Source organism: Pan paniscus, chromosome Y (genome assembly GCF_029289425.2).
Source record: "Pan paniscus chromosome Y, NHGRI_mPanPan1-v2.0_pri, whole genome shotgun sequence".
NCBI lineage: Eukaryota > Metazoa > Chordata > Mammalia > Primates > Hominidae > Pan > Pan paniscus.
In genome coordinates, this window is record NC_073273.2 from 27,257,586 (window position 1) to 27,329,674 (window position 72,089).

General features: G+C 45.7%; 4 pseudogenes; all 4 read left to right on the forward strand.

Annotated features, from left to right (window-relative positions):
- The first annotated feature begins 4,250 nt into the window (after window positions 1–4,250).
- LOC129395599 (testis-specific Y-encoded protein 3-like) lies at window positions 4,251–6,803 on the forward strand (annotated as a pseudogene).
- An 8,247-nt stretch (window positions 6,804–15,050) lies between these two features.
- On the forward strand, window positions 15,051–17,603 carry LOC129395564 (testis-specific Y-encoded protein 3-like; annotated as a pseudogene).
- Window positions 17,604–25,824: 8,221 nt separating this feature from the next.
- On the forward strand, window positions 25,825–28,377 carry LOC129395610 (testis-specific Y-encoded protein 3-like; annotated as a pseudogene).
- Window positions 28,378–46,036: 17,659 nt separating this feature from the next.
- On the forward strand, window positions 46,037–48,587 carry LOC129395609 (testis-specific Y-encoded protein 3-like; annotated as a pseudogene).
- Window positions 48,588–72,089: the final 23,502 nt, after the last annotated feature.

The following is a 72,089-nucleotide window of genomic DNA, read 5'->3' on the forward strand; positions in this document are numbered from 1 at the left end:
ATTTCATATAAGAATGAGATCACGTGCTATTTTCCTTTCTGATACCTGGCTTATGTCACTTAACAGAATGGCATGCACACATTCAACAGATTCCCATATTCAACATATTTCCATTGCGCATACGTGTTTTTGCTGCATTTTTTAATCCATTTATCAATGGAGGGACACTCAGATTGCTTCCGTATTTTGGCTACAGCAAAAACGTAATGAGTGCAGCAATAATTGCATGGGTGCACGCACCACTTCAACATACTGATCTGTGTACTAGTGGGCGTGCCCGGGTATTCTGATTTGCTGGATCATATAGTGGGTGGTTCTACTTGTAGATTTCTGAAGACTGTTTATACTTAAATAAGAGCCATAAAGCTTCTTTAATGCCAGCACTAATTTACATTCTCCCCAAAAGTGAGCAGGGAATTCGTTTTCTCTGCATCCTCACCAGAGATTAGGGTTTTCTTTTCTTTCTTTTTTGTTTGACTTTCGGATAATATGCATTCTGACTGAAGTGAGAAGAAATCTCATTGTGTTTTTGATTTGCATTTTCGTGATGGATTGGGGATACTGAGGACCTTTTAGTGTGTCTTCTGGGCAACTGTATGTCTCAGTTTCACAAATGAGTCTTCGCAGCCTTCGCCCATTTGTTTTCATGCTATTGAGTTGTTGGGAGTTCCTTCTGTACTGTGACTATTCAATCATTGCTCCCATCCTGTAGGATGTCCCTTCTGTATGTTGAGTTTTCTATGGTGTGGTGAAGCACTTTAGTTTGCTATGATTCCATTCTCTGTTTTTGATGGTGTTTACTGTGTTCTGGCAGTCACTTTGAGACCATCATTGCACACACGGACGCCATGGAGCTTCTTCCTTGTGATCTCTTCTGCTATTTTTATCGTTTCAGATCTGACACTGGAGTTTGGTGATAAATAATCCACTTGTAAAATCCTTTGTGTGGCTATTCACATTTCCCCAACCTAGCTTATAGAAGATACTTGATTTTGCATTGGGCGTTCTTGCTTCTTTGGGTAAAGGCGGTGAGATGCAAATGCAGTGACTTAGTTCTGGGCTCCTGTTGTTTTTCCTGAGCTCTAGTCTCTGCTTTTCTGCCAGTGCTATTGTATTTTGGTACAAAAAGTTTTGTAGTAGTATATCATGAAGTTAGGTAGTGTGGTGGCTCCAGCTTTGTGCTTTTTACTGGATTGCTCTGGGTTTTCAGGATCTTCTGCCATTTCATAGCAAATTTGGGATTCCCAGATTGTTTTTCTAAGAAGATTGTGTCATTGATATTTTTACAGGGGTTGTATAGAATCTGAGGATGCCTCAGGTAGTAGTGATGTCAATGCCGTTTAGACAATGTGCGTGTTTGTGTGCACATGCTCAGGGCCAAGAGACACTGGGTGTCCTCACCAATACTGAGGTGGGCCTTAATATCCAGGCAGATTGCCTTCTGGAAACACACAGAATGTCCTGTTCTGTTTTGCCGTCTCTTCACATTTCCTCCCCTGTGAGCCCTGTGTGGTCCTCCAGATTCCCTGTGCGGTGGCCTGCCTTTTTTGGGGTGGGGAGTTGGTGGGTGAATGAGGATGGCGGAGGGAAGCAAGCATGTCAGTGGAGCGTGGTGTCATCCAAACGGTACTTAGCAGGCCTGGGAGAGTCATTCTGGGAGGACGCAGACCTAGACAGGCCTCAGGTGGGCATCTGTGTGGAGGGTGAGAGATCCCTGGTTGAGCCCAAACTGAACCCCAGGTAGAAGCAAGCCTCAGGACAGGGAAGTAGCTAGCAAGGGATGATGAGGCAGCTATCCCTTGATCGTGGCTTCCCACCCATTGACCTTAGCTGCTTATGCCTATTAAGCAGATTACGGTTCCCCCATCGTGAAATGTGGGTACCACAGTTCCCTGATGGGCATTTCTCCACCAGCCCATGATGGCCTGAGTTTCCTTACTGCAGTCTCCTCCCTGAGCCTTGGCTTCTCTATGTGTGTCCTACCTCCAGGACCCACAGGCCTCTCAACCCCCAGCCCTGGGCTGCTTCCCTAGCCTCTTCTCTGTTCCCTCTCTGAGGGCCTAACTCCCTTGGGTAGTGCTGCAGAATATAGAGCCACAGGCCCTGGCTGATGATCTGGTGGACTGGGCAAATTGGCCGTGACAGGTCAGGTTCTGGTTCAAAGCCAATTCCTCCGATGCCAAGGAATGTCGAAGAAGGTCCTTTGCGATGATGCCCCATAGCTGCCCCACCTCAGCAATCGTGCCGTAACCTGGGCCGTCACAGTCAGACAACCAGCTGAAGAAGCTCAGGCAGTGACCTGCGGGAAACTCGGGCTTTCACTTGCATGACCCTGGAACCACTGGACTGCAGTGGAGCCAGTCGCCCTGTATCCTGGAGGGAGACGAGTCAGGAAGGCTCACGCCAGGCCCAGCTTCCGAGGTACTACCCCCTCTACTCCTCATGGAGGATGCCAATGCAATACTCCTTAGTCATCACTTTGTTTCCGAAGTAAATGTTGTGATGAAAGGCAAACTTCTTCCTACCACTTGTATTCAGGGTGGCCGAGTTCCTCCACCTGCCTGTCCAAGAAGGAGAAACAGGGCTGTGAAGGGGCAATTTCATCTAGGTGGGCTGAGGTGGCATTCTAGCCGGGGTGAAGCATGCGTTTCCCCTTCCCAGCTTTCCCGCTGAGACACACCTGAGCCCCAGAAGGACCTCAACCAGACCAGGACCGTAGCACCCTCCCCCAGACCCAGGCTTTCCATCCTGACCTGCAAATCCAACATGCAGCTTTGAAGGACTTTCTCATGGTTTCTGAGCTCCTTGCTCTCACCAGAAAGAATCAGAACTTTTAAAGTGTTCTTTACGCCAACTTACATTTTTCATTTGGACTACCTCATGTTTTGGATGAGGCATGTATTTTTACATTTATTTTCACCCTTATTGTACCTCTATGATAAACTGCTTGCTTACATTCATACCATAATTATGTCTCAGGTTACTTGTCTGTTCCTAAAGATTCACTGAAACAAAGAATTGTATATATGCTTGTATCTTTCAGCAGCCGTATGTCAGATAGCACTGCACATTACTGCAGACATCGCATATACAGGTCCAAAGGTAGATGAAGAAGAAGAAAGCAAGCTTGAAACTCTATACATTCCTAAAAGCATATCAGAAACTCACAAATAACAGTGAAATCAAAGAATGATCCCAGCCAATTCCATTACATACCTAGACTGAAATATGAAACTTCAAAGAAAAGACAGATTAGAACTTTGGGTTTGTAAAAATTTTCCTAAATAGATATAACTATTTAGGAAACTATCTAGTGAAACTTTGTCTCACTAGAAAACGTAAACAAAAATCCATGTTTTTCATGTTTGTAAATATACATAGTTTTATATCCATCAGTTATGACATGCAAGAAGTAATAAAGTGAAAGTACAATAAAATGATATATGGAACTTCCTCAGTCTTAAAATATTCCATGGAGACTGTCAATTTTATGAAAACTATAAAGAATGCTTCATGAAACTACATTGTACAGTGCCATTTACTATTTTACGTACATTTGAAATAATCAACAATTAAAGGGAATACATCAACATTATTTAATACGAATAACGTTATTTTTCTTGAGTAATCCTGTTGAAATTAAGGATTTTAAATAAAACATTAAAAACAAATTATATTGACTGCTTTCAGCTTTGGATGAAATCATACTTGTGTATTTGTAGTAATGGGAAGCATAACTTTCTCCTCACAATTAATCTTTTATAAGGCAGGCGACTTTCCTCCCACGTGCCCGCCCCGATCACTTCCCCCAGGACACCCCTGCCGCCCTAGCCCCAGGAACCAGAGAGTTTTCTCTGGATCTGCAGTATTACTTCCGTACCATCTACCTGGCCTGCCTAACGAAGAGAGACGTTTCCTGTGTTCGTGACACATAGAGATGTTCATGGCTTGCCACCCTGAGGATGTCAGGGCACAGGGCTGCCATGCCCACAATTCCAAAGGCCACGCAGCCCGCGTGTGCCTGGATGCCTAGCTACCCGGCACAAGCTCCAAGGGCTTCTCGGAGGAGGCTTGGGCAGGGAAGGCGGGGGGTGGGGGGGCTGGAGATGCAGGCCCGCCAGTGGCTGTGCCGCCCAGGGAGACGCCCACCGCCCTCCCATTGATTGGCCACGACGGGAGGAAGTCGGCCTGGGTGCGGCCCCTCGGCCCTTCGCGCGCAGTCCCTTAGGGGGCGCCTGGAAGCCCGGCGCATGCGCCCTGAGGGCTCGCTGAGCTACCGGGTGCCATAGAGGCTGCGGCAGGGTTCCTGTGGCGTGGGTCGGGCAGCACAGGCCTTGGTGCGTGCGAGTGCCGAGGAGGGCACCGCCTTCAGGATGGAGGCTGTACAGGAGGGGGCGGCCGGGGTGGAGAGTGAGCAGGCGGCTTTGGGGGAGGAGGCGGTGCTGCTGTTGGATGACATAATGGCGGAGGTGGAGGTGGTGGCGGAGGAGGAGGGCCTCGTGGAGCGGCAGGAGGAGGCCCAGCGGGCACAGCCTGGCCCTGGGCCCATGACCCCAGAGTCTGCACTGGAGGAGCTGCTGGCCGTTCAGGTGGAGCTGGAGCCGGTTAATGCCCAAGCCAGGAAGGCCTTTTCTCGGCAGCGGGAAAAGATGGAGCGGAGGCGCAAGCCCCACCTAGACCGCAGAGGCGCCGTCATCCAGAGCGTCCCTGGCTTCTGGGCCAATGTTGTATCCTTCTCAGTGTTTCTTCGGCCTTTCTAGTGGAGAGGTGCTCTCGGGGAAGTGTAAGTGACCGATGGGCAGCTCGGCGTCGATGTGACTCTTTGGGGAACAAAGGGGAGTTGCCACGGACAAATGTGGCTGCGGAAAGCCACAGCAGGCGTGGGTACTATTGTCCTGCAAGCGACAGAGAAACCCTTGGTGATGCCGAGCAGCAGACGTTTGGGGCATCTTTTTGAAGAGCAGAAGCGAGTTCAGACCAGAAGAGGTTTTTCGGTGAAGCAAGCTATTTTTAAGGGAGTGTGATTGCTGCCCCTCGCTAGTCCGATCTGGGACTGGGCGTCTTCGGCTCTAAGCAGATTCTGCCACTCCTCAGACACCAGCAAGTCTCTGCAAATCGCGCCTCCCCATGTCAGTGCAGTCAGCCTCAGAATCATACACCCTCTGTGAACACAGGAGGCCTTAGTTTACGGGGAGGGGGAGGTGAAAGGAGATCATACATGGAAGCAGATCTGAGAAATCCCCTACCCCAGCCTCTGGGTGCTCTTAGGCCTTCTTCCCTGTTGCTCGTCGCTTTCCCTTCCATCGTGTATAAAGTCTCTTTGACCTAAATCAGATTGCAAACCACCCCCAGATGTCAGCCCTGATCACTGACGAAGATGAAGACATGCTGAGCTACATGGTCAGCCTGGAGGTGAGGCCAGGAAGACTGAGGCGAGAGGGTTTAGCGGGGGAGGGTAAGGGAAATAATTCATTCCTGTAAGCAAGAGTGAGCACCTCACCCGAAAACGTATTTAAGCTTTCTCCACCTTGTCCTGACAGGTGGAAGAAGAGAAGCATCCTGTTCATCTCTGCAAGATCATGTTGTTCTTTCGGAGTAACCCCTACTTCCAGAATGAAGTGATTACCAAGGAATATCTGGTGAACATCACAGGTGACAGGTGGCTCCCAGGATGGGTAGTGGAAGGAAGATGGCGGGTGGATCATTGCCGACGTGATCCAGCCCCCTTCCCACAAAAACTCCTGTCTCTGTAGAATACAGGGCTTCTCATTCCACTCCAATTGAGTGGTATCCGTATTATGAAGTGGAGGCCTATCGCCGCAGACACCACAGCAGCAGCCTTAACTTCTTCAACTGGTTCTCTGACCACAACTTCGCAGGATCTAACAAGATTGCTGAGGTGAGTCCTCACTGGGAAACATGAGAAATGACCCCGTGTGTTCCCAGCTGCTTGGGTCACCTTTCTGAGCCCTGATGAGGCCTTTCCCGATTGAGTCCCCTGACAGATCCTATGTAAGGACCTGTGGTGCAATCCCCTGCAATACTACAAGAGGATGAAGCCACCTGAAGAGGGAACAGAGACGTCAGGTGAGCCGTTAGTTGGGACTGGAGCTGTTTGATGCCTAGTATAAGGGGGTTGATGCACCTGCCTATTCAGGGAGCCTGGGTGCTCATTTCAGAAATGTAGAAATTGAGGCTCCTTTGGTACATGTAGAAATTCCTTGAGAGGAAGACAGAGAGTGACAGAATCCAGGACGTTCATGGCATTGGGCTGAAAAGGCACATTAGAGACTTCACGCAAAGCAGGTGATAGCTGTGGAGTCTTAAGCCCAGTGAAGAATCGTCCATTTCCAGAATCAATGAGGAGTAAAGCTGAAAATCATTCAGTTCAGTCTGTGGCACTTGATTCCATGGCTGTGAACCCCTCCGGCAGTCATCCTACCAACCCCATAAGATTGGGCTCCCTGAATGTGCGTCCTGATCATCCTTGCCCCAAACCACAAAGGACTGTTTAGATTGATGGATTTCCTTAAGCTGTTGCCCCATCAGACTTCTGTGTGCTTTTAGGGTACAGTGCATCTTGTTAGCTGACTCCCCTCACAGACAATACTGGGAATGGGGCAGGGATTGCGCAGAACAGTTTGTAACACGTGGTAGGAGGAAGTTTAAGGGATCACAAATGGGGAAGGGATATCCTTTTCTCAGCGGGCCCCACAGTTGAAACATTTCCAAGTATGGCTCAGAGAAAATGCGTTTTAACGTGAGTTTGTGTTTCTCTAGGGGACTCCCAGTTGTTGAGTTGAATATGATGGAGCATCAGATTTTACCTAATACAGCAGAACTCCTAAAAAGTTACAACAGTATGCAGGACGGCAGTACTCAGCATGGTCTTATGCACAGGAACTAAAGGAAAAAGAGATCGAGTCACCAGAAATCAGGAAGAGGGGGTAAATTTGGATTGTATGGAATGAAAAATAAACATTCTCAAGGATGTGTGACTCTGTGTCTGTGTGTGTGTGTGAGTGTGTCTTTGTGTTTGTGTGTGTGTGTATGTTTATCCACTTTATTCGGGTGTGCTAATGAATTGATCCATCCACGTGCTTTATTCTCTTCATGGAAATTACCAGTCTGCGTTGGAGCTGGGCCTCTAAAGTTGTAGAGTGAATGGGTGTGGGATGTGTTGGGATTCTTCCTACAGGACAGAGTGGGGGAGGTAAAAGCAAAAGACAGCTTAGTTGGAGGCTGACTTCATCCTATGGAAGCAGAGATAGTTCAAGGAATGGGGTTACTGGGTTTCCAGGTCCCAGTTTGCTGGGACCTCCAAAATCCTTCATTTTGAGTATCATCATACACAATAGATAAGCACAGGATGATGGAAATCTTAAAGTTGGCTTTCGTGTTGAATCCACATGTTCTTTTAAAGGTGAATGCATAATCCTTTTCTGGGACAATCAGCCTCTCAGGACTTCTGAAACATCAACGTGAGAAGAAATGGGCATGTAAGGTGTATGGAGGGACTGTGGGAAAGGTGACAGAGGCATGTGGGAAGGCATTCAGGATACACTTTTGGCATAGATGACTACGGGAAAAGACAAACTTACAGAAGTGAGGGGAAAGGGCGTGGATTAGTGGAATGTAAGATTGTTGGAGAATCCATCCAGGGACTCTCTTGTCACTTGATCACCCTGGATATGGACACTCTTTTTGATGTTTACATCTTTAGTTGGGTTAAGCTTTTCTCCAAGATTCTATGTTAGGTGAGGAGCCCATAACGTATGTAGCTAACAACACTACGATTGCATTTTGTGCTCTTGCAAAGTCTAGTGAGTCTCTATATTCTCCCTCGTGATTGGCACTGCAGATTGTTTCTGGAGCCCAGGGCCCTTTAATTTTCTGTGGCCTCTTCAGCATACTTTGCCTAAGGTTTAGAATGTAAAGCGAATATAGTTGTAGAGTATGTGTTGCAAGCCTCACACAGGAGGACAAAACATACAGCTTTCATTCGCGAGTGGGAGGCTGCTTCCCAGGAACACCTGTGTCTATGCACAAGACAAGGGGTTGCCTCTGTCAAGGATGGGGCAGGAGGATTTCAGTGTCGGAGGCAGAACTTTCTTTCCTGTTCCCAGATGAAAGAGTTCCAACATGAGCATCCATGTTGACCACACGCTAATAGAGTGCTAACATTCCTGTCCCGTATAGACTCTGGTCAGCACAGCTTCTGTGAGAAGAGCTATGTTGTTTCAGGGAAGAGGGTTTGACAGTCAAAGTTCCTGAATCTGTTGTGGGGCCTTCAGTATGCTTTCTACCCCTTCTGCTCGGTATCAAAGCAGTTGAGCTTTGAAAATCTATCGCCCGGTTTTGTCCCTGCTCCTATGCAGACAGCTGAAGCTGTGGAGCGGGAGTCTTGTCCTCCCTGACTACCGTCCCCCTGACCCACAAACACAGGAGAAACACGTTTTCTAAGCAAATTATTCTGAAAACAGTCGGAACTCTTTGGCCCCCTCAAGCTGCCCTCTATCCTACTGTGTGCATGTCAAAGACACTGTGGTCCAGTACGGTATCCGTATAGTGGCAATGGGGCAACAGATTGGTGTGTGCACTCTGCGCAACTCAGATTAGGAAACGTCTGGGGACTTGCCTATAACGAGGTCGTCTTAAAATGCGTTTCCCCAAATTTAATGCATAGGAAAATGTTGAGGAAAGGGTCTTGCAATGATTTTTCTAGGAGGTAAATAGATAAGAAAATGACCGTAAATGGATGCCAGGACTAGTTTTGGAGCTAGCCTGTTTTAAAGTGGTGGTAGGGGAGGAGCTTTTTCCAAGGCAGGCAGCAAACCAGGAACTGTCTACAATGGATGGGCGTGCCATGGGTTGGTGGCTCAGCCATATTGCCACCCCACCGAGTGAATGCAGCAGACTGGGCTTCTTCCTTGAATCCTACGTGCAATTCAGTCTAGTGATTTCACATGAGATCCCTTCTTCTGGTATTATCACAGGTCGTGCTGAATTATAAAGGCTGTGTAACACTTCTTCCACTGAATATCCGTGCACGTGGGCCACAGATGCTAAGGGCACTGACAAATTTGCATTGTGCCTCAGTAACTCGGAAGCACATCTGTGATTTGTACCGACAGGGACTTGGTGTCTTTTCATGTTTAAACTACCACGTGTGTGTTTGTGGTTGTGTATGTTTATTTCTCTGTGCGAGTTTGTATATTTTCTCTGACTCCACCTAGGTCTCCGTGGTTCCGATATTTTTCCACACTCCCTGCGGCAATTTGCACATGCCTATCTCTACAACCATTGTAGACTTTGTATCTGTGTCTTTGAACATCTATCAGTCTCTCTCCCTTCCTTTTTTCCTTTCCTTCCTCTACACCCCTCCTTTCATCCTTCCCTTACTTCCCCAACACACGCTCTCCATCTGTATCGTCTGTCTTTCTATTCTCTATCTGGGTTTACTTTCTAATTCTGAATTCAAGGGCATTGAATTGAAAAGAAGCACTCTTTGTACTTTTATGTCTTTTAACTCATTTGGGGAATTTGGCGTGTTATTATTTACAGTGTTCTCTCTGCCCTTTCTCATTGTTCTCCCCAGCTGGGGCTGTTATTATGTGAAAGCTGGTTTCCTTCATCAGATCGCATAGGCTCTGATGATGTTTCGTTTATTTTGATTCTCCTCACACTACATAGTTTTAATTTACCTAATGTGACTGTTTTTTGTTTGTTTTCCGAGAATGGGTCTTACTCTGTCTTCTAGGTTGGACAGCAGCCCCACGATCTCAGCCCACTGCAGCCCAGGCACCACACACCCATGTGATCCTCTCAACTCAGACTCTCACACACCTGGCAGTACAGATGCATGCCACCCCTCCAAGCTATGTATCAATTAACTAAATACTTACTTTTTGAATGTGGGTCCATGTTGCCCCAGGCTCATCTGGAACTCCTGAGTGCAGGCAATCCTCCCACCTCAGCTTACCAAAGTGCTGGGATGACAGGTGTAACCCATGGACCTGCCATGGCTTTGTGTTTTTTACTTTTTTCTTCCTCCTCCTCACGTCTTGTTTTGAAACATGCACTGAAGGTTTCAATTCATGGACTATAGTCTCTGTGCCTGGAATTTCTATCTTTCAACTCATCATCAGCATTCATAGGGATTTTCATATATATATACACATATATAAAAATACATATATACGCACATATATACGTATATACATGTATATACGTATATATGCACATTTATATACGTATATACATGTATATACGTATATATGCACATTTATATACGTATATACATGTATATATTATATATATACATGTACACAAATGTATTTATTTCTCAAGTTACCAAAAGGCTTGCATTCTTTCCTGTGTCATGAAAAAGACTTTGCTAGAAAAGAAAAGCACTGCTTTATAATACAATATTTTATTTGCATTTATTTTGTTAAGGCATTTTAAAAATTGTAGGTTTAATTAAAAAATGTCATATGAAATGATACATATTTACCACTTAAGGCGTGATGTTCAACAGGTCATATACATTCTGCATTGGATACATCCAGCCAATCAACATATGTGTGTCCTCACATAGTTGTCATTTTTGTGGTGAACAAACATGGCATGCACTGTATTCAAATATTTTTAGAGAAAGAATATGTTACCACTAGTTATAGTGAGCATGCTGAAGAAAATATTTTTAACCTATTCCTCCTTTATAACTAGAAGTATGAGTTCTTCATCCAGCATCTCGTCAGTGCACCCTCTTCACCGCAGTCTTTGGAGTCTTACTTCTCTGAAGTCCGCTTTTTTGATTTCATATAAGAATGAGATCACGTGCTATTTTCCTTTCTGATACCTGGCTTATGTCACTTAACAGAATGGCATGCACACATTCAACAGATTCCCATATTCAACATATTTCCATTGCGCATACGTGTTTTTGCTGCATTTTTTAATCCATTTATCAATGGAGGGACACTCAGATTGCTTCCGTATTTTGGCTACAGCAAAAACGTAATGAGTGCAGCAATAATTGCATGGGTGCACGCACCACTTCAACATACTGATCTGTGTACTAGTGGGCGTGCCCGGGTATTCTGATTTGCTGGATCATATAGTGGGTGGTTCTACTTGTAGATTTCTGAAGACTGTTTATACTTAAATAAGAGCCATAAAGCTTCTTTAATGCCAGCACTAATTTACATTCTCCCCAAAAGTGAGCAGGGAATTCGTTTTCTCTGCATCCTCACCAGAGATTAGGGTTTTCTTTTCTTTCTTTTTTGTTTGACTTTCGGATAATATGCATTCTGACTGAAGTGAGAAGAAATCTCATTGTGTTTTTGATTTGCATTTTCGTGATGGATTGGGGATACTGAGGACCTTTTAGTGTGTCTTCTGGGCAACTGTATGTCTCAGTTTCACAAATGAGTCTTCGCAGCCTTCGCCCATTTGTTTTCATGCTATTGAGTTGTTGGGAGTTCCTTCTGTACTGTGACTATTCAATCATTGCTCCCATCCTGTAGGATGTCCCTTCTGTATGTTGAGTTTTCTATGGTGTGGTGAAGCACTTTAGTTTGCTATGATTCCATTCTCTGTTTTTGATGGTGTTTACTGTGTTCTGGCAGTCACTTTGAGACCATCATTGCACACACGGACGCCATGGAGCTTCTTCCTTGTGATCTCTTCTGCTATTTTTATCGTTTCAGATCTGACACTGGAGTTTGGTGATAAATAATCCACTTGTAAAATCCTTTGTGTGGCTATTCACATTTCCCCAACCTAGCTTATAGAAGATACTTGATTTTGCATTGGGCGTTCTTGCTTCTTTGGGTAAAGGCGGTGAGATGCAAATGCAGTGACTTAGTTCTGGGCTCCTGTTGTTTTTCCTGAGCTCTAGTCTCTGCTTTTCTGCCAGTGCTATTGTATTTTGGTACAAAAAGTTTTGTAGTAGTATATCATGAAGTTAGGTAGTGTGGTGGCTCCAGCTTTGTGCTTTTTACTGGATTGCTCTGGGTTTTCAGGATCTTCTGCCATTTCATAGCAAATTTGGGATTCCCAGATTGTTTTTCTAAGAAGATTGTGTTATTGATATTTTTACAGGGGTTGTATAGAATCTGAGGATGCCTCAGGTAGTAGTGATGTCAATGCCGTTTAGACAATGTGCGTGTTTGTGTGCACATGCTCAGGGCCAAGAGACACTGGGTGTCCTCACCAATACTGAGGTGGGCCTTAATATCCAGGCAGATTGCCTTCTGGAAACACACAGAATGTCCTGTTCTGTTTTGCCATCTCTTCACATTTCCTCCCCTGTGAGCCCTGTGTGGTCCTCCAGATTCCCTGTGCGGTGGCCTGCCTTTTTTGGGGTGGGGAGTTGGTGGGTGAATGAGGATGGCGGAGGGAAGCAAGCATGTCAGTGGAGCGTGGTGTCATCCAAACGGTACTTAGCAGGCCTGGGAGAGTCATTCTGGGAGGACGCAGACCTAGACAGGCCTCAGGTGGGCATCTGTGTGGAGGGTGAGAGATCCCTGGTTGAGCCCAAACTGAACCCCAGGTAGAAGCAAGCCTCAGGACAGGGAAGTAGCTAGCAAGGGATGATGAGGCAGCTATCCCTTGATCGTGGCTTCCCACCCATTGACCTTAGCTGCTTATGCCTATTAAGCAGATTACGGTTCCCCCATCGTGAAATGTGGGTACCACAGTTCCCTGATGGGCATTTCTCCACCAGCCCATGATGGCCTGAGTTTCCTTACTGCAGTCTCCTCCCTGAGCCTTGGCTTCTCTATGTGTGTCCTACCTCCAGGACCCACAGGCCTCTCAACCCCCAGCCCTGGGCTGCTTCCCTAGCCTCTTCTCTGTTCCCTCTCTGAGGGCCTAACTCCCTTGGGTAGTGCTGCAGAATATAGAGCCACAGGCCCTGGCTGATGATCTGGTGGACTGGGCAAATTGGCCGTGACAGGTCAGGTTCTGGTTCAAAGCCAATTCCTCCGATGCCAAGGAATGTCGAAGAAGGTCCTTTGCGATGATGCCCCATAGCTGCCCCACCTCAGCAATCGTGCCGTAACCTGGGCCGTCACAGTCAGACAACCAGCTGAAGAAGCTCAGGCAGTGACCTGCGGGAAACTCGGGCTTTCACTTGCATGACCCTGGAACCACTGGACTGCAGTGGAGCCAGTCGCCCTGTATCCTGGAGGGAGACGAGTCAGGAAGGCTCACGCCAGGCCCAGCTTCCGAGGTACTACCCCCTCTACTCCTCATGGAGGATGCCAATGCAATACTCCTTAGTCATCACTTTGTTTCCGAAGTAAATGTTGTGATGAAAGGCAAACTTCTTCCTACCACTTGTATTCAGGGTGGCCGAGTTCCTCCACCTGCCTGTCCAAGAAGGAGAAACAGGGCTGTGAAGGGGCAATTTCATCTAGGTGGGCTGAGGTGGCATTCTAGCCGGGGTGAAGCATGCGTTTCCCCTTCCCAGCTTTCCCGCTGAGACACACCTGAGCCCCAGAAGGACCTCAACCAGACCAGGACCGTAGCACCCTCCCCCAGACCCAGGCTTTCCATCCTGACCTGCAAATCCAACATGCAGCTTTGAAGGACTTTCTCATGGTTTCTGAGCTCCTTGCTCTCACCAGAAAGAATCAGAACTTTTAAAGTGTTCTTTACGCCAACTTACATTTTTCATTTGGACTACCTCATGTTTTGGATGAGGCATGTATTTTTACATTTATTTTCACCCTTATTGTACCTCTATGATAAACTGCTTGCTTACATTCATACCATAATTATGTCTCAGGTTACTTGTCTGTTCCTAAAGATTCACTGAAACAAAGAATTGTATATATGCTTGTATCTTTCAGCAGCCGTATGTCAGATAGCACTGCACATTACTGCAGACATCGCATATACAGGTCCAAAGGTAGATGAAGAAGAAGAAAGCAAGCTTGAAACTCTATACATTCCTAAAAGCATATCAGAAACTCACAAATAACAGTGAAATCAAAGAATGATCCCAGCCAATTCCATTACATACCTAGACTGAAATATGAAACTTCAAAGAAAAGACAGATTAGAACTTTGGGTTTGTAAAAATTTTCCTAAATAGATATAAGTATTGGTAACTTTGTCTCACTAGAAAACGTAAACAAAAATCCATGTTTTTCATGTTTGTAAATATACATAGTTTTATATCCATCAGTTATGACATGCAAGAAGTAATAAAGTGAAAGTACAATAAAATGATATATGGAACTTCCTCAGTCTTAAAATATTCCATGGAGACTGTCAATTTTATGAAAACTATAAAGAATGCTTCATGAAACTACATTGTACAGTGCCATTTACTATTTTACGTACATTTGAAATAATCAACAATTAAAGGGAATACATCAACATTATTTAATACGAATAACGTTATTTTTCTTGAGTAATCCTGTTGAAATTAAGGATTTTAAATAAAACATTAAAAACAAATTATATTGACTGCTTTCAGCTTTGGATGAAATCATACTTGTGTATTTGTAGTAATGGGAAGCATAACTTTCTCCTCACAATTAATCTTTTATAAGGCAGGCGACTTTCCTCCCACGTGCCCGCCCCGATCACTTCCCCCAGGACACCCCTGCCGCCCTAGCCCCAGGAACCAGAGAGTTTTCTCTGGATCTGCAGTATTACTTCCGTACCATCTACCTGGCCTGCCTAACGAAGAGAGACGTTTCCTGTGTTCGTGACACATAGAGATGTTCATGGCTTGCCACCCTGAGGATGTCAGGGCACAGGGCTGCCATGCCCACAATTCCAAAGGCCACGCAGCCCGCGTGTGCCTGGATGCCTAGCTACCCGGCACAAGCTCCAAGGGCTTCTCGGAGGAGGCTTGGGCAGGGAAGGCGGGGGGTGGGGGGCTGGAGATGCAGGCCCGCCAGTGGCTGTGCCGCCCAGGGAGATGCCCACCGCCCTCCCATTGATTGGCCACGACGGGAGGAAGTCGGCCTGGGTGCGGCCCCTCGGCCCTTCGCGCGCAGTCCCTTAGGGGGCGCCTGGAAGCCCGGCGCATGCGCCCTGAGGGCTCGCTGAGCTACCGGGTGCCATAGAGGCTGCGGCATGGTTCCTGTGGCGTGGGTCGGGCAGCACAGGCCTTGGTGCGTGCGAGTGCCGAGGAGGGCACCGCCTTCAGGATGGAGGCTGTACAGGAGGGGGCGGCCGGGGTGGAGAGTGAGCAGGCGGCTTTGGGGGAGGAGGCGGTGCTGCTGTTGGATGACATAATGGCGGAGGTGGAGGTGGTGGCGGAGGAGGAGGGCCTCGTGGAGCGGCAGGAGGAGGCCCAGCGGGCACAGCCTGGCCCTGGGCCCATGACCCCAGAGTCTGCACTGGAGGAGCTGCTGGCCGTTCAGGTGGAGCTGGAGCCGGTTAATGCCCAAGCCAGGAAGGCCTTTTCTCGGCAGCGGGAAAAGATGGAGCGGAGGCGCAAGCCCCACCTAGACCGCAGAGGCGCCGTCATCCAGAGCGTCCCTGGCTTCTGGGCCAATGTTGTATCCTTCTCAGTGTTTCTTCGGCCTTTCTAGTGGAGAGGTGCTCTCGGGGAAGTGTAAGTGACCGATGGGCAGCTCGGCGTCGATGTGACTCTTTGGGGAACAAAGGGGAGTTGCCACGGACAAATGTGGCTGCGGAAAGCCACAGCAGGCGTGGGTACTATTGTCCTGCAAGCGGCAGAGAAACCCTTGGTGATGCCGAGCAGCAGACGTTTGGGGCATCTTTTTGAAGAGCAGAAGCGAGTTCAGACCAGAAGAGGTTTTTCGGTGAAGCAAGCTATTTTTAAGGGAGTGTGATTGCTGCCCCTCGCTAGTCTGATCTGGGACTGGGCGTCTTCGGCTCTAAGCAGATTCTGCCACTCCTCAGACACCAGCAAGTCTCTGCAAATCGCGCCTCCCCATGTCAGTGCAGTCAGCCTCAGAATCATAAACCCTCTGTGAACACAGGAGGCCTTAGTTTACGGGGAGGGGGAGGTGAAAGGAGATCATACATGGAAGCAGATCTGAGAAATCCCCTACCCCAGCCTCTGGGTGCTCTTAGGCCTTCTTCCCTGTTGCTCGTCGCTTTCCCTTCCATCGTGTATAAAGTCTCTTTGACCTAAATCAGATTGCAAACCACCCCCAGATGTCAGCCCTGATCACTGACGAAGATGAAGACATGCTGAGCTACATGGTCAGCCTGGAGGTGAGGCCAGGAAGACTGAGGCGAGAGGGTTTAGCGGGGGAGGGTAAGGGAAATAATTCATTCCTGTAAGCAAGAGTGAGCACCTCACCCGAAAACGTATTTAAGCTTTCTCCACCTTGTCCTGACAGGTGGAAGAAGAGAAGCATCCTGTTCATCTCTGCAAGATCATGTTGTTCTTTCGGAGTAACCCCTACTTCCAGAATGAAGTGATTACCAAGGAATATCTGGTGAACATCACAGGTGACAGGTGGCTCCCAGGATGGGTAGTGGAAGGAAGATGGCGGGTGGATCATTGCCGACGTGATCCAGACCCCTTCCCACAAAAACTCCTGTCTCTGTAGAATACAGGGCTTCTCATTCCACTCCAATTGAGTGGTATCCGTATTATGAAGTGGAGGCCTATCGCCGCAGACACCACAGCAGCAGCCTTAACTTCTTCAACTGGTTCTCTGACCACAACTTCGCAGGATCTAACAAGATTGCTGAGGTGAGTCCTCACTGGGAAACATGAGAAATGACCCCGTGTGTTCCCAGCTGCTTGGGTCACCTTTCTGAGCCCTGATGAGGCCTTTCCCGATTGAGTCCCCTGACAGATCCTATGTAAGGACCTGTGGCGCAATCCCCTGCAATACTACAAGAGGATGAAGCCACCTGAAGAGGGAACAGAGACGTCAGGTGAGCCATTAGTTGGGACTGGAGCTGTTTGATGCCTAGTATAAGGGGGTTGATGCACCTGCCTATTCAGGGAGCCTGGGTGCTCATTTCAGAAATGTAGAAATTGAGGCTCCTTTGGTACATGTAGAAATTCCTTGAGAGGAAGACAGAGAGTGACAGAATCCAGGACGTTCATGGCATTGGGCTGAAAAGGCACATTAGAGACTTCACGCAAAGCAGGTGATAGCTGTGGAGTCTTAAGCCCAGTGAAGAATCGTCCATTTCCAGAATCAATGAGGAGTAAAGCTGAAAATCATTCAGTTCAGTCTGTGGCACTTGATTCCATGGCTGTGAACCCCTCCGGCAGTCATCCTACCAACCCCATAAGATTGGGCTCCCTGAATGTGCGTCCTGATCATCCTTGCCCCAAACCACAAAGGACTGTTTAGATTGATGGATTTCCTTAAGCTGTTGCCCCATCAGACTTCTGTGTGCTTTTAGGGTACAGTGCATCTTGTTAGCTGACTCCCCTCACAGACAATACTGGGAATGGGGCAGGGATTGCGCAGAACAGTTTGTAACACGTGGTAGGAGGAAGTTTAAGGGATCACAAATGGGGAAGGGATATCCTTTTCTCAGCGGGCCCCACAGTTGAAACATTTCCAAGTATGGCTCAGAGAAAATGCGTTTTAACGTGAGTTTGTGTTTCTCTAGGGGACTCCCAGTTGTTGAGTTGAATATGATGGAGCATCAGATTTTACCTAATACAGCAGAACTCCTAAAAAGTTACAACAGTATGCAGGACGGCAGTACTCAGCATGGTCTTATGCACAGGAACTAAAGGAAAAAGAGATCGAGTCACCAGAAATCAGGAAGAGGGGGTAAATTTGGATTGTATGGAATGAAAAATAAACATTCTCAAGGATGTGTGACTCTGTGTCTGTGTGTGTGTGTGAGTGTGTCTTTGTGTTTGTGTGTGTGTGTATGTTTATCCACTTTATTCGGGTGTGCTAATGAATTGATCCATCCACGTGCTTTATTCTCTTCATGGAAATTACCAGTCTGCGTTGGAGCTGGGCCTCTAAAGTTGTAGAGTGAATGGGTGTGGGATGTGTTGGGATTCTTCCTACAGGACAGAGTGGGGGAGGTAAAAGCAAAAGACAGCTTAGTTGGAGGCTGACTTCATCCTATGGAAGCAGAGATAGTTCAAGGAATGGGGTTACTGGGTTTCCAGGTCCCAGTTTGCTGGGACCTCCAAAATCCTTCATTTTGAGTATCATCATACACAATAGATAAGCACAGGATGATGGAAATCTTAAAGTTGGCTTTCGTGTTGAATCCACATGTTCTTTTAAAGGTGAATGCATAATCCTTTTCTGGGACAATCAGCCTCTCAGGACTTCTGAAACATCAACGTGAGAAGAAATGGGCATGTAAGGTGTATGGAGGGACTGTGGGAAAGGTGACAGAGGCATGTGGGAAGGCATTCAGGATACACTTTTGGCATAGATGCTACGGGAAAAGACAAACTTACAGAAGTGAGGGGAAAGGGCGTGGATTAGTGGAATATAAGATTGTTGGAGAATCCATCCAGGGACTCTCTTGTCACTTGATGACCCTGGATATGGACACTCTTGTGGATGTTTACATCTTTAGTTGGGTTAAGCTTTTCTCCAAGATTCTATGTTAGGTGAGGAGCCCATAACGTATGTAGCTAACAACACTACGATTGCATTTTGTGCTCTTGCAAAGTCTAGTGAGTCTCTATATTCTCCCTCGTGATTGGCACTGCAGATTGTTTCTGGAGCCCAGAGCCCTTTAATTTTCTGTGGCCTCTTCAGCATACTTTGCCTAAGGTTTAGAATGTAAAGCGAATATAGTTGTAGAGTATGTGTTGCAAGCCTCACACAGGAGGACAAAACATACAGCTTTCATTCGCGAGTGGGAGGCTGCTTCCCAGGAACACCTGTGTCTATGCACAAGACAAGGGGTTGCCTCTGTCAAGGATGGGGCAGGAGGATTTCAGTGTCGGAGGCAGAACTTTCTTTCCTGTTCCCAGATGAAAGAGTTCCAACATGAGCATCCATGTTGACCACACGCTAATAGAGTGCTAACATTCCTGTCCCGTATAGACTCTGGTCAGCACAGCTTCTGTGAGAAGAGCTATGTTGTTTCAGGGAAGAGGGTTTGACAGTCAAAGTTCCTGAATCTGTTGTGGGGCCTTCAGTATGCATTCTACCCCTTCTGCTCGGTATCAAAGCAGTTGAGCTTTGAAAATCTATCGCCCGGTTTTGTCCCTGCTCCTATGCAGACAGCTGAAGCTGTGGAGCGGGAGTCTTGTCCTCCCTGACTACCGTCCCCCTGACCCACAAACACAGGAGAAACACGTTTTCTAAGCAAATTATTCTGAAAACAGTCGGAACTCTTTGGCCCCCTCAAGCTGCCCTCTATCCTACTGTGTGCATGTCAAAGACACTGTGGTCCAGTACGGTATCCGTATAGTGGCAATGGGGCAACAGATTGGTGTGTGCACTCTGCGCAACTCAGATTAGGAAACGTCTGGGGACTTGCCTATAACGAGGTCGTCTTAAAATGCGTTTCCCCAAATTTAATGCATAGGAAAATGTTGAGGAAAGGGTCTTGCAATGATTTTTCTAGGAGGTAAATAGATAAGAAAATGACCGTAAATGGATGCCAGGACTAGTTTTGGAGCTAGCCTGTTTTAAAGTGGTGGTAGGGGAGGAGCTTTTTCCAAGGCAGGCAGCAAACCAGGAACTGTCTACAATGGATGGGCGTGCCATGGGTTGGTGGCTCAGCCATATTGCCACCCCACCGAGTGAATGCAGCAGACTGGGCTTCTTCCTTGAATCCTACGTGCAATTCAGTCTAGTGATTTCACATGAGATCCCTTCTTCTGGTATTATCACAGATCGTGCTGAATTATAAAGGCTGTGTAACACTTCTTCCACTGAATATCCGTGCACGTGGGCCACAGATGCTAAGGGCACTGACAAATTTGCATTGTGCCTCAGTAACTCGGAAGCACATCTGTGATTTGTACCGACAGGGACTTGGTGTCTTTTCATGTTTAAACTACCACGTGTGTGTTTGTGGTTGTGTATGTTTATTTCTCTGTGCGAGTTTGTATATTTTCTCTGACTCCACCTAGGTCTCCGTGGTTCCGATATTTTTCCACACTCCCTGCGGCAATTTGCACATGCCTATCTCTACAACCATTGTAGACTTTGTATCTGTGTCTTTGAACATCTATCAGTCTCTCTCCCTTCCTTTTTTCCTTTCCTTCCTCTACACCCCTCCTTTCATCCTTCCCTTACTTCCCCAACACACGCTCTCCATCTGTATCGTCTGTCTTTCTATTCTCTATCTGGGTTTACTTTCTAATTCTGAATTCAAGGGCATTGAATTGAAAAGAAGCACTCTTTGTACTTTTATGTCTTTTAACTCATTTGGGGAATTTGGCGTGTTATTATTTACAGTGTTCTCTCTGCCCTTTCTCATTGTTCTCCCCAGCTGGGGCTGTTATTATGTGAAAGCTGGTTTCCTTCATCAGATCGCATAGGCTCTGATGATGTTTCGTTTATTTTGATTCTCCTCACACTACATAGTTTTAATTTACCTAATGTGACTGTTTTTTGTTTGTTTTCCGAGAATGGGTCTTACTCTGTCTTCTAGGTTGGACAGCAGCCCCACGATCTCAGCCCACTGCAGCCCAGGCACCACACACCCATGTGATCCTCTCAACTCAGACTCTCACACACCTGGCAGTACAGATGCATGCCACCCCTCCAAGCTATGTATCAATTAACTAAATACTTACTTTTTGAATGTGGGTCCATGTTGCCCCAGGCTCATCTGGAACTCCTGAGTGCAGGCAATCCTCCCACCTCAGCTTACCAAAGTGCTGGGATGACAGGTGTAACCCATGGACCTGCCATGGCTTTGTGTTTTTTACTTTTTTCTTCCTCCTCCTCACGTCTTGTTTTGAAACATGCACTGAAGGTTTCAATTCATGGACTATAGTCTCTGTGCCTGGAATTTCTATCTTTCAACTCATCATCAGCATTCATAGGGATTTTCATATATATATACACATATATAAAAATACATATATACGCACATATATACGTATATACATGTATATACGTATATATGCACATTTATATACGTATATACATGTATATATTATATATATACATGTACACAAATGTATTTATTTCTCAAGTTACCAAAAGGCTTGCATTCTTTCCTGTGTCATGAAAAAGACTTTGCTAGAAAAGAAAAGCACTGCTTTATAATACAATATTTTATTTGCATTTATTTTGTTAAGGCATTTTAAAAATTGTAGGTTTAATTAAAAAATGTCATATGAAATGATACATATTTACCACTTAAGGCGTGATGTTCAACAGGTCATATACATTCTGCATTGGATACATCCAGCCAATCAACATATGTGTGTCCTCACATAGTTGTCATTTTTGTGGTGAACAAACATGGCATGCACTGTATTCAAATATTTTTAGAGAAAGAATATGTTACCACTAGTTATAGTGAGCATGCTGAAGAAAATATTTTTAACCTATTCCTCCTTTATAACTAGAAGTATGAGTTCTTCATCCAGCATCTCGTCAGTGCACCCTCTTCACCGCAGTCTTTGGAGTCTTACTTCTCTGAAGTCCGCTTTTTTGATTTCATATAAGAATGAGATCACGTGCTATTTTCCTTTCTGATACCTGGCTTATGTCACTTAACAGAATGGCATGCACACATTCAACAGATTCCCATATTCAACATATTTCCATTGCGCATACGTGTTTTTGCTGCATTTTTTAATCCATTTATCAATGGAGGGACACTCAGATTGCTTCCGTATTTTGGCTACAGCAAAAATGTAATGAGTGCAGCAATAATTGCATGGGTGCACGCACCACTTCAACATACTGATCTGTGTACTAGTGGGCGTGCCCGGGTATTCTGATTTGCTGGATCATATAGTGGGTGGTTCTACTTGTAGATTTCTGAAGACTGTTTATACTTAAATAAGAGCCATAAAGCTTCTTTAATGCCAGCACTAATTTACATTCTCCCCAAAAGTGAGCAGGGGATTCGTTTTCTCTGCATCCTCACCAGAGATTAGGGTTTTCTTTTCTTTCTTTTTTGTTTGACTTTCGGATAATATGCATTCTGACTGAAGTGAGAAGAAATCTCATTGTGTTTTTGATTTGCATTTTCGTGATGGATTGGGGATACTGAGGACCTTTTAGTGTGTCTTCTGGGCAACTGTATGTCTCAGTTTCACAAATGAGTCTTCGCAGCCTTCGCCCATTTGTTTTCATGCTATTGAGTTGTTGGGAGTTCCTTCTGTACTGTGACTATTCAATCATTGCTCCCATCCTGTAGGATGTCCCTTCTGTATGTTGAGTTTTCTATGGTGTGGTGAAGCACTTTAGTTTGCTATGATTCCATTCTCTGTTTTTGATGGTGTTTACTGTGTTCTGGCAGTCACTTTGAGACCATCATTGCACACACGGACGCCATGGAGCTTCTTCCTTGTGATCTCTTCTGCTATTTTTATCGTTTCAGATCTGACACTGGAGTTTGGTGATAAATAATCCACTTGTAAAATCCTTTGTGTGGCTATTCACATTTCCCCAACCTAGCTTATAGAAGATACTTGATTTTGCATTGGGCGTTCTTGCTTCTTTGGGTAAAGGCGGTGAGATGCAAATGCAGTGACTTAGTTCTGGGCTCCTGTTGTTTTTCCTGAGCTCTAGTCTCTGCTTTTCTGCCAGTGCTATTGTATTTTGGTACAAAAAGTTTTGTAGTAGTATATCATGAAGTTAGGTAGTGTGGTGGCTCCAGCTTTGTGCTTTTTACTGGATTGCTCTGGGTTTTCAGGATCTTCTGCCATTTCATAGCAAATTTGGGATTCCCAGATTGTTTTTCTAAGAAGATTGTGTCATTGATATTTTTACAGGGGTTGTATAGAATCTGAGGATGCCTCAGGTAGTAGTGATGTCAATGCCGTTTAGACAATGTGCGTGTTTGTGTGCACATGCTCAGGGCCAAGAGACACTGGGTGTCCTCACCAATACTGAGGTGGGCCTTAATATCCAGGCAGATTGCCTTCTGGAAACACACAGAATGTCCTGTTCTGTTTTGCCGTCTCTTCACATTTCCTCCCCTGTGAGCCCTGTGTGGTCCTCCAGATTCCCTGTGCGGTGGCCTGCCTTTTTTGGGGTGGGGAGTTGGTGGGTGAATGAGGATGGCGGAGGGAAGCAAGCATGTCAGTGGAGCGTGGTGTCATCCAAACGGTACTTAGCAGGCCTGGGAGAGTCATTCTGGGAGGACGCAGACCTAGACAGGCCTCAGGTGGGCATCTGTGTGGAGGGTGAGAGATCCCTGGTTGAGCCCAAACTGAACCCCAGGTAGAAGCAAGCCTCAGGACAGGGAAGTAGCTAGCAAGGGATGATGAGGCAGCTATCCCTTGATCGTGGCTTCCCACCCATTGACCTTAGCTGCTTATGCCTATTAAGCAGATTACGGTTCCCCCATCGTGAAATGTGGGTACCACAGTTCCCTGATGGGCATTTCTCCACCAGCCCATGATGGCCTGAGTTTCCTTACTGCAGTCTCCTCCCTGAGCCTTGGCTTCTCTATGTGTGTCCTACCTCCAGGACCCACAGGCCTCTCAACCCCCAGCCCTGGGCTGCTTCCCTAGCCTCTTCTCTGTTCCCTCTCTGAGGGCCTAACTCCCTTGGGTAGTGCTGCAGAATATAGAGCCACAGGCCCTGGCTGATGATCTGGTGGACTGGGCAAATTGGCCGTGACAGGTCAGGTTCTGGTTCAAAGCCAATTCCTCCGATGCCAAGGAATGTCGAAGAAGGTCCTTTGCGATGATGCCCCATAGCTGCCCCACCTCAGCAATCGTGCCGTAACCTGGGCCGTCACAGTCAGACAACCAGCTGAAGAAGCTCAGGCAGTGACCTGCGGGAAACTCGGGCTTTCACTTGCATGACCCTGGAACCACTGGACTGCAGTGGAGCCAGTCGCCCTGTATCCTGGAGGGAGACGAGTCAGGAAGGCTCACGCCAGGCCCAGCTTCCGAGGTACTACCCCCTCTACTCCTCATGGAGGATGCCAATGCAATACTCCTTAGTCATCACTTTGTTTCCGAAGTAAATGTTGTGATGAAAGGCAAACTTCTTCCTACCACTTGTATTCAGGGTGGCCGAGTTCCTCCACCTGCCTGTCCAAGAAGGAGAAACAGGGCTGTGAAGGGGCAATTTCATCTAGGTGGGCTGAGGTGGCATTCTAGCCGGGGTGAAGCATGCGTTTCCCCTTCCCAGCTTTCCCGCTGAGACACACCTGAGCCCCAGAAGGACCTCAACCAGACCAGGACCGTAGCACCCTCCCCCAGACCCAGGCTTTCCATCCTGACCTGCAAATCCAACATGCAGCTTTGAAGGACTTTCTCATGGTTTCTGAGCTCCTTGCTCTCACCAGAAAGAATCAGAACTTTTAAAGTGTTCTTTACGCCAACTTACATTTTTCATTTGGACTACCTCATGTTTTGGATGAGGCATGTATTTTTACATTTATTTTCACCCTTATTGTACCTCTATGATAAACTGCTTGCTTACATTCATACCATAATTATGTCTCAGGTTACTTGTCTGTTCCTAAAGATTCACTGAAACAAAGAATTGTATATATGCTTGTATCTTTCAGCAGCCGTATGTCAGATAGCACTGCACATTACTGCAGACATCGCATATACAGGTCCAAAGGTAGATGAAGAAGAAGAAAGCAAGCTTGAAACTCTATACATTCCTAAAAGCATATCAGAAACTCACAAATAACAGTGAAATCAAAGAATGATCCCAGCCAATTCCATTACATACCTAGACTGAAATATGAAACTTCAAAGAAAAGACAGATTAGAACTTTGGGTTTGTAAAAATTTTCCTAAATAGATATAACTATTTAGGAAACTATCTAGTGAAACTTTGTCTCACTAGAAAACGTAAACAAAAATCCATGTTTTTCATGTTTGTAAATATACATAGTTTTATATCCATCAGTTATGACATGCAAGAAGTAATAAAGTGAAAGTACAATAAAATGATATATGGAACTTCCTCAGTCTTAAAATATTCCATGGAGACTGTCAATTTTATGAAAACTATAAAGAATGCTTCATGAAACTACATTGTACAGTGCCATTTACTATTTTACGTACATTTGAAATAATCAACAATTAAAGGGAATACATCAACATTATTTAATACGAATAACGTTATTTTTCTTGAGTAATCCTGTTGAAATTAAGGATTTTAAATAAAACATTAAAAACAAATTATATTGACTGCTTTCAGCTTTGGATGAAATCATACTTGTGTATTTGTAGTAATGGGAAGCATAACTTTCTCCTCACAATTAATCTTTTATAAGGCAGGCGACTTTCCTCCCACGTGCCCGCCCCGATCACTTCCCCCAGGACACCCCTGCCGCCCTAGCCCCAGGAACCAGAGAGTTTTCTCTGGATCTGCAGTATTACTTCCGTACCATCTACCTGGCCTGCCTAACGAAGAGAGACGTTTCCTGTGTTCGTGACACATAGAGATGTTCATGGCTTGCCACCCTGAGGATGTCAGGGCACAGGGCTGCCATGCCCACAATTCCAAAGGCCACGCAGCCCGCGTGTGCCTGGATGCCTAGCTACCCGGCACAAGCTCCAAGGGCTTCTCGGAGGAGGCTTGGGCAGGGAAGGCGGGGGGTGGGGGGCTGGAGATGCAGGCCCGCCAGTGGCTGTGCCACCCAGGGAGACGCCCACCGCCCTCCCATTGATTGGCCACGACGGGAGGAAGTCGGCCTGGGTGCGGCCCCTCGGCCCTTTGCGCGCAGTCCCTTAGGGGGCGCCTGGAAGCCCGGCGCATGCGCCCTGAGGGCTCGCTGAGCTACCGGGTGCCATAGAGGCTGCGGCAGGGTTCCTGTGGCGTGGGTCGGGCAGCACAGGCCTTGGTGCGTGCGAGTGCCGAGGAGGGCACCGCCTTCAGGATGGAGGCTGTACAGGAGGGGGCGGCCGGGATGGAGAGTGAGCAGGCGGCTTTGGGGGAGGAGGCGGTGCTGCTGTTGGATGACATAATGGCGGAGGTGGAGGTGGTGGCGGAGGAGGAGGGCCTCGTGGAGCGGCAGGAGGAGGCCCAGCGGGCACAGCCTGGCCCTGGGCCCATGACCCCAGAGTCTGCACTGGAGGAGCTGCTGGCCGTTCAGGTGGAGCTGGAGCCGGTTAATGCCCAAGCCAGGAAGGCCTTTTCTCGGCAGCGGGAAAAGATGGAGCGGAGGCGCAAGCCCCACCTAGACCGCAGAGGCGCCGTCATCCAGAGCGTCCCTGGCTTCTGGGCCAATGTTGTATCCTTCTCAGTGTTTCTTCGGCCTTTCTAGTGGAGAGGTGCTCTCGGGGAAGTGTAAGTGACCGATGGGCAGCTCGGCGTCGATGTGACTCTTTGGGGAACAAAGGGGAGTTGCCACGGACAAATGTGGCTGCGGAAAGCCACAGCAGGCGTGGGTACTATTGTCCTGCAAGCGGCAGAGAAACCCTTGGTGATGCCGAGCAGCAGACGTTTGGGGCATCTTTTTGAAGAGCAGAAGCGAGTTCAGACCAGAAGAGGTTTTTCGGTGAAGCAAGCTATTTTTAAGGGAGTGTGATTGCTGCCCCTCGCTAGTCCGATCTGGGACTGGGCGTCTTCGGCTCTAAGCAGATTCTGCCACTCCTCAGACACCAGCAAGTCTCTGCAAATCGCGCCTCCCCATGTCAGTGCAGTCAGCCTCAGAATCATACACCCTCTGTGAACACAGGAGGCCTTAGTTTACGGGGAGGGGGAGGTGAAAGGAGATCATACATGGAAGCAGATCTGAGAAATCCCCTACCCCAGCCTCTGGGTGCTCTTAGGCCTTCTTCCCTGTTGCTCGTCGCTTTCCCTTCCATCGTGTATAAAGTCTCTTTGACCTAAATCAGATTGCAAACCACCCCCAGATGTCAGCCCTGATCACTGACGAAGATGAAGACATGCTGAGCTACATGGTCAGCCTGGAGGTGAGGCCAGGAAGACTGAGGCGAGAGGGTTTAGCGGGGGAGGGTAAGGGAAATAATTCATTCCTGTAAGCAAGAGTGAGCACCTCACCCGAAAACGTATTTAAGCTTTCTCCACCTTGTCCTGACAGGTGGAAGAAGAGAAGCATCCTGTTCATCTCTGCAAGATCATGTTGTTCTTTCGGAGTAACCCCTACTTCCAGAATGAAGTGATTACCAAGGAATATCTGGTGAACATCACAGGTGACAGGTGGCTCCCAGGATGGGTAGTGGAAGGAAGATGGCGGGTGGATCATTGCCGACGTGATCCAGCCCCCTTCCCACAAAAACTCCTGTCTCTGTAGAATACAGGGCTTCTCATTCCACTCCAATTGAGTGGTATCCGTATTATGAAGTGGAGGCCTATCGCCGCAGACACCACAGCAGCAGCCTTAACTTCTTCAACTGGTTCTCTGACCACAACTTCGCAGGATCTAACAAGATTGCTGAGGTGAGTCCTCACTGGGAAACATGAGAAATGACCCCGTGTGTTCCCAGCTGCTTGGGTCACCTTTCTGAGCCCTGATGAGGCCTTTCCCGATTGAGTCCCCTGACAGATCCTATGTAAGGACCTGTGGCGCAATCCCCTGCAATACTACAAGAGGATGAAGCCACCTGAAGAGGGAACAGAGACGTCAGGTGAGCCGTTAGTTGGGACTGGAGCTGTTTGATGCCTAGTATAAGGGGGTTGATGCACCTGCCTATTCAGGGAGCCTGGGTGCTCATTTCAGAAATGTAGAAATTGAGGCTCCTTTGGTACATGTAGAAATTCCTTGAGAGGAAGACAGAGAGTGACAGAATCCAGGACGTTCATGGCATTGGGCTGAAAAGGCACATTAGAGACTTCACGCAAAGCAGGTGATAGCTGTGGAGTCTTAAGCCCAGTGAAGAATCGTCCATTTCCAGAATCAATGAGGAGTAAAGCTGAAAATCATTCAGTTCAGTCTGTGGCACTTGATTCCATGGCTGTGAACCCCTCCGGCAGTCATCCTACCAACCCCATAAGATTGGGCTCCCTGAATGTGCGTCCTGATCATCCTTGCCCCAAACCACAAAGGACTGTTTAGATTGATGGATTTCCTTAAGCTGTTGCCCCATCAGACTTCTGTGTGCTTTTAGGGTACAGTGCATCTTGTTAGCTGACTCCCCTCACAGACAATACTGGGAATGGGGCAGGGATTGCGCAGAACAGTTTGTAACACGTGGTAGGAGGAAGTTTAAGGGATCACAAATGGGGAAGGGATATCCTTTTCTCAGCGGGCCCCACAGTTGAAACATTTCCAAGTATGGCTCAGAGAAAATGCGTTTTAACGTGAGTTTGTGTTTCTCTAGGGGACTCCCAGTTGTTGAGTTGAATATGATGGAGCATCAGATTTTACCTAATACAGCAGAACTCCTAAAAAGTTACAACAGTATGCAGGACGGCAGTACTCAGCATGGTCTTATGCACAGGAACTAAAGGAAAAAGAGATCGAGTCACCAGAAATCAGGAAGAGGGGGTAAATTTGGATTGTATGGAATGAAAAATAAACATTCTCAAGGATGTGTGACTCTGTGTCTGTGTGTGTGTGTGAGTGTGTCTTTGTGTTTGTGTGTGTGTGTATGTTTATCCACTTTATTCGGGTGTGCTAATGAATTGATCCATCCACGTGCTTTATTCTCTTCATGGAAATTACCAGTCTGCGTTGGAGCTGGGCCTCTAAAGTTGTAGAGTGAATGGGTGTGGGATGTGTTGGGATTCTTCCTACAGGACAGAGTGGGGGAGGTAAAAGCAAAAGACAGCTTAGTTGGAGGCTGACTTCATCCTATGGAAGCAGAGATAGTTCAAGGAATGGGGTTACTGGGTTTCCAGGTCCCAGTTTGCTGGGACCTCCAAAATCCTTCATTTTGAGTATCATCATACACAATAGATAAGCACAGGATGATGGAAATCTTAAAGTTGGCTTTCGTGTTGAATCCACATGTTCTTTTAAAGGTGAATGCATAATCCTTTTCTGGGACAATCAGCCTCTCAGGACTTCTGAAACATCAACGTGAGAAGAAATGGGCATGTAAGGTGTATGGAGGGACTGTGGGAAAGGTGACAGAGGCATGTGGGAAGGCATTCAGGATACACTTTTGGCATAGATGACTACGGGAAAAGACAAACTTACAGAAGTGAGGGGAAAGGGCGTGGATTAGTGGAATGTAAGATTGTTGGAGAATCCATCCAGGGACTCTCTTGTCACTTGATGACCCTGGATATGGACACTCTTGTTGATGTTTACATCTTTAGTTGGGTTAAGCTTTTCTCCAAGATTCTATGTTAGGTGAGGAGCCCATAACGTATGTAGCTAACAACACTACGATTGCATTTTGTGCTCTTGCAAAGTCTAGTGAGTCTCTATATTCTCCCTCGTGATTGGCACTGCAGATTGTTTCTGGAGCCCAGGGCCCTTTAATTTTCTGTGGCCTCTTCAGCATACTTTGCCTAAGGTTTAGAATGTAAAGCGAATATAGTTGTAGAGTATGTGTTGCAAGCCTCACACAGGAGGACAAAACATACAGCTTTCATTCGCGAGTGGGAGGCTGCTTCCCAGGAACACCTGTGTCTATGCACAAGACAAGGGGTTGCCTCTGTCAAGGATGGGGCAGGAGGATTTCAGTGTCGGAGGCAGAACTTTCTTTCCTGTTCCCAGATGAAAGAGTTCCAACATGAGCATCCATGTTGACCACACGCTAATAGAGTGCTAACATTCCTGTCCCGTATAGACTCTGGTCAGCACAGCTTCTGTGAGAAGAGCTATGTTGTTTCAGGGAAGAGGGTTTGACAGTCAAAGTTCCTGAATCTGTTGTGGGGCCTTCAGTATGCTTTCTACCCCTTCTGCTCGGTATCAAAGCAGTTGAGCTTTGAAAATCTATCGCCCGGTTTTGTCCCTGCTCCTATGCAGACAGCTGAAGCTGTGGAGCGGGAGTCTTGTCCTCCCTGACTACCGTCCCCCTGACCCACAAACACAGGAGAAACACGTTTTCTAAGCAAATTATTCTGAAAACAGTCGGAACTCTTTGGCCCCCTCAAGCTGCCCTCTATCCTACTGTGTGCATGTCAAAGACACTGTGGTCCAGTACGGTATCCGTATAGTGGCAATGGGGCAACAGATTGGTGTGTGCACTCTGCGCAACTCAGATTAGGAAACGTCTGGGGACTTGCCTATAACGAGGTCGTCTTAAAATGCGTTTCCCCAAATTTAATGCATAGGAAAATGTTGAGGAAAGGGTCTTGCAATGATTTTTCTAGGAGGTAAATAGATAAGAAAATGACCGTAAATGGATGCCAGGACTAGTTTTGGAGCTAGCCTGTTTTAAAGTGGTGGTAGGGGAGGAGCTTTTTCCAAGGCAGGCAGCAAACCAGGAACTGTCTACAATGGATGGGCGTGCCATGGGTTGGTGGCTCAGCCATATTGCCACCCCACCGAGTGAATGCAGCAGACTGGGCTTCTTCCTTGAATCCTACGTGCAATTCAGTCTAGTGATTTCACATGAGATCCCTTCTTCTGGTATTATCACAGATCGTGCTGAATTATAAAGGCTGTGTAACACTTCTTCCACTGAATATCCGTGCACGTGGGCCACAGATGCTAAGGGCACTGACAAATTTGCATTGTGCCTCAGTAACTCGGAAGCACATCTGTGATTTGTACCGACAGGGACTTGGTGTCTTTTCATGTTTAAACTACCACGTGTGTGTTTGTGGTTGTGTATGTTTATTTCTCTGTGCGAGTTTGTATATTTTCTCTGACTCCACCTAGGTCTCCGTGGTTCCGATATTTTTCCACACTCCCTGCGGCAATTTGCACATGCCTATCTCTACAACCATTGTAGACTTTGTATCTGTGTCTTTGAATATCTATCAGTCTCTCTCCCTTCCTTTTTTCCTTTCCTTCCTTTACACCCCTCCTTTCATCCTTCCCTTACTTCCCCAACACACGCTCTCCATCTGTATCGTCTGTCTTTCTATTCTCTATCTGGGTTTACTTTCTAATTCTGAATTCAAGGGCATTGAATTGAAAAGAAGCACTCTTTGTACTTTTATGTCTTTTAACTCATTTGGGGAATTTGGCGTGTTATTATTTACAGTGTTCTCTCTGCCCTTTCTCATTGTTCTCCCCAGCTGGGGCTGTTATTATGTGAAAGCTGGTTTCCTTCATCAGATCGCATAGGCTCTGATGATGTTTCGTTTATTTTGATTCTCCTCACACTACATAGTTTTAATTTACCTAATGTGACTGTTTTTTGTTTGTTTTCCGAGAATGGGTCTTACTCTGTCTTCTAGGTTGGACAGCAGCCCCACGATCTCAGCCCACTGCAGCCCAGGCACCACACACCCATGTGATCCTCTCAACTCAGACTCTCACACACCTGGCAGTACAGATGCATGCCACCCCTCCAAGCTATGTATCAATTAACTAAATACTTACTTTTTGAATGTGGGTCCATGTTGCCCCAGGCTCATCTGGAACTCCTGAGTGCAGGCAATCCTCCCACCTCAGCTTACCAAAGTGCTGGGATGACAGGTGTAACCCATGGACCTGCCATGGCTTTGTGTTTTTTACTTTTTTCTTCCTCCTCCTCACGTCTTGTTTTGAAACATGCACTGAAGGTTTCAATTCATGGACTATAGTCTCTGTGCCTGGAATTTCTATCTTTCAACTCATCATCAGCATTCATAGGGATTTTCATATATATATACACATATATAAAAATACATATATACGCACATATATACGTATATACATGTATATACGTATATATGCACATTTATATACGTATATACATGTATATACGTATATATGCACATTTATATACGTATATACATGTATATATTATATATATACATGTACACAAATGTATTTATTTCTCAAGTTACCAAAAGGCTTGCATTCTTTCCTGTGTCATGAAAAAGACTTTGCTAGAAAAGAAAAGCACTGCTTTATAATACAATATTTTATTTGCATTTATTTTGTTAAGGCATTTTAAAAATTGTAGGTTTAATTAAAAAATGTCATATGAAATGATACATATTTACCACTTAAGGCGTGATGTTCAACAGGTCATATACATTCTGCATTGGATACATCCAGCCAATCAACATATGTGTGTCCTCACATAGTTGTCATTTTTGTGGTGAACAAACATGGCATGCACTGTATTCAAATATTTTTAGAGAAAGAATATGTTACCACTAGTTATAGTGAGCATGCTGAAGAAAATATTTTTAACCTATTCCTCCTTTATAACTAGAAGTATGAGTTCTTCATCCAGCATCTCGTCAGTGCACCCTCTTCACCGCAGTCTTTGGAGTCTTACTTCTCTGAAGTCCGCTTTTTTGATTTCATATAAGAATGAGATCACGTGCTATTTTCCTTTCTGATACCTGGCTTATGTCACTTAACAGAATGGCATGCACACATTCAACAGATTCCCATATTCAACATATTTCCATTGCGCATACGTGTTTTTGCTGCATTTTTTAATCCATTTATCAATGGAGGGACACTCAGATTGCTTCCGTATTTTGGCTACAGCAAAAACGTAATGAGTGCAGCAATAATTGCATGGGTGCACGCACCACTTCAACATACTGATCTGTGTACTAGTGGGCGTGCCCGGGTATTCTGATTTGCTGGATCATATAGTGGGTGGTTCTACTTGTAGATTTCTGAAGACTGTTTATACTTAAATAAGAGCCATAAAGCTTCTTTAATGCCAGCACTAATTTACATTCTCCCCAAAAGTGAGCAGGGAATTCGTTTTCTCTGCATCCTCACCAGAGATTAGGGTTTTCTTTTCTTTCTTTTTTGTTTGACTTTCGGATAATATGCATTCTGACTGAAGTGAGAAGAAATCTCATTGTGTTTTTGATTTGCATTTTCGTGATGGATTGGGGATACTGAGGACCTTTTAGTGTGTCTTCTGGGCAACTGTATGTCTCAGTTTCACAAATGAGTCTTCGCAGCCTTCGCCCATTTGTTTTCATGCTATTGAGTTGTTGGGAGTTCCTTCTGTACTGTGACTATTCAATCATTGCTCCCATCCTGTAGGATGTCCCTTCTGTATGTTGAGTTTTCTATGGTGTGGTGAAGCACTTTAGTTTGCTATGATTCCATTCTCTGTTTTTGATGGTGTTTACTGTGTTCTGGCAGTCACTTTGAGACCATCATTGCACACACGGACGCCATGGAGCTTCTTCCTTGTGATCTCTTCTGCTATTTTTATCGTTTCAGATCTGACACTGGAGTTTGGTGATAAATAATCCACTTGTAAAATCCTTTGTGTGGCTATTCACATTTCCCCAACCTAGCTTATAGAAGATACTTGATTTTGCATTGGGCGTTCTTGCTTCTTTGGGTAAAGGCGGTGAGATGCAAATGCAGTGACTTAGTTCTGGGCTCCTGTTGTTTTTCCTGAGCTCTAGTCTCTGCTTTTCTGCCAGTGCTATTGTATTTTGGTACAAAAAGTTTTGTAGTAGTATATCATGAAGTTAGGTAGTGTGGTGGCTCCAGCTTTGTGCTTTTTACTGGATTGCTCTGGGTTTTCAGGATCTTCTGCCATTTCATAGCAAATTTGGGATTCCCAGATTGTTTTTCTAAGAAGATTGTGTCATTGATATTTTTACAGGGGTTGTATAGAATCTGAGGATGCCTCAGGTAGTAGTGATGTCAATGCCGTTTAGACAATGTGCGTGTTTGTGTGCACATGCTCAGGGCCAAGAGACACTGGGTGTCCTCACCAATACTGAGGTGGGCCTTAATATCCAGGCAGATTGCCTTCTGGAAACACACAGAATGTCCTGTTCTGTTTTGCCGTCTCTTCACATTTCCTCCCCTGTGAGCCCTGTGTGGTCCTCCAGATTCCCTGTGCGGTGGCCTGCCTTTTTTGGGGTGGGGAGTTGGTGGGTGAATGAGGATGGCGGAGGGAAGCAAGCATGTCAGTGGAGCGTGGTGTCATCCAAACGGTACTTAGCAGGCCTGGGAGAGTCATTCTGGGAGGACGCAGACCTAGACAGGCCTCAGGTGGGCATCTGTGTGGAGGGTGAGAGATCCCTGGTTGAGCCCAAACTGAACCCCAGGTAGAAGCAAGCCTCAGGACAGGGAAGTAGCTAGCAAGGGTTGATGAGGCAGCTATCCCTTGATCGTGGCTTCCCACCCATTGACCTTAGCTGCTTATGCCTATTAAGCAGATTACGGTTCCCCCATCGTGAAATGTGGGTACCACAGTTCCCTGATGGGCATTTCTCCACCAGCCCATGATGGCCTGAGTTTCCTTACTGCAGTCTCCTCCCTGAGCCTTGGCTTCTCTATGTGTGTCCTACCTCCAGGACCCACAGGCCTCTCAACCCCCAGCCCTGGGCTGCTTCCCTAGCCTCTTCTCTGTTCCCTCTCTGAGGGCCTAACTCCCTTGGGTAGTGCTGCAGAATATAGAGCCACAGGCCCTGGCTGATGATCTGGTGGACTGGGCAAATTGGCCGTGACAGGTCAGGTTCTGGTTCAAAGCCAATTCCTCCGATGCCAAGGAATGTCGAAGAAGGTCCTTTGCGATGATGCCCCATAGCTGCCCCACCTCAGCAATCGTGCCGTAACCTGGGCCGTCACAGTCAGACAACCAGCTGAAGAAGCTCAGGCAGTGACCTGCGGGAAACTCGGGCTTTCACTTGCATGACCCTGGAACCACTGGACTGCAGTGGAGCCAGTCGCCCTGTATCCTGGAGGGAGACGAGTCAGGAAGGCTCACGCCAGGCCCAGCTTCCGAGGTACTACCCCCTCTACTCCTCATGGAGGATGCCAATGCAATACTCCTTAGTCATCACTTTGTTTCCGAAGTAAATGTTGTGATGAAAGGCAAACTTCTTCCTACCACTTGTATTCAGGGTGGCCGAGTTCCTCCACCTGCCTGTCCAAGAAGGAGAAACAGGGCTGTGAAGGGGCAATTTCATCTAGGTGGGCTGAGGTGGCATTCTAGCCGGGGTGAAGCATGCGTTTCCCCTTCCCAGCTTTCCCGCTGAGACACACCTGAGCCCCAGAAGGACCTCAACCAGACCAGGACCGTAGCACCCTCCCCCAGACCCAGGCTTTCCATCCTGACCTGCAAATCCAACATGCAGCTTTGAAGGACTTTCTCATGGTTTCTGAGCTCCTTGCTCTCACCAGAAAGAATCAGAACTTTTAAAGTGTTCTTTACGCCAACTTACATTTTTCATTTGGACTACCTCATGTTTTGGATGAGGCATGTATTTTTACATTTATTTTCACCCTTATTGTACCTCTATGATAAACTGCTTGCTTACATTCATACCATAATTATGTCTCAGGTTACTTGTCTGTTCCTAAAGATTCACTGAAACAAAGAATTGTATATATGCTTGTATCTTTCAGCAGCCGTATGTCAGATAGCACTGCACATTACTGCAGACATCGCATATACAGGTCCAAAGGTAGATGAAGAAGAAGAAAGCAAGCTTGAAACTCTATACATTCCTAAAAGCATATCAGAAACTCACAAATAACAGTGAAATCAAAGAATGATCCCAGCCAATTCCATTACATACCTAGACTGAAATATGAAACTTCAAAGAAAAGACAGATTAGAACTTTGGGTTTGTAAAAATTTTCCTATATAGAAAAAATTATTGGTAACTTTGTCTCACTAGAACACATAAACATAAACAAAAATCCATGCTTTGCATATGTGTAAATATACATAGTTTTATTTCCATCAGTTATGACATGCAAGCAAGTAGTAAAGTGAAAGTACAATAAAATGATATATGGAATTTTCTCAGTCTCAAAATATTCCATGGAAACTACCAATTTTATGAAAACCACAAAGAATGCTTCATGAAACTACATTATACAGTGCCATTTAGTATTTTACTTACATTTTAAATAATCAACAATTAAAGGGAATACATCAACATTATTTATTACGAATACCGTTAATTTCCTTTAGTAATCCTATTGAAATTAAGTATTTTAAATAAAACATTAAAAACAAATGATATTGACTGATTTCAGCTTTGGATGAAATCATTCTTGTGTATTTGTACTAATGGGAAGTATAACTTTCTCCTCACAATTAATCTTTTATAACATCGGTGTTACTGTTTTCTCTGACACCACCATTGTGAGATCGCACAGGTTTACTGCATGCATGCTTTACATGCCTCCAGAGAGTAGGCTTCAAATATATGAAAAATTATATTTATGAAAAAATTCTAGGAAAGGGAATGGTGAAATGCGAGAGAATTTCTATCTTGTTAACTGTTGGTCACTGGATTTGTATATACTTGGATATAGACACATATTGGCACACTGTGAGTCTGCCCATGTACATATACACTTATATGAGAAACCCATAATATATGGGTTGTGTAATCTTTTAATTAATCCACAATTGTATATGTGTGAAATTAGATAAGTGGTTACCTTTTCTTTACTCAATTTGATGGAAAGCCAAAACAATCTGTCAACCTTCATTTCAATTAATCCAATACCGTTAACTGCTGGTAGCTTCATTCTCCTTGGTCTCTTACGGCAACCGGAAAGTTAATTCTCGCTCTAATTTTGATTTCAAGCTGCGATCAACAAGAATGTCACCTTGCTGTGGATTGTGACCTCTGACTCCACCTCTGTCTTCCTTTTGCAGTCCTACCTTTGCATAGGTAACAAACTTTGTACATGGTTAAAAGGATAAAAGTTCAGTGAAATGTCAAGCCATGCTGTGGAATGTTCCATAGCTTCTATATCTCTAATTGTCCTTTGATGTTATAGAGGCAAGAAAAATAATTCAATGTTTTTCTTAGTATCTAGTCCACTGCACTCTTTCTTCATAATACTGCAAACAAGGCACTGACATGTCAGCGTGGCTGGACGTCTCAAAATCTCTTCTCATTAATTACCATTATGTTAATCACTGTTGCCCACAACTGGAATTGGACTGTGAAATCCCCTGGTGGGAATTGCTATAATGGCTCAAACTACTGGAATGACTATCTTTTTTTACCTGAAAATATCTGATGAGCATAGACATATGCTATATACAGGAACATATTGTACATTAACAACATACCATCACTGCCACTCAATAATAGGTATCCCAGAACTTTGAGCCAAACTGAGCTCAGGTGCTCCCACAAACCAAGCTTTTCCCTCCACAGATTTCTTATGTCAAAAAGCCACAATTCCAGGCCAGGCTTCGTGGCTCTTGTTGTAATTTCTACATTTTGGGAGGCTGAGGTTGGTGGGTCACTTGAGGTCAGGAGTTCGAGACCAGCATGGGCAACATGGCAAAAACCTGTCTCTACCAAAAATACAAAAATTAGCCAGACCTAGTGGCACTTTCCTGTGGTCCCAGCTACTTGGGAGGCTGAGGTAGGAGAACCGCCTGAATATGGGTGGCAGAGATTGTATAGTAAGCCAAGATCAGACTACTGCATTCCATCCTGGATGTCACAGCGAGATCATGACTGAAAAAAGAAAAAAAATAAAGGCAACTCCACTCATCCACTGGCTTAGGTAAAAAATACTGGAGTTGGCTGGGCTCGGTGGCTCACACCTGTATTCCCAGCACTTTGGATTTTGGGAAGCTGAGTCGGGCGGGTCACCTGAGATCTGTAGTAGGAGAGCAGCCTGGCCAACATGGTGAAGCCTGGCTTCTACTAAAAATACAAAACATTACCTGAGCGTGGTGATGCATGCTTGTCATCCCAGCTACTGCAGAGGCTGAGCCTGGGAGGCGGAGGATGTGTTGAGCTGAGATCCTGCCACTGCACTCCCTCCTGGTCTACAGAGCGAGAGTACCCTGTGACAAACAAAGGTGAAGAGAACAAGAAAAAAAATTAGAAAAATAATACCCACTGCAAAAGTTTGCCACAGAAAAGATTAAACATTTCACCAACTTCTATCTTCTATCATGGAAGCCAAGGTTATTTGGACCAAACCTCCTGTCTTAGTTCATTTCCATGCTGCTGAAGAAGACATACCTGAAACTGGGAATAAAAGGAGGTTTAATTGGACTTCCAGTTCCACATGGCTGTGGAAGCCTCAGAATCATGGTATACGAATAAAGGCACTTCTTACATGGCAATACCTAGAGAGAATGAGGAAGAACTTAAAGCGGAAACCCCTGAAAAACCCATCAGATCTCGTGAGACTTCTTCACTGTCACAAGAATAGCATGAGAAAGACCAACCCCCGTGATTCAATTACCCCCCCCGGGTCCCACCCACAACACGAGAGAATTCTGGGAGATAGAATTGAAGCTGAGATTTGAATGGAGACACACCAAACTATGTCACTTCCCAAACAATTAAAAATTCCCAATAGAAGAAGCATTAATTATATCAAAAAGTGGTGGACCAAGAAGGAACTATTAGCCTCATATCTCAAGAAAGACTCTAGTCAAGGCCTAGGGACTACTCATGAAAAGAGTTTAATAGCCGACTCTCTCGCAGTGGATCTGGATTCCACCGGACTGTATCTTCACAGTGAGGGTGAAACAGAAGCAAACCCATTCCTATTTCCAAGCTCAAGGAACTTTGGTCAAAGTTCTCTTGGAGCTGAGCAGAACAAGGAGGCAAACAGAAGAAATTTGTGTCCCTGAGAAGTCATGGCCACAGGCTGGCTATCACACAGATTGTCAAGCCTGTTCCATATTGCATGGGTATTACAGAAAATCTCAAAACAGAAATTTGTGTGTGGGTTGTCCCAGAGTAGCAGGATCTGGCAGAAGGAAATTTCCTTCTAACCCTCAAAGAATCCACAGAAATCTTGTTACATATGGGATTTTACCATTTGCTTCATGAATGAGAATGGCCTTAATTTTCATATCTTTTTCTACACTCAGTTTATGTCTTGTTGGCATCAAAGTTCTGCTTGCCTCACACAATGAGTTTAGGATTTTCCCTTTTTTATTCTATAGAATTCTTCATGTATATTGAAATGCTCTGCCTGGGGAAAAAGTCCGAGCCTAGTGTTTTATCTCTAGGAACAATCCTTTATTTCCTTGAACATTTACGAGACTATTCAGATTATATATGTCTTCTTGTATCAATTTTATGAAGCTATATACATAGCTTATATTTATATATGTATAAATGTAAGATACAAATATAAAAATTATATATAAATATGAAAATATATATAGAGAGCTATATATATGTCTATATATATATAGACAGATTATAAATATCTGTCAATTTGATTTCAGTTTTGAAATTTGTAGGTTAAGGTGTTAAGGATATTTCCTTATTAGCTTCTTAATCTATGCTGTATCTATGGTTGTGTACCTTTTAAATTCTTAGTTTTATCAATGTTTTCTGCCTTTTTTTCTAAACTTGACTGACGGTTGCATCATTTATTATATTTCTCCAACAACCAAAGGTTAGCTTTGTATGTTTTACTAATTTTGTCTACATCATTATTCCCACACTTTAGTTTTTCAGAATTGATTCTGTTGTTTCTTTTCTCATTCTTTATTGAAATATCTAGTACATTAATTTTCAAGTTATTAGAGAAATCTTTTTCTGTAAACTCCTATTGTAATATCACTTTTCTTGCTACTCACAAATTTAATCTTTAATATTGGCGGTATCATTAAGTTCTAAGTACATTTCAATTCCTAGTATGATAATCTATGCATTGCTGAGAAATAGTGTTTATAATTTTGTTGTTCTATTTCCACTTAATTTTATTTTTACTTCTGCTAACTCAATTGAAAATTCTTTACTAGTTTTTAAAATCCTTCAACCGAAGAGACAGAGGTTGCAGTGAGCTGAGATCAGGCCACTGCATTCCAGACTGAGTGACAGAGTGGAACGAGATTTCAAAACAAAATAAAACAAAACAAAACAGGCACTGGAAATATAATAAAATACATAAATGTGGGATGTAATATGTAATTGTGATAAAATAAACTGGATTTTTTGTATAAGTTATACATATAAATGTAATGACAAGACATTGATAAGACAACTCATGGTCTTATCTGAATACTTAGTGTCTTCATGTAACATATGTCCCTTAGGATAGTTACAGTCCATTTTCTTTCCAGGAGAGACAGATGAGAATGCAGAAATGTTAAAGTGCAAGTGACAGAAGCTTCCAGCTGTGCCCACCTGTAACCTGACATAGACAGTTCCACTGTTTGCTTCATTAATCACGCCAAAGGCTCTGATGCAAATGTGGTACAGAGTCACATGTTTTTGTATCTACATGATAGAAACTATAACTTCATCTCTATATAAAAGGGTACACAGCATATGCCTCAATGATAAATATAAGTGAATCACTGATCAGTAGGAATCCATTTTAAAAGTCTTTCATAACAGAACAAAATCCCTGAAAACATTTTCTTCTCAATCTCTGAGTTTTCTTACATGGCTTATGAATCTCTAGCCATACTCAAGAGATAGTATGCTGCTCTTCCAACAAATTATTCATTGTATATAATTCCTGGAATCTAATAACAGTACCTTTACACCTCAGGGTTTAAAATGACTCCAACCTTTTTCTGTTTCTCCAATTATAATAACTTTTTTAAGGTTGAATTTTCAGTAATTTTTTGTAGTAATATTTTTGAAGATATTTGACCAGGATGATTTGCTTATATAGCTATCTGACTTCTCCCTTTCTTCTGAATCATATTTTATTACCCACCTATTAGATCTAAGTTTAAGAAGTTGGAATAGGGATTTAAATCTAAGTTCTACATTTGAATTTACAGGAGTCAGCGAGTCCAGGAAGTGCCTTTATGCACAGACCAATATCTGGGAATGGCACTAGGGGACAAATAAGCTTTACCAGTCTCAAAACCCTGGCTACTACAGTGAATCCACCCTTCTGCTGGATCTTATCTACTTCAGCAAAACAAGGCCACCCACTAAACCAGGCCCTTGTACTTTGGGTGGAAACTCCTAAGTCCTCTAGTCTCCTCAAACAGACAGCCAAGCTGCCAATTTCCACAATAATAATTTCTATAGCACTGAGTCTTTGGTAGCCTTGTAACTATAGCTACTGATGCTACAGTCTTGTCCCTGTATGATAAAACACCAGAGCAACAGAAACAAAAATATTGACTGAAGCCTTCTAAAATCTCTCTAAATATATCTTCAATAAATATGTTTTTATTTTACAGAACGACTGCTTTCAACTTCCTGAACTAACGCTTGGCCTTCGCTAGTTTTCATTGTGGAAATTCATTCAAATGTGTACATTTAACATGAAAGTCAATAGAGAATTTCATATGTCAGCAATTAAAATTTTCAAAATGATGCAAAATACAAATGTGAAACTGTATTTGTGAAATTTACCATTCATTGAAATTTTATTTTCATACCTGCCCAGGCACAGAATTTTTTATAACTGTCTGCATGTTCTCCTCATGTGGGGGAAAAACAGCACCAGCCGGCACGGGAATCCTTTCAAGTTGGAGGGAGAGGTTGCAGTCTTCTGAGAGTTTGCCCCTTCACTGCAGCCTAGATGACACAGTGAGACTCCAACTGAAAACACACACACACACACACACACACACACATACATCCCAAAAATTGATAAATAAAAAAAAATCCGTATTCGAAAACATGCTAACAAGCTAACTCCCATATCTAACACACACACCCACACACACACCCACACCCACACCCACACACACACACAATTCCTTGAAAACGAAAGTTCCACAAGGGCGAAACAAGAAAACAAATTTAACACCCCCCATAGAAAGTACAAAGAGTAACCTCAAAAGAACTGCAGGGGGAAACAATTCAAAATTTACAACTATCTACCCTAAAAGAAGCTGAAAGTCCCTCAAAACTTTCCAGAGGCCATGTCCTTGTATTACAAAAATGATCATAAAAACTGGCAGGAGTAGAAGAATAAAAATGCATCTTAAAACTTGCTAAAAACATCAAGTCTCCCATAAGAATTGTAATGGAAAATGGATCAGTCGGCAGTGTTTTCCATACAGTTATGAACTAATTATATTTCTTCATATTTAAATTTGTTTTTTCAATATTCTAAGGAATTAACTTTTATGTTAATAGTAGGTGATGTAAGAAAGCAGGTCTTTATCAAGACAACTGGCACTGGATGTCCACACCATTACTCAGGTGGGCCTTTATTCCCAGCGAGGTTCCCTCCCTGGACACACACTGAAGGTCCCCAGCCATTTGGCAATCTCTTCACATTCCCAGCCTGGGAGGTAGCCCTAAAATACATGTACGTGAAGAAAATAAAACGTTGCCTCACACTGGAGCCCAGTGTGGTCCTCCAGATTCCGTGGGAGGTGGACAAACATATGTGGGAAGGCAGGGCAGTGGGAGTGAGGATGGCAGAGAGGATAACACATGTCACGGCAGCCGGGTTCATGGAAACAAAACATGAGTGGCCTGGGAGAAACACTGCGAAAGGACATAGACCTAGGTGGGCCTCAGGTGGACATCCTTCTGGAGAAAACGGGGGCTCTGGTTGATCTCAAAATGAGCCCCAGGTGGCAGCAGGTCTTACCGCAGGGCAGGGAGCTGGCGAGTGATGATGAGACAGCTATCCCTTTAGCCCTGCTTGTCACCCGCTGACTTTAGCCATATATGCATCATAGTGGCTTAAGGTGCCCCAATCCTGAAATGTGGGTGTTACATGTCCCTGATGGGTCTCTCTCCCCCAACCCATGGATTGCCTGGGATTGCTCACTGCAGTCTCCTCCAGGATCCTTGGGTTCTCCATGTGGGGCCCAGATCCAGGTCAAACGGCCTCTCAGTTCCCAGTCCTTCCCAGCCCTAGGCTGCTCGCCTGGCCCCCTCTCTGTTCCGCCTCTAAGGCTGACCCTCTCTCCATGGGATAGAACTGCAATAGATTGAGCCACAGGCCCTGGCTGATGATCTAGGGGACTGCAGAAGTGGGTCCAGGACAGTTCAGGTGACAGTTTAAAGCCAATTCCCCAGAGACCAAGGAATGACCAGCTAGGTCCTTTCCCATGATGCCTCACCGCGAAGCCCACCTCAGCAATCCTGCCAAAACCCGGGCAGTCATGTTCAGCCAAACAGCTGAATAAGCTCAGGTAGGAGGTGTACTGCCTGCAGCTGGAGGCCTGACCTTCGTGATCCCAGAACCGCTGGACTGCAGTGGAATGAGACACCCTGTAGCCTGCAGGGAGAGGAGTCAGGAAGGTTCATGCCAGTCCCAGCCTCCCACACACCAGCTCCCCTACCATGCTGGGAGGCATTCCTTACTGAGGATGCCAACAAAGTGCTCCTTCATGATGATTTCACAGTGGAAATAAAGGTTGGGATGAAAGGAAATCATCCTGCCACTGGTAACCGGGATGGTTGAGTTCCTCCACCAGCCGGATCAAGGAGAAAGAGGATGGATTCAATGGGACCATGTCAACTAGCTGGGCTGAGATGGCCTACTAGCTGTAGTGAACCATGAGTTTCCCTTCCCAGCTCTCCCACTGAGACAACCCTGGTCCCCAGGGGGACCTCAAACTGACTCAGACACTGGACTCCTCCCACAGACCCAGGCTCCCCAGCCTGACCTGCAAATCCATCATGTAGCAAAGCAGGACTTCCGCATGCTATCTGAACCACACCAACATCTCCTGTGCCAAACAATCTACCTCTGCGCAAGAACTCTCCAGAGAGTTGGGTGGGCAAGCCTCGTGACGCCTTGCAATTTCGCAAGAACACAGACAATGTGGAACAGCGCCATCTCCCAGACATTTGGCCAGTCACCCTTCATTGTTGGCCCTCTATCTCTGTCTGGCGAGGAGGCAACGCCACAACTGTGTTGGTTTTTGGAGTGGGTGGACCCCGGCCAAGAAGGCCTGGGCTGACCAGAGACGGGAGGCAGAAAAAGTGGGCAGGTGGTTGCAGCTGAGGGACGGGAGGGGCGGGGGGTGGTGTGAGGCGGCTGCTTCTCTGGGTTTCTGAGATGCAGGAGGCTTTTGTGTGCTGAGTGCTGGACATGCTGGGCTGATGTCCGGGTGTGTGGTGTCCTCTTAACCTAGTCTCCCTGAGGGGTGGGCATGTCCACTTGAGGGAAGCCTTGTACTTAGAAGCGACAGCAGGGTCGTGCCTGGCGCTCTCCAAGGGAATTGCGTGGGTCCAAAGGAAGTTATATAGGCTCAGGGCCAACACCCCTTTGAGTGCAGCACCTGCAGTTGGAAGAATGCGTATCTGCGGAGCTGGTTGCTGCCGTGAGGTGGTCGGCAGCCCCATGCGCAGCGAACCCGTCTTAAGGACCTTGTGTTTCTGGGGTGAGCCTGCTGGAAACAGGCACCGAGAGCAGGGGTGGTTCAATGGCTGGTAATGGCATACAGATTCCCCGTCCTCCAGGCACGTTCCGAGGGAAACGTGTCCTTCGAATTTGGGCTGTGCGCAAAGGGACCTTGGCGCCGCGATTCTCCCTTGTCAGTGCTGGCCTTGGCTCCCCTTCCCTACCACGTGCTCCCAGGGCTGCAACAAGCAAGCTGCCCTCACAGCTGCAGGAACGTGGCCTCGGCTCCCAACCTGTCCCCCATCCCCTGCCTCCTGGCTGACCCCACGTGCCTCCCACCTGGCTCCTCCCCCCAAACAGCCCCCATACCCCCCGAAGCCCGATGACTATCCCCTGCTGCCAGCCATCCCCAATCGGCAGCCGCAAGGATATGGCTCTGGCCCACAAGGCGGAGATGCTCTGTGGCCTGGGGCATTCACGGAGCCCAGCTCCAAGTGAAGGACCTCCAGCGAGTCCATTGACGGCCCCGGTGTGCTCGGTCCAGGGCCAGGCTGTGCCCGCTGGCACTCCTTCTGCCACCCCACGTCGGGCTCCACCTCAACCACCACCTCCACCTCAGCCATGATGTCTTCCACCTTCAGCACCGCCTCCTCTTCCAAGGCTGCCTCCTTGCTCTGTACTCCGGCCGTCCTCTCCAGCATTGCCTCCAGCCTGAACACGGTTTTCTCCTGGGTGCTCCCACAGACCCCGGGCCTGCGCAGCCCAGCCCAGCCCATGCCCCGCACCCGTAGGCTCTGGGGGCCTGCTCCCCAGCAGACCCGCTCCCTGAAAGACCCACGGGCGTCGCCCTGCTGAGAACCTAGTCCCACACCTATGTGGACCCAGGTTTCCTGAGGAGCTCCGCTGGACCCGCAGATCCCGCACTGGCCAAAGGGCTCCTGTCCCCAGCAGGCTCAACTGCGCACAGGAGCTCGGGAGCCAGAGGCCCCGGCCCTGGGCTTGCAGAGCCCCACCAACAGGCACCGCAGCCGCTGCTGCGGGTGCGGGAGCCTCTGGGTCGTCAAGGCAGTGCACAACAGCGTGCGCGCAGGCCGACAATGGCCAACCCTGGCGGCTGGCCTCTGGTGTGCCCAGGGCATAGGACAAGAGGGCCTTTGGAATGCTCCTTGGAGTACAGCATCCTCAGGGAGGAAGCATGGTACTCGGAGCCTCTATTTGCCTCGACCTGTGAGAGTGTGTGCCGGGGCTCTGGCCTCTACAGCAGATCAATTCCACCTCAGCACAGGCAGGCGACTTTCCTCCCACGTGCCCGCCCCGATCACTTCCCCCAGGACACCCCTGCCGCCCTAGCCCCAGCAACCAGAGAGAGTTCTCTGGATCTGCGGTATTACTTCCGTACCATCTACCTGGCCTGCCTAACGAAGAGAGATGTTTCCTGTGTTCGTGACACATAGAGATGTTCATGGCTTGCCACCCTGAGGATGTCAGGGCACAGGGCTGCCATGCCCACAATTCCAAAGGCCACGCAGTCCGCGTGTACCTGGATGCCTAGCTACCCCGCCCAAGCTCCGAGGGCTTCTCGGTGGAGGCTTTGGCAGGGAAGGCGGGGGGTGGGGGGCTGGAGATGCAGGCCCGCCAGTGGCTGTGCCGCCCAGGGAGACGCCCACCGCCCTCCCATTGATTGGCCACGACGGGAGGAAGTCGGCCTGGGTGCCGCCTCTCGGCCTTTCGCGCGCAGTCCCTTAGGGGGCGCCTGGAAGCCCAGCGGATGCGCCCTGAGGGGTCGCTGAGCTACCGGGTACCATAGAGGCTGCGGCAGGGTTCCTGTGGCGTGGGTTGGGCAGCACAGGCCTTGGTGCGTGCGAGTGCCGAGGAGGGCACCGCCTTCAGGATGGAGGCTGTACAGGAGGGGGCGGCCGGGGTGGAGAGTGAGCAGGCGGCTTTGGGGGAGGAGGCGGTGCTGCTGTTGGATGACATAATGACGGAGGTGGAGGTGGTGGCGGAGGAGGAGGGCCTCGTGGAGCGGCAGGAGGAGGCCCAGCAGGCACAGCCTGGCCCTGGGCCCATGACCCCAGAGTCTGCACTGGAGGAGCTGCTGGCCGTTCAGGTGGAGCTGGAGCCGGTTAATGCCCAAGCCAGGAAGGCCTTTTCTCGGCAGCGGGAAAAGATGGAGCGGAGGCGCAAGCCCCACCTAGACCGCAGAGGCGCCGTCATCCAGAGCGTCCCTGGCTTCTGGGCCATGTTGTATCCTTCTCAGTGTTTCTTCGGCCTTTCTAGTGGAGAGGTGCTCTCGGGGAAGTGTAAGTGACCGATGGGCAGCTCAGCGTCGATGTGACTCTTTGGGGAACAAAGGGGAGTTGTCACGGACAAATGTGGCTGCGGAAAGCCACAGCAGGCGTGGGTACTATTGTCCTGCAAGCGGCAGAGAAACCCTTGGTGATGCCGAGCAGCAGACGTTTGGGGCATCTTTTTGAAGAGCAGAAGCGAGTTCAGACCAGAAGAGGTTTTTCGGTGAAGCAAGCTATTTTTAAGGGAGTGTGATTGCTGCCCCTTGCTAGTCCAATCTGGGACTGGGCGTCTTCGGCTCTAAGCAGATTCTGCCACTCCTCAGACACCAGCAAGTCTCTGCGAATCGCGCCTCCCCATGTCAGTGCAGTCAGCCTCAGAATCATACACACTCTGTGAACACAGGAGGCCTTAGTTTACGGGGAGGGGGAGGTGAAAGGAGATCATACATGGAAGCAGATCTGAGAAATCCCCTACCCCAGCCTCTGGGCGCTCTTAGGCCTTCTTCCCTGTTGCTCGTCGCTTTCCCTTCCATCGTGTATAAAGTCTCTTTGACCTAAATCAGATTGCAAACCACCCCCAGATGTCAGCCCTGATCACTGACGAAGATGAAGACATGCTGAGCTACATCGTCAGCCTGGAGGTGAGGCCGGGTAGACTGAGGCTAGAGGGTTTAGCGGGGGAGGGTAAGGGAAATAATTCATTCCTGTAAGCAAGTGTGAGCACCTTACCCGAAACGTATTTAAGCTTTCTCCACCTTGTCCTGACAGGTGGAAGAAGAGAAGCATCCTGTTCATCTCTGCAAGATCATGTTGTTCTTTCGGAGTAACCCCTACTTCCAGAATGAAGTGATTACCAAGGAATATCTGGTGAACATCACAGGTGACAGGTGGCTCCCAGGATGGGTAGTGGAAGGAAGATGGCGGGTGGATCATTGCCAACGTGATCCAGCCCCCTTCCCACAAAAATTCCTGTCTCTGTAGAATACAGGGCTTCTCATTCCACTCCAATTGAGTGGTATCCGTATTATGAAGTGGAGGCCTATCGCCGCAGACACCACAGCAGCAGCCTTAACTTCTTCAACTGGTTCTCTGACCACAACTTCGCAGGATCTAACAAGATTGCTGAGGTGAGTCCTCACTGGGAAACATGAGAAATGACCCCGTGTGTTCCCAGCTGCTTGGGTCACCTTTCTGATCCCTGATGAGGCCTTTCCCGATTGAGTCCCCTGACAGATCCTATGTAAGGACCTGTGGCGCAATCCCCTGCAATACTACAAGAGGATGAAGCCACCTGAAGAGGGAACAGAGACGTCAGGTGAGCCGTTAGTTGGAACTGGAGCTGTTTGATGCCCAGTATAAGGGGGTTGACGCACCTGCTTATTCAGGGAGCCTGAGTGCTCATTTCAGAAATGTAGAAATTGAGGCTCCTTTGGTACATGTAGAAATTCCTTGAGAGGAAGACAGAGAGTGACAGAATCCAGGACGTTCATGGCATTGGGCTGAAAAGGCACATTAGAGACTGCACGCAAAGCGGGTCATAGCTGTGGAGTCTTAAGCCCAGTGAAGAATCGTCCATTTCCAGAATCAATGAGGAGTAAAGCTGAAAATCATTCAGTTCAGTCTGTGGCACTTGATTCCATGGCTGTGAACCCCTTCGGCAGTCATCCTACCAACCCCATAAGATTGGGCTCCCTGAATGTGCGTCCTGGTCATCCTTGCCCCAAACCACAAAGGACTGTTTAGATTGATGGATTTCCTTAAGTTGTTGCCCCATCAGACTTCTGTGTGCTTTTAGGGTACAGTGCATCTTGTTAGCTGACTCCCCTCACAGACAATACTGGGAATGGGGCAGGGATTGCGCAGAACAGTTTGTAACACGTGGTAGGAGGAAGTTTAAGGGATCACAAATGGGGAAGGGATATCCTTTTCTCAGCGGGCCCCACAATTGAAACATTTCAAAGTATGGCTCAGAGAAAATGCTTTTTAACATGAGTTTGTGTTTCTCTAGGGGACTCCCAGTTGTTGAGTTGAATATGATGGAGCATCAGATTTTACCTAATACAGCAGAACTCCTAAAGAGTTACAACAGTATGCAGGATGGCAGTACTCAGCATGGTCTTATGCACAGGAACTAAAGGAAAAGGAGATCGAGTCACCAAAAATCAGGAAGAGGGGGTAAATTTGGATTGTATGGAATGAAAAATAAACATTCTGAAGAATGTGTGACTCTGTGTCTGTGTGTGTGTGAGTGTGTCTTTGTGTTTGTGTGTGTGTGTATGTTTATCCACTTTAGTCGGGTGTGATAATGAATTGATCAATCCATGTGCTTTATTCTCTACATGGAAATAACCAGTCTGCGTTGGAGCTGGGCCTCTAAAGTTGTAGAGTGAATGGGTGTGGGATGTGTTGGGATTCTTCCTACAGGACAGAGTGGGAGAGGTAAAAGCAAAAGACAGCTTAGTTGGAGGCTGACTTCATCCTATGGAAGCAGAGATAGTTCAAGGAATTGGGTTACTGGGTTTCCAGGGCCCAGTTTGCTGGGACCTCCAAAATCCTTCATTTTGGGTATCATCATACACAATAGATAAGCACAGGATGATGGAAATCTTAAAGTTCGCTTTCGTGTTGAATCCACATGTTCTCTTAAAGGTGAATGCATAATCCTTTTCTGGGTCAATCAGCCTCTCAGGACTTCTGAAACATCAACGTGAGAAGAAATGGGCATGTAAGGTGTATGGAGGGACTGTGGGAAAGGTGACAGAGGCATGTGGGAAGGCATTCCGGATACGCTTTTGGCATAGATGACTAAGGGAAAACACAAACTTACAGAAGTGAGGGGAAAGGGGGTGGATTAGTGGAATATAAGATTTTTGGAGAATCCATCCATGGACTCTCTTGTTACTTAATGACCCAGGATATGGACACTCTTGTGGATGTTTACATCTTTAGTTGTTTTAATCTTTTCTCCAAGATTCTGTGTTAGGAGAGGAGCCAATAACATATGTAGCTAACAACACTACGATTGCATTTTGTGCTCTTGCAAAGTCTAGTGAGGCTCTATATTCTCCCTCGTGATTGGCACTGCAGATTGTATCTGGAGCCCAGGGCCCTTTAATTTTCTGTGGCCTCTTCAGCATAGTTTGCCTAAGGTTTAGAACGTAAAGTGAATATAGTTGCGGAGTAGCATGCAGGGAGAGGAGTCAGGAAGGTTCCTGAATTCAAGGGCATTGAATTGAACAGAAGCACTCTTTGTACTTTTATGTCTTTTAACTCATTTGGGGAATTTGGCGTGTTATTATTTACAGTGTTCTCTCTGCCCTTTCTCATTGTTCTCCCCAGCTGGGGCTGTTATTATGTGAAAGCTGGTTTCCTTCATCAGATAGCGTAGGGTCTAATGATGTTTCGTTCATTTTGATTCTTCTCACACTACATAGTTGTAATTTACCTAATGTGACTGTTTTTTGTTTGTTTTCCGAGAATGGGTCTTACTCTGTCTTCTAGGTTGGACAGCAGCCCCACGATCTCAGCCCACTGCAGCCCAGGCACCACACACCCATGTGATCCTCTCAACTCAGACTCTCACACACCTGGCAGTACAGATGCATGCCACCCCTCCAAGCTATGTACTAATTAACTAAATGCTTACTTTTTGAATGTGGGTCCATGTTGCCCCAGGCTCATCTGGAACTCCTGAGTGCAGGCAATCCTCCCAACTCAGCTTACCAAAGTGCTGGGATGACAGGTGTGACCCATGGCCCTGCCATGGCTTTGTGATTTTTGCTTTTTTCTTCCTCCTCCTCATGTCTTGTATTGAAACATGAACTGAAGGTTTCAATTCATGGACTATAGTCACTGTGCCTGGAATTTCTATCTTTCAACTCATCATCAGCATTCATAGGGATTTTCATATATATATATACACATATATAAAAATACATATATACACACATATATACGTATATACATGTATATACGTATATACGTATATACGTATATACATGTATATACGTATATACGTATATACGTATATACATGTATATACGTATATATGCACATTTATATACATATATACATGTATATATTATATATATACATGTGCACATATGTATTTATTTCTCAAGTTACCAAAAGGCTTGCATTCTTTCCTGTGTCATGAAAAAGACTTTGCTAGAAAAGAAAAGCACTGCTTTATAATACAATATTTTATTTGCATTTATTTTGTTAAGGTATTTTAAAAATTGTATGTTTGTTTAAAAAATGTCATATGAAATGATACATATTTACCACTTAAGGCGTGATGTTCAACAGGTTATATACATTATGCATTGGATATATCCAGCCAATCAACATATGTGTAACCTCACATAGTTGTCATTTTTGTTGTGAAAAAACATGACATGCACTGTATTCGAATATTTTTAGAGAAAGAATATGTTACCACTAGTTACAGTGAGCATGCTGAAGAAAATATTTTTAACCTATTCCTCCTTTATAACTAGAAGTATGAGTTCTTCATCCAGCATCTCGTCAGTGCACCCTCTTCACCGCAGTCATTGGAGTCACTACTTCTGTGAAGTCTGCTTTTTTGATTTCATATAAGAATGAGATCATGTGCTATTTTCCTTTCTGATACCTGGCTTATGTCACTTAACAGAATGGCATGCACACATTCAGCAGATTCCCACACAATCTTACAACTGGCAGGATTTCCTGATTTATTATTGCAGCGCGTATTTCCGTTGTGCACATGTGTTTTTGCCCCATTTTTTAATCCATTTATCAATGGAGGGACACTCAGGTTGCTTCCGTATTTTGGCTACAGCAAAAGTGTAATGAGTGCAGCAATAATTGCATGGGTGCACGCACCACTTCAACATACTGATCTGTGTACTAGTGGGCGTGCCCGGGTATTCTGATTTGCTGGATCATATAGTGGGTGGTTCTACTTGTAGATTTCTGAAGACTGTTTATACTTAAATAAGGGCCATAAAGCTTCTTTAATGCCAGCACTAATTTACATTCTCCCCAAAAGTGAGCAGGGAATTCGTTTTCTCTGCATCCTCACCAGAGATTAGGGTTTTCTTTTTTTTCTTTCTTTCTTTTTTTTGTTTGTCTTTCGGATAATATGCATTCTGACTGAAGTGAGAAGAAATCTCATTGTGTTTTTGATTTGCATTTTTGTGATGGATTGGGGATAATGAGGACCTTTCAGTGTGTTTTCTGGGCAACTGTATGTCTCAGTTTCACAAATGAGTCTTCGCAGCCTTCGCCTATTTGTTTTCATGCTATTGAGTTGTTGGGAGTTCCTTATGTACTGTGACTATTCACCCATTAACAGATGTATGGTGATCCAATCATTGCTCCCATCCTGTAGGATGCCCCTTCTGTATGTTGAGTTTTCTATGGTGTGGTGAAGCACTTTAGTTTGATATGATGCCATTCTCTATTTTTGATGGTGTTTACTGTGTTCTTGCAGTCACTTTGGGACCATCATTGCACACACGGACGCCATGGAGCTTCTTCCTTGTGATCTCTTCTGCTATTTTTATCGTTTCAGATCTGACACTGGAGTTTGGTGATAAATAATCCACTTGTAAAATCCTTTGTGTGGCTATTCACATTTCCCCAACCTAGCTTATAGAAGATACTTGATTTTGCATTGGGCGTTCTTGCTTCTTTGGGTAAAGGCGGTGAGATGCAAATGCAGTGACTTAGTTCTGGGCTCCTGTTGTTTTTCCTGAGCTCTAGTCTCTGCTTTTCTGCCAGTGCTATTGTATTTTGGTACAAAAAGTTTTGTAGTAGTATATCATGAAGTTAGGTAGTGTGGTGGCTCCAGCTTTGTGCTTTTTACTGGATTGCTCTGGGTTTTCAGGATCTTCTGCCATTTCATAGCAAATTTGGGATTCCCAGATTGTTTTTCTAAGAAGATTGTGTCATTGATATTTTTACAGGGGTTGTATAGAATCTGAGGATGACTCAGGTAGTAGTGATGTCAATGCTGTTTAGACAATGTGCGTGTTTGTGTGCACATGCTCAGGGCCAAGAGACACTGGGTGTCCTCACCAATACTGAGGTGGGCCTTAATATCCAGGCAGATTGCCTTCTGGAAACACACAGAAGATCCTGTTCTGTTTTGCCATCTCTTCACATTTCCTCCCCTGTGAGCCCTGTGTGGTCCTCCAGATTCCCTGTGCGGTGGCCTGCCTTTTTTGGGGTGGGGAGTTGGTGAGTGAATGGGGATGGCGGAGGGAACCAAGCATGTCGGTGGAGCGTGGTGTCATCCAAACGGGACTTAGCAGGCCTGGGAGAGCCACTCTGGGAGGACGCAGACCTAGACAAGCCTCAGGTGGGCATCTGTGTGGAGGATGAGAGAGACTTGGTTGAGCCCAAACTGAACCCCAGGTAGTAGCATGCCTCAGGACAGGGAAGGAGCTAGCAAGGGATGATGAGGCAGCTATCTCTTGATCCTGGCTTCTCAACCATTGACCTTAGCTACTTATGCCTATTAAGCAGATTACTGTTCCCCCATCATGAAATGTGGGTACTACAGTTCCCTGATGGGCCTTTCTCCACCAGCCCATGATGGCCTGAGTTTCCTTACTGCAGTCTCCTCCCTGAGCCTTGGCTTCTCTATGTGTGTCCTACCTCCAGGACCCACAGGCCTCTCAACCCCCGGCCCTGGGCTGCTTCCCTAGCCTCTTCTCTGTTCCCTCTCTGAGGGCCTAACTCCCTGGGTAGTGCTGCAGAATATAGAGCCACAGGCCGTGGCTGATGATCTGGGGGACTGGGCAAATTGGTCGAGACAGGTCAGGTTCTGGTTCAAAGCCAATTCCTCTGATGCCAAGGAATGTCCAACAAGGTCCTTTGCCATGATGTACCCTGAGCAGTCCCAGTCAGCCAACCAGCTGAAGAAGCTCAGTTAGGCAGTGACCTGTGGGAAACTGGGGCTTTTACCTGCATGACGCTAGAACCACTGGACTGCAGTGGAGCCAGTCGCCCTGTATCCTGGAGGGAGACGAGTCAGGAAGGCTCATGCCAGGCCGAGCTTCCCAGGTACTACCCCCTCTACCATGCCAGGAGTCACTCCTCAATGAGGAGGCCAGCGCAAGACTCCTTAGTGATCACTTCACTGCCGAAGTACATATTGTGATGAAAGGCAAACTTCTTCCTGCCGCTTGTACTCAGGATGGGTGACTTCCTCCACCAGCCTGTGAAAGAAGGAGAAAGAGGTCAGTCAAGGGCCAATTTCATCTAGGTGGTCTGAGGTGGCATTCTAGCCGGGGTGAAGCATACGTTTCCCCTTCCCAGCTTTCCCACTGAGACACACCTGAGCCCCAGAAGGACCTCAACCTGACCAGGACCTTAGCACCCTCCCCCAGACCCAGGCTTTCCATCCTGACCTGCAAATCCAACATGCAGCTTTGAAGGACTTTCTCATGGTTTCTGAGCTCCTTGCACTCACCAGAAAGAATCAGAACTTTTAAAGTGTTCTTTATGCCAACTTAAATTTTTCATTTTGACTACCTTATGTTTCAGAAGAGGCGTGTATTTTTAAATTTATTTTCACCCTTATTGTACCTCTGTGATAAACTGCTTGCTTACATTCATACCATAATTATCTTTCAGGTTACTGTTCTGTTCCTAAAGATTCACTGAAACTAAGACTTCTATATATGCTTGTATCTTTCAGCAACTGTATGTCAGATAGCACTGCACATTACTGCAGAAATCACATATAAATGTCCAAAGGGAGATGAAGAAGAAGAAAGCAAGCTTTAAAGTCTGTACATTTCTAACAGCGTATCAGAAACTCACAAACAACAGTGAAAGCAAAGAATGATCACAGCCAATTCCATTTCATACCTAGACTGAAATATGAAAATTCAAAAGAAAAGAAAGTAAAGAACTTTCTTTTGTAGAAATTTGTAAATATACTTTGTAAAAATTTGTAAATATAGTTTGTAAAAATTTTCCTATATACATAAAATTATTGGTAACTTTGTCTCACTAGAAAGCATAAACATATACAAAAATCCATGCTTTGCATATGTGTAAATATACTTAGTTTTATTTACATCAGTTATGACATGCAAGCAAGTAGTAAAGTGAAAGTACAATAAAATGATATATGGAATTTTCTCAATCTCAAAATATTCCATGGAGACTATCAGTTTTATGAAAACCATAAAGAATGCTTCATGAAACTACATTATACAGTACCATTTAGTATTTTACTTACATTTTAAATAATCAACAATTAAAGGGAATTCATGAACATTATTTATTACGAATACCATTAATTTCCTTCAGTAATCCTATTGAAATTAAGTATTTTAAATAAAACATTAAAAACAAATTATATTGACTGATTTCAACTTTGGATGAAATCATACTTGTGTATTTGTAGTAATGGGAAGTATAACTTTCTCCTCACAATTAATCTTTTATAACATCAGTGTTATTGTTTTCTCTGACACCAACATTGTGAGATCGCACAGTTGTACTGCACGCATGCATTACATGCCTCCAGAGAGTAGGCTTCAAATATATGGAAAAATTATATTTATGAAAGAATTCTAGGAAAGGGAGTGGTGAAATGGAAGAGAATTTCTATCTTGTTAACTGTCGGTCACTGGATTTGTGTATACTTGGATATAGACACATATTGGCACACTGTGAGTCTGCCCATGTACACATACACGTATATGAGAAACCCATAATATATGAGTTGTGTAATCTTTTAATTAATCCACAATTGTATATGTGTGAAATTAGATAAGTGGTTACCTTTTCTTTACTCAATTTGATGGAAAGCCAAAAAAATCTGTCAACCTTCATTTCAATTAATCCAATACCGTTAACTGCTGGTAGCTTCATTCTCCTTGGTCTCTTACGGCAACCGGAAAGTTAATTCTCGCTCTAATTTGGCTTTCAAGGTGCGATCAACAAGTGTGTCACCTTGCTGTGGATTGTGACCTCTGACTCCACCTCTGTCTTCCTTTTGCAGTCCTACCTTTGCATAGGTAACAAACTTTGTACATGGTTAAAAGGATAAAAGTTCAGTGAAATGTCAATCCATGCTGTGGAATGTTCCATAGTTTCTATACCTCTAATTGTCCTTTGATGTTATAGAGGCAAGAAAAATAATTCAATGTTTTTCTTAGTTTCTAGTCCACTGCACTCTTTCTTCATAATACTGCAAACAAGGCACTGACATGTCAACGTGGCTGGATGTCTCAAAATCTCTTCTCATTAATTACCATTATGGTAATCACTGTTGCCCACAACTGGAATTGGACTGTGAAATCCCCTGGTGGAAATTGCTATAATGGCTCAAACTACTGGAATGACTATCTTTTTTTACCTGAAAATATCTGATGAGCATAGACATATGCTATATACAGGAACATATTGTATATTAATAACATACCATCACTGCCACTCAATAATAGGTATCCCAGAACTTTGAGCCAAACTGAGCTCAGGTGCTCCCACAAACCAAGCCTTTCCCTCCACAGATTTCTTATGTCAAAAAGCCACAACTCCAGGCCAGGCTTCGTGGCTCTTGTTGTAATTTCTACATTTTGGGAGGCCGAGGTTGGTGGGTCACTTGAGGTCAGGAGTTCGAGACCAGCATGGGTAACATGGCAACATCCTGTCTCTACCAAAAATACAAAAATTAGCTAGACTTAGTGGCACTTTCCTGTGGTCCCAGCTACTTGGGAGGCTGAGGTAGGAGAACCGCCTGAACATGGGTGGCAGAGAGTGTATAGTAAGCCAAGATCAGACTACTGCACTCCATCCTGGATGACACAGCGAGATCATTACTGAAAAAAAGAAAAAAATATATAAAGGCAACTCCACTCGTCCACTGGCTTAGTTAAAAAATACTGGGGTTGGCGGGGCTCGGTGGCTCACACCTGTATTCCCAGCACTTTGGATTTTGGGAAGCTGAGTCAGGCGGGTCACCTGAGATCTGTAGTAGGAGAGCAGCCTGGCCAACATGGTGAAGCCTGGCTTCTACTAAAAGTACAAAACATTAGCTGAGCGTGGTGATGCATGCTTGTCATCCCAGCTACTGCAGAAGCTGAACCTGGGAGGCGGAGGATGTGTTGAGCTGAGATCCTGCCACTGCACTCCAGCCTGGTCTACAGAGCAAGAGTACCCTGTGAGAAACAAAGGTGAAGAGAACAAGAAAAAAAATTAGAAAAATAATACCCACTGCAAAATTTGCCACAGAAAAGATTAAACATTTCACCAACTTCTATCTTCTATCATGGAAGCCAAGGTTATTTGGACCAAACCTCCTGTCTTAGTTCATTTTCACACTGCTGAAGAAGACATATCTGAAACTGGGAATAAAAAGAGGTTTAATTGGGCTTACAGTTCCACATGGCTGTGGAGGCCTCAGAATCATGGTATACGAATAAAGGCACTTCTTACATGGCAATGCCAAGAGAGAATGAGGAAGAATGTAAAGCGGAAACCCCTGAAAAACCCATCAGATCTCGTGAGACTTCTTCACTATCACAAGAATAGCATGAGAAAGACCAACCCCCGTGATTCAATTACCTCCCCCTGGGTTCCACCCGCAGCAGGAGGTAATTCTGGGAGATGGGATTGAAGCTGAGATTTGAATGGAGACACACCAAACCATGTCACTTCCCAAACAATTAAAAATTCCCAATAGAAGAAGCATTAATTATATCAAAAAGTGGTGGACCAAGAAGGAATTATTAGCCTCATATCTCAAGAAAGACTCTAGTCAAGGCCTAGGGACTACTCATGAAAAGAGTTTAATAGCCGACTCTCTCACAGTGGATCTGGATTCCACCGGACTGTATCTTCACAGTAAGGGTGAAACAGAAGTAAACCGATTCCTATTTGCAAGCTCAAGGAACTTTGGTCAAAGTTCTCTTGGAGCTGAGCAGAACAAGGAGGCAAACAGAAAAAATGTGTGTCCCTGACAGGTCATGGCCCCAGGCTGGCTATCACACAGATTGTCAAGCCAGTTCCATATTGCATGGGTATTACAGAAAATCTCAAAATATAAATCTGTGTGTAGGTTGTCTGAGAGTAGCAGGATCTGGCAGAAGGAAATTTCCTTCTAACCCTCAAAGAATCCACATAAATCTTATTACATTTGGGATTTTACCATTTGCTTCATGGGAGAATGGCCTTAATTTTCACATCTTTTTCTACACTCAGTTTATGTCTTGTTGGCATCAAAGTTCTGCTTGCCTCACACAATGAGTTTAGGATTTTCCCTTTTTTATTCTATAGAATTCTTCATATATATTGAAATGCTCTGCCTGGGGAAAAATTCTGAGTCTAGTGTTTTATCTCTAGGAACAATCCTTTATTTCCTTGAACATTTATGAGACTATTCAGATTATATATGTCTTCTTGTATTAATTTTACTAAGCTATATACATAGCTTATATTTATATCTTATATATAATCTTATATAAATGTAAGATATAAATATAAAAAATAAAAATAAATATGAAAATATATATAGAACGCTATATATATGTCTATATATATGGACACATTATAAAAATCTGTCTATTTGATCTAAGTTTTCAAATTTGTAAGTTAAGGTGTTAATGAGATTTCCTTATTAGCTTCTTAATCTATGCTGTATCTATGGTTGTGTATCTTTTAAATTCTTAGTTTTATATATGTTTTCTGCCTTTTTTTCTCAACTTGACTGACGGTTGCATCATTTATTATATTTCTCCAACAACCAAAGTTTAGCTTTGTATGTTTTACTAATTTTGTCTACATCATTATTCCCACACTTTAGTTTTTCAGAATTGATTCTGTGGTTTCTTTTCTAATTCTTTATTGAAATATCTAGTACATTAATTTTCAAGTTATTAGAGAAATATTTTTCTGTAAACCCCTATTGTAATATCACTTTTCATGCTACTAACAAACTTAATTTTTAATATTGGTGGTATCATTAAGTTTTAAGTACATTTCAATTCCTAGTATGATAATCCATGAATTGCTGAGAAATAGTGGTTATAATTTTGTTGTTCAATTTCCACTTTATTTTATTTTAACTGGGGCTAGTTGAAAATTCTTTACTAATTTTTTAAATCCTTGAACCCAAGAGACGGAGGTTGCAGTGAGCTGAGATCAAGCCACTGCATTCCTGACTGAGTGACAGAGTGGAAATAAATTTGAAAACAAAACAAAACAAAATAAAACAGTCACTGGAAAGATAATAAAATTAATAAATGTGGGATGTAAAATGTTAATCGTGATAAAATAAACTGAACTTCTTTGTATAAGTTATACAAATTATTCATTGTATATAATTCCTGTAATCTAATTATAATGCCTTTACACCTCAAGGTTTAAAACGACTCCAACCTTTTTCTGTTTCTCCAATTAAAAGAACTATTTTAAGGTTTAATCTTTAGTAATATTTTGTAGTAATATTTTTGAAGGTATTGGACCAGGATGATTTGCTTATATACTTATCTGATGTCTCCCTTTCTTTTGAATACATATTTTATTACCCACTGATTAGATGTAAGTTTAAGAATTTGGAATAGGGATTTAAATCTAAATTCTACATTTGAATTTACAGGAGTCAGCGAGTCCAGGAAGTGCCATTATGTGCAGACCAATATCGGGCAATGGCACTAGGGGACAAATAAGCTTTACCAGTCTCAAAGCCCTGGCTACTACAGTGAATCCACCCTTCTCCTGGATCTTATCTACTTCAGCAAAAGAAGGCCACCCACTAAACCAGGCCCTTGTACTTTGGGTGGAAACTCCTAAGTCCTCTAGTCTCCTCAAGCAGCCAACCAGGCTGCAACTTTCCACAATAATAATTCCTGTAGCACTGAGTCTTTGGTAGCCTAGTAACTATAGCTACTGATGCTACAGTCTGGTCCCTGTATGATAAAACACCAGAGCAACAGAAAAAAAATATTGACTGAAGCCTTCTAAAATCTCTCTAAATACACTTCAATAAATATGTTTTTTTTTTGTTGTTGTTGTTTTGTTTTTTTTTTTTTGTTTGTTTTGTTTTTTTTTTTTTTTTTTTACAACACAACTGCGTTCAACTTCCTGAACTAATGCTTGGCCTTCAATTGTTTTCGTAGTTGAAATTGATTCAAAAGTGTACATTTAACATGAAAGTGAATACATAATTTCAGGTGTCAGCAACTACAATTTTCAAAATGATGCAAAATACAAATGTGAAACTGTATTTGTGAAATTTACCATTTTTTCAAATTATATTTTCATACCTACCCAGGAACAGAATTTTTTATAACTGTCTGCATTTTCTCCTCATGTGGGGCAAAAACAGCATCAGAGTTCTTGAATAATTTATGAAAGACAGAATGGCAATACTATACAAGGTTTACCTATACATAATACCGTATTTAGTTAATGAATAATTAGTTTTAAAAGCCTATTAAAGTATGGAGTAACTAAATAAAATATATTTAGTTCAATAATTCTAAAATACGTTTACATGAAGAAAATAGAACAATGATTAAAATACATAAACAAACAAATGAGGCTGGCATGGTGGCTCACACTTGGATGCCCAACATTTTGGGAGGCCAGTGCAGGCGGATCACAGGAGTACCAGAGCAGCCTGGCAAATATGGTGAAACCAGTCTTGACTAAAAATACAAAAATTAGCAGGACATAGTGGCAGGTGCCTGTAATCCCAGCTCCTCGGAAGGCTAAGGCATGGGAATCCTGTGAAGCTGGAGGGAGAGGTTGCAGTGAGCCGAGATTTTGCCCCTTCACTCCAGCCTGGATGACATAGTGAGACTCCATCTGAAAACACACACACGCACACACACATACACCCCAAAAATTGATAAATAAAAAAAAATCCGTATTCGAAAACGTGCTCACAGGCTAACTCCCATATCTAACACACACACACAAAATTCCTTGAAAACAAAAGTTCCACAAGGGGCAAATAAGAAAACAAATTTAACACCCCCCCATATAAAGTAGAAAGAGCAAACTGAAAAGAACCACAGGGGAAAACTATTCAAAATTTACAGCTATCTAAGATAAAAGAAGCTGAAAGTCCCTCAAAAACTTTCTAGAGGCCATGTCCTTGTATTACAAAATTGATCATAAAAACTGGCAGGAGTAGAAGAATAAAAATGCATCCTAAATCTTGCTAAACCCTTCAAGTCTCCCATAAGAATTGTAATGGAAAATGGATCAGTCGGCAGTTTTTTCCATACAATTATGAACAAATTGTATTTCTTCATACTTAAATTTGTTTTTTCAATATTCTAAGGAATTAACTTTTATATTAATAGTAGGTGATGTAAGAAAGCAGGTCTTTATCCAGATAACTGACACTGGATGTCCACACCATTACTCAGGTGGGCCTTTATTCCGAGCCAGGTTCCCTCCCTGGACACACACTGAAGGTCCCCAGCCATTTGGCAACCTCTTCACATTCCCAGCCCGGGAGGTAGCCCTAAAATACATGTACCTGAAGAAAATAAAACATTGCCTCACACTGGAGCCCACTGTGGTCCTCCAGATTCCCTGTGAGGTGGACTAACTTATATGGTAAGGCAGGGCAGTGGGAGTGAGGATGGCAGAGAGGATAACACATGTCACGGCAGCCGGGTTCATGGAAACAAAACATGAGTGGCCTGGGAGAAACACTGTGAAAGGACATAGACCTAAGTGGGCCTCAGGTGGACATCCTCGTGGAGAAAACGGGGGCCCTGATTGATCTCAAAATGAGCCCCAGGTTGTAGCAGCTCTTACCGCAGGGTAGGGAGGTGGTGAGTGATGATGAGACAGCTATCCCTTAAGCCCTGCTTGTCACCCGCTGACTTTAGCCACATATGCATCATAGTGGCTTAAGGTGCCCCAATCCTGAAATGTGGGTGTTACATGTCCCTGATGGGTCTACCTCCCCCAACCCATGGATTGCCTGAGATTGCTCACTGCAGTCTCCTCCAGGATCCTTGGGTTCTCCATGTGGGGCCCAGATCCAGGTCAAAAGGCCTCTCAGTTCCCAGCCCTTCCCAGCCCTAGGCTGCTCGCCTGGCCTCCTCTCTGTTCTGCCTCTAAGGCTGACCCTCTCTCCATGGGATAGAACTGCAATGGACTGAGCCATAGGGCCTGGCTGATGATCTAGGGGACTGCAGAAGTAGGTCCAGGACAGTTCAGGTGACAGTTTAAAGCCAATTCCCCAGAGACCAAGGAATGACCAGCTAGGTCCTATCCCATGATGCCCCACTGCGAAACCCATGTCAGCAATCCTACCAAAACCCAGGCAGTCATGTTCAGCCAAACAGCTGAATAAGCTCAGGTAGGAGGTGTACTGCCTGCAGCTGGAGGCTTGACCTTCATGATCCCAGAACCGCTGGACTGCAGTGGAATGAGACACCCTGTAGCCTGCAGGGAGAGGAGTCAGGAAGGTTCATGCCAGTCCTACCCTCCGACACTCCAGCTCCCCTACCATGCTGGGAGGCATTCCTTACCGAGGATGCCAACACAGTACTCCTTCATGATGACTTCACTATGGAAACAAAGTTTGGGATGAAAGGAAATCATCCTGCCACCGGTAACCGGGATGGCTGAGTTCCTCCACCTGCCGGATCAAGGAGAAAGAGGATGGATTCAATGGGACCATCTCAACTAGCTGGGCTGAGGTGGCCTACTAGCTGTAGTGAACCATGAATTTCCCCTTCCCAGCTCTCCCACTGAGAAAACCCTGGTCCCCGGGGGGACCTCAAACGGACTCAGACACTGGACTCCTCCCACAGACCCAGGCTCCCCAGCCTGACCTGCAAATCCATCATGTAGCAAAGCAGGACTTCTGCATGCTTTCTGACCCACGCCAACATCTCGTGTGCCAAACAATCTACCTCTGCGCAAGAACTCTCAAGAGGATTGAGTGGGCAAGCCTCGTGACGCCTTGCAATTTCGCAAGAACACAGACAATGTGGAGCAGGGCCATCTCCCAGACATTTGGCCAGTCACCCTTCATTGTTGGCCCTCTATCTCTGTCTGGCGAGGAGGCAACGCCACAACTGTGTTGGTTTTTGGAGTGGGTGGACCCCGGCCAAGACGGCCTAGGCTGACCAGAGACGGGAGGTAGAAAAAGTGGGCAGGCGATTGCAGCTGAGGGACGGGAGGGGCGGGGGGTCGTGTGAGGCTGCTGCCTCTCCGAGTTTATGAGCTGCAGGAAGCCTTTGTATGCTGGGTGCTGGACATGCTCCGCTGATGTCCGGGTGTGTGGTGTCCTCTTATCCTAGTCACCCTGAGGGGTGGGCCTGTCCACTTGACTGAAGCCCTGTAGTTAGAAGCGACTGCAGGGTCGTGCCTGGCGCTCTCCATGGGAATTGCGTGGGTGCAAAGGAAGTTATATAGGCTCAAGGCCTACACACCTTTGGGTGCAGCGCCCGCAGGGGGAAGAAAGCGTATGTGGGGAGCTGGTGCCTGCCCTTAGGTGGTCGGCAGCCCCATGCACCACGAACTTGTGTGAAGCACCTTGTGTTTCTGGGGTGAGCCTGCTGGAAACAGGCACCGAGAGCAGGGGTGGTTCAATGGCTGGCAATGGCATACAGATTCCCCGTCCTCCTGGGACGTTCCCAGGGAAACGTGTCCTTCGACTTTGTGCTGTGCGGGAAGGGAGCTTGGCGCCGCGATTCTCCCTTGTCAGTGCTGGCCTTGGCTCCCCTTCCCTACCACGTGCTCCCAGGGCTGCTACAAGCAAGCTGCCCTCACAGCTGCAGGAACGTGGCCTCGGCTCCCACCCTGTCCCCCATCCCCTGCCTCCTGGCTGACCCCACGCGCCTCCCACCTGGCTCCTCCCCACAACCAGCCCCCATCCCCCCCTGAAGCCCAATGACTATCCCCTGCTGCCAGCCATCCCAAATCGGCAGCTGCAAGGATATGGCTCTGGCCCACAAGGCGGAGATGCTCTGTGGCCTGGGGCATTCACGGAACCCAGCTCCAAGTGAAGGACCTCCAGCAAGTCCATCGACGGCCCGGGTGTGCTCGGGCCAGGGCCAGGCTGTGCCCGCTGGCCCTCCTTCTTCCACCCCACGTCGGTCTCCTACTCAGCCACCACCTCCACCTCAGCCATGATGTCTTCCACCTTCAGCACCGCCTCCTCTTCCAAGGCCGCCTCCTTGCTCTGTACCCCGGCCGTCCTCTCCAGCATTGCCTCCAGCCTGAACACGGTTTTCTCCTGGGTGCTCCCACAGACCCTGGGCCTGCGCAGCCTAGCCCAGCCCATGTCCTGCACCCCATAGGCTCTGGGGGCCCGCGCTCTAACAGACCCGCTCCTTGAAAGACCCACGGGCGTCGCCCTGCTGAGAAACTAGTCCCACACCTATGTGGACCCAGGTTTCCTGAGGAGCTCCGCTGGACCCGCAGATCCCGCACTGGCCAAAGGGCTCTGGTCTCCAGTAGGCTCAAATGCGGACAGGAGCTCGGGAACCAGAGGCCCCGGCCCTGGGCTTGCAGAGCCCCACCAGCAGGCACCGCAGCCGCTGCTGCGGGTGCGGGAGCCTCTGGGTCGTCAAGGCAGTGCACAACAGCGTGTGCGCAGGCCGACAATGGCCAACCCTGGCGGCTGGCCTCTGGTGTGCCCAGGGCATAGGACAAGAGGCCCTTTGGAATGCTCCTTGGAGTACAGCATCCTCAGGGAGGAAGCACGGTACTCGGAGCCTGTATTTGCCTCGACCTACGAGAGTGCGTGCCGGGGCTCTGGCCTCTACAGCAGATCAATTCCACCTCAGCACAGGCAGGGGACTTTCCTCCCACATGCCCGCCCCGACTCACTTCCCCTAGTCCAACCCTGCCACCCTAGCCCTAGCAACCAGAGTTCTCTGGATTCGCAGTATTACTTCCCTACCATCTGCCTGGCCTACCTAACGAAGAGAGATGTTTTGTGTGTTCATGACACATAGAGATGTTCATGGCTTGCCACACTGAGGATGTCAGGGCACAGGGCTGCCATGCCCACAATTCCAAAGGCCACGCAGCCCGCGTGTCCTGGACTCTGAGCTACCCGGCACAAGCTCCAAGGGCTTCTCGGAGGAGGCTTGGGCAGGGAAGGCGGGGGGTGAGGGGGCTGGAGATGCAGGCGCGCCAGAGGCTGTGCAGCCCAGGGAAACGCCCACCGCCCTCCCATTGATTGGCCACGAGGGAAGGAAGTCGGCCTGGGTGCGGCCCCTTGGCCCTTAGCGCGCAGTCCCTTAGGGGGTCTCCTGGAAACCCGGCGTATGCGCCCTGAGGGCCCGCTGACCCACCGGGTGCCATAGAGGCTGCAACAGGGTTCCTATGGCGTGGGTCGGGCAGCACAGGCCTTGGTGTGTGCGAGTGCCGAGGAGGGCACTGCCTTCAGGGTGGAAGCTGTGCAGGAGCGGGCGGCCGGGGTGGAGAGTGAGCAGGCGGCTTTGGGGGAGGAGGCGGTGCTGGTGGCAGATGACATAATGGCGGAGGTGGAGGTGGTGGCCCAGGAAGAGGCCCTCGTGAAGGGGCAGGTGGAGGCCCAGCGGGCACAGTCTGGCCCTGGGCCAATGACCCCAGAGTCTGCACTGGAGGAGCTGCTGGCCATTCAGGTGGAGCTGGAGCCGGTTAATGCCCAAGTCAGGAAGGCCTTTTCTCGGCAGCGGGAAAAGATGGAGCGAAGGCGGAAGCCCCACCTAGACCACAGAGGCGCCATCATCCAGAGCGTCCCTGGCTTCTGGGCCAATGTTGTATCCTTCTCAGTGTTTCTTCGGCCTTTCTAGTGGAGAGGTGCCCTCGGGGAATTGTAAGTAACTGATGGGCAGCTCGGCGTCGATGTGACTCTTTGGGGAACAAAGGGGAGTTGCCACGGACAAATGTGGCTGTGGAATGCCGGAGCAGGCGTGGGTACTATTATCCTGCATGCGGCAGAGAAACCCTTGGTGATGCCGAGCAGCAGACGTTTGGGGCATCTTTTTGAAGAGCGGAAGCGAGTTCAGACCAGAAGAGGTTTTTCAGTGAATCAAGCTATTTTTAAGGGAGTGTGATTGCTGCCAATTGCTAGTCCGATCTGCGACTGGGCGTCTTCGACTATAAGCAGATTCTGCCACTCCTCAGACACCAGCAACTCTCCGCACATCATGCCTCCCCATGTCAGTGCAGTCAGCCTCAGAATTATACACCTTCTGTGAACGCAAGAGGCCTTAGTTTAGGGGGAGGGGGAGGCGAAAGGAGGTCATACATGGAAGCAGATCTGAGAAATCCCCTAACCCAGCCTCTGGGTGCTCTTAGGCCTTCTTCCCTGTTGCTCCTAGCTTTTCCTTCCATCGTGTGTTAAGTCTCTTTGACCTAAATCAGATTGCACACCACCCCCAGATGTCAGCCCTGATCACTGACGAAGATGAAGACATGCTGAGCTACATGATCCACCTGGAGGTAAGGCCAGGAAGCCTGAGGCTAGAGGGTTTAGCGGGGGAGGGTAAGGGAAATAATTTATTCCTGTAAGCAACAGCAGGCATCTCACCCGAAAAGGTATTTAAGCTTTCTCCACCTTGCCCTGACAGGTGGAAGAAGTGAAGCATCCAGTTCATCTGTGCAAGATCATGTTGTTGTTTCAGAGTAACCCTTACTTCCAGAATAAAGTGATTACCAAGGAATATCTGGTGAACATCACAGGTGACAGGTGGCTTCCAGGATGGGTAGTGGAAGGAAGATGGTGGGTGGATCATTGCCAATGTGATCCAGCCCCCTTCCCGCAAAAATTCCTGTCTCTGTAGAATACAAGGCTTCTCATTCCACTCCAATTGATTGGTATCCGGATTATGAAGTGGAGGCCTATCACTGCAGACACCACAACAGGAGCCTGAATTCTTCAACTGGTTCTCTGACCACAACTTCGCAGGATCTAACAGGACTGCTGAGGTAAGTCCTCACTGGGAAACATGAGGAATGACCCCGTGTGTTCCCAGGTGCTTGGGTCACCATTCTGAGTCCTGATGAGGCCTTTCCCGATGGATTCCCCTGACAGATCCTGTGTAAGGACCTGTGGCGCAATCCCCTGCAATACTACAAGAGGATGAAGCCACCTGAAGAGGGAACAGAGATTTCAGGTGAGCTGTTCAGTTGGAAGTGAAGCTTTTTGATGCCCAGGATAAGGGGGTTGACACACCTGCCTATTAGGGAGGCTGGAGGCTCATTTCAGAAATGTATAAATTGAGCCTCCTTTCATACATGTAGAAATTCCTTGAGAGGAAGACAGAGTGTGACAGAATCCAGGACATTCATGGCATTGGGCTGAAAAAGGCACATTAGAGACTGCACTGCAAAGCAGGTTATAGCTGTGAAGTCTTAAGCCCAGGGAAGCATCATCCATTTCCGGAATCACTGAGAAGAAAAGCTAAAAATCCTTCACTTCAGTCTGTGGCACTTGATTCCATAGCCGTCAACCCCACCGGCAGTCATCCTACCAACCCCATAAGATTGGGCTCCCTGAATGTGCGTCCTGGTCATCCTTGCCCCAAACCACAAAGGACTGTTTAGATTGATGGATTTCCTTAAGCTGTTGCCTCATCAGATTTCTGTGTGCTTTTAGGGTACAGTGCATCTTGTTAGCTGACTCCCCTCACAGAGAATACTGGGAATGGGGCAGGGATTGCACAGAACAGTTTGTAACACGTGGTAGAAGGAAGTTTAAGGGATCACAAATGGGGAAGAGATATCCTTTTCTCAGCGGGCCCTACAATTGAAACATTTTGAAGTATGGCTCAGAGAAAATGCATTTTGACATGCGTTTGTGTTTCTCTAGGGTACTCCCAGATGTTGAGTTGAGTCTCTCCCCGATGTTGAGTTGAGTTGAGTATGATGGAGCATCACACTTTACCTAAAGCAGCAGAACTCCTAAAAAGTTACTACGGTATGCAGGATGTCAGTATTCAGCATGGTCTTATGCACAGGAACTAAAGGAAAAACAGATCGAGTCACAGAAAATCAGACAGGAAGTGGGGGTAAACTTGGATTGTATGGAATGAAGAATAAACATTCTCAAAGATATGTGACTCTGTGTTTGTGTGTGTTTCTCTGTTTGGGTGTGTGTATGTGTGTGTATATTTATCCCCTGGATTCGGGTGTCATAATGAATTGATCAATCCATGTGCATTATTCTCTTCATGGAAATAACCAGTCTGTGTTGGAGCTGGGCCTCTAAAGTTGTAGAGTGAATAGATGTGGAATGTGTTGCGATTCTTCCTACAGGACAGAGTTGGGGAGGTAAAAGCAAAAGACAGCTTAGTTGGAGGCTTACTTCGTCCTATGGAAGCAGAGGTAGTTCAAGGAAAGGGGTCAATAGGCACTAAGGTTTCCAGGTCCCAGTTTGCTGGGACCTGCAAAATCCTTCATTTTGGTATCATCATACCCAATAGATAGCACAGGATGATAGAAATCTTAAAGTTCAATTTCGTGTTGAATTCACATGTTCTCCTTTTAAAGGTGAATGCATAATCCTTTTCTGGGACAATCAGCCTCTCAGGACTTCTCAGACATCAACTTGAGAAGAAATGGGCACGTAACCTGTATGGAGGGACTGTGGGAAAGGTGACAGAGGCATGTGGGAAGGCATTCAGAATACGCTTTTTGGCATAGATGACTAAGGGAAAACTCAAACTTACAGAAGTGAGGGAAAAGGGGGAGGATTTGTGGAATATAAGATTGCTGGAGGATCCACGCATGGACTCTCTTGTCACTTGATGACCAGGATATGGACACTCTTGTTGATGTTTACATCTTTAGTTGTTTTAAGCTTTTCTCCAAGATTCTATGTTAGGTGAGGAGCCAATAATGTATGTAGCTAACAACATTATGAGTGCATTTTGTGCTCTTGCACACTCTAGTGAGGCTCTATTCTCCCCAGTGATGGGCACTGCAGATTATTTCTAGAGCCCAGGGCCCTTTTATTTTCTTTGGCCTTTTCAGCATACTTTGCCTAAGATTAATGATATAAAGAGAATATAGTTGCAGAGTATGTGTTGCAAGCCTCACACAGGAGGACAAAACATACAGTGTTCATTCTCGAGTGGGTGGCTGCTTCCCAGGGACACCTGTGTCTATGCACAAGATAAGGGGTTGCCTCTATCATAGATGGGGGAGGAGGATTTCATTGTTGGGCACAGAACTTTCTTCCCTGTTCCCAGATAAAACAGTTCCAACATGAGCATCCATGTTGGCCACACACTAATAGAGTGCTAACATTCCTGTCCTCTATGGACTCTGGTCAGCACAGCTCCTGTGAGAAGAGCTGTGTTGTTTCAGGGAAGGGTGTTTGACAGTCAAAGTTCATGAATCTGTTGTACTGCCTTCAACAAGCATTCCACATCTCCTGCTTGGTATCAGCAGTTGAGCTTTGAAAATCTATAGCCCAGTTTTGCCCCTGCTCCTATGCAAAGAGCTGAGGCTCTCCAGCGGGAGTCTTGTCCTCCTCTGACTACTGTCCCCATGTCCCACAAACACAGGAGAAACAGGTTTCCTCAGCAAATTATTCTGAAAACAGTTGGAACCCTTTGGCCCCTGCAAGCTGCCCTTTATCTTACTGTGTGCTGGTCAAAGGCACTGTTGTCCAGTACAGTATCCCTATGGTGGAATGGGGCAACAGATTGGTGTGTGCACTCAGGGCAACTCAGATTAGGAAACGTCTGGGGACTTGCCTATAATGAGGTCGTCTGAAAAGGTCTTGCCCCAAATTTAATGCATAGGAAAAAGTTGAGGAAAGGGTCTTGCAATGATTTTTCTAGGAAGTAAATAGATAAGAAAAATACTGTAAATAGATGCCAGGGCTAGTTTTGGAGGTAGACTGTTTTAAAGTGGTAGGGGAAGCACTTTTTCCAAGGCAGGCAGCAAACCAGGAACTGTCTACAATGGATGGGCGTGCCATGGGTTGCTGGCTCAGCCATATTGACACCCCAGTGAGTGAATGCAGCAGACTGGGCTTCTTCCTCGATTCCTACATACAATTCAGTCTAGTGATTTCACATGAGAGCCCTTCTTTTGGTATTATCAGAGATCGTGCTGAATTATACAGGCTGTCTAATGATTCTTCCACTGCATATTCATGCACATGGGCCGCAGATACTAAGGTCACTGACAAATTTGTATTCTGCCTCAGTAACTCTGAAACACCTGTGTTATTTCTAGTGTCAGGGTCTTGGTGTTTTTTCATGTTTAAACTACCACGTGTGTGTTTGTAGTTGTGTATGTTTATTTTTCTGTGTGGGTTTATATGTTTTCTCTGACTCCACCTATGTCTCTGTCTACCCAACAGGTTTCCACACCACTTGTAGTAATTTTACATGTCTATCTCTACAACCGTGCTGGACTTTGTATCTGTGTCTTTGAACATCGATCACTCTCTGTCCCTTCCTTTTTTTCCTTTCTTTCCTTTACACCCCTCCTTTCTTCCTTCCCCACCACACGCTTTCCATCTGTATCATCTGTCTTTTTATTCTCTATCTAAATTCAGTTTGTAATTCTGAATCTGTTATCAGTGGCATCAGATTATCATTTTAATGTCTGGATGAAATTCCTCTTTTAAAGACTCTCAGCTGAAGGATATGAGTTCTTTTTTTGAGCCATAATGAAGGGTTTATTTCTGGCCGATCTAGCAATGACTGTTAAAAAAAAAAATACTGGGCATGACAGGAAAGCCAAAAGTCACACGGATTCCACTCATCCCACTCAGTGTATCCAAAAGGTGGAAAAGTGAAAAAGTGGGTGATTCCTGTGGTCTCCAAGGCAGAATGAGAACTTTCAAGTGATTGTGTCAGATCATTTTCCAGGAGGCAGCTGTAGTTCGTAGATACATGCTGTGTAAACACAAGCACAATGATGAAACCAATAAAATATTCTTCTCCCTCTGTTTTAATGTTATTTTATCTTTTTAACAAATATTATACATACATAATTTCTTCATGACATGTCATAAACTATTGTTTAATTAACTCATACATGAGTTCTTCATTGTGTCAAAGAATGTCAAAGCATCATGATTCGTTATGACCTGCTACAGATAAGTGATAGGAAATAACAAAATGAGAGCATATAGAAAGGACAAATCATGGTCTGAGAACTTCACCAAGAGGTTCAGGCTAGATGAATGCATGTCAGGGATTCAGAAAGAAACTTGCACTTGTTATTAAGGGCTATGAATCCAAAAGAAGCACTCTTTGACATTTATGTCTTTTAACTCATTTGGGGAGTTTGGTGTGTTATTATTTACAGTGTTCTCTCTACCTTTTTTCATTATTCTCCCCATCTGGGGCTCTTATTATGTGAAAGCTATTTCCTAGGATTGCATAAGGTCTAATGATATTTCATTTATTTTGATTCTCCTCACACTACATAGTTTTAATTTACCTAATGTGACGCTTTTTGTATTCATTTCCTCAGAATGGGTCTTACTCTGTCTCCTGGGTTGAAGAGCAGCCCCACGATCTCAGCCCACTGTAGCCCAGACACCACACACCTTTGTGATCCTCTCAACTTAGACTGTCACACACCTGGCAGTACAGGTGCATGCCACCCCTCTCAGCTATGTATTAATTAATTAATTAATTAATTACTTTTTGGATGTGGGCCCATGTTGCCCCAGGCTCGTCTGGAACTCCTGAGTGCAGGCAATCCTCCCACCTCAGCCTCTCAAAATGCTGGGATTACAGGTGTGACCCATGGCCCGGCCATCGCTTTGTGTTTTTTGCTTTTTATTCCTCCTCCTCACGTCTTGTATTGAAACATGCAGTGAAGGTTTCAATTCATGGACTATAGTCTCCGCGCCTGTAATTTCTATCTTTCAACTCATCATCGGCCTTCACTGGGATTTTCATATATATGTATATACACGTACACATGTATATTTTTTTCTTAACTTACCAAACGACGTCGCATTCTTTCCTGTATCATGAAAAAGACTTTGATAGAAAAGAAAAGCACTGCTTTATAATAAAATACTTTATTGACATTTATTCTCTTCAGGAATTTTAAAAATTGTTAATTTTTTAAAATGGCATATGAAAAGATACATATTTATAACTTACGGGGGTGATGTTCCAAAGGTCATATACATTATGCAGTGGATGCATTCAGCTAATCAACATATGCATGACCTCACATACTTGTCATTTTTGTTGTGAGAAAACGTGACAAGCACTGTCTTCGAATTTTTTAGAGAAATAATATATTATCACTAGTTATAGTCAGCATGCTCAAGAAAATGTTTTTAACCTATTCCTCCTTTCTAACTAGAAATATGTATTTTTGATACAGCATCTCCCCAGTGCACCCTCTTCACCCCAACCATTGGAGTCACTACCTCTGTGAGGTCTGCTTTTTATATTTCATATAAGGATGAGGTCATGTGCTATTTGCCTTTCTGATACATGGCTTATGTCACTTAACAAAATGGCATGCACACATTCAGCATATTCACACACATTGTCACAACTGGCAGGATTTCCTTTTTTATTATGGCAGTGCATTTTTCCATTGTGCATACGTGTTTTTGCCCCC